General features: G+C 35.1%; 3 protein-coding genes across 7 annotated transcripts in view; all 3 read right to left on the minus strand.

Moving 5' to 3' along the window:
- Positions 1-6,662: 6,662 nt before the first annotated feature.
- LOC120339386 (uncharacterized) lies at positions 6,663-32,169 on the minus strand. 5 transcript variants are annotated; one of them, XM_078116353.1, is made up of 20 exons: positions 32,070-32,169; positions 27,860-28,011; positions 26,360-26,529; positions 26,202-26,288; positions 25,785-26,104; positions 24,348-24,467; positions 23,197-23,329; positions 22,978-23,130; positions 21,623-22,470; positions 21,088-21,240; positions 20,588-20,666; positions 19,784-19,984; positions 16,415-16,573; positions 15,495-15,650; positions 11,866-15,360; positions 11,049-11,146; positions 10,547-10,692; positions 9,230-10,077; positions 8,563-8,852; positions 6,663-7,864 (listed from the first exon to the last, which is right to left on the minus strand). In XM_078116353.1, exons 1-19 carry the CDS (start codon positions 32,163-32,165, stop codon positions 8,581-8,583), a joined length of 7,686 nt encoding a protein of 2,561 aa, XP_077972479.1. In that variant the 5' UTR covers positions 32,166-32,169; the 3' UTR covers positions 6,663-7,864; positions 8,563-8,580. The 5 variants fall into 5 exon arrangements, 4 of the variants coding, with proteins under 4 accessions (XP_077972479.1, XP_039263430.2, XP_039263431.2 ...); XM_039407496.2 differs by having other exon boundaries at positions 6,840-7,864; positions 8,610-8,852; XM_039407497.2 differs by lacking the exon at positions 32,070-32,169 and adding an exon at positions 28,408-28,541 and having other exon boundaries at positions 6,842-7,864; positions 8,610-8,852.
- A 10,036-nt stretch (positions 32,170-42,205) lies between these two features.
- LOC120339592 (protein zwilch homolog) lies at positions 42,206-48,570 on the minus strand. The gene is made up of 9 exons (XM_039407754.2): positions 47,640-48,570; positions 47,023-47,146; positions 46,849-46,925; positions 46,305-46,440; positions 45,513-45,601; positions 44,989-45,126; positions 43,613-43,908; positions 42,981-43,131; positions 42,206-42,541 (listed from the first exon to the last, which is right to left on the minus strand). Exons 1-9 carry the CDS (start codon positions 48,516-48,518, stop codon positions 42,365-42,367), a joined length of 2,067 nt encoding a protein of 688 aa, XP_039263688.2. The 5' UTR covers positions 48,519-48,570; the 3' UTR covers positions 42,206-42,364.
- Positions 48,571-71,766: 23,196 nt separating this feature from the next.
- LOC120339863 (dual specificity protein phosphatase 6-like) overlaps positions 71,767-72,089 on the minus strand; it is a 9,568-nt gene continuing 9,245 nt past the window's right edge. The window contains exon 3 of the mRNA XM_039408085.2: positions 71,767-72,089. This exon is cut by the window's right edge and continues 1,120 nt beyond it. The gene's annotated coding sequence lies outside the window, so the exon portion shown is untranslated.

A 72,089-nucleotide genomic window follows, 5' to 3' on the forward strand; every position in this document is an offset into this window, starting at 1 on the left:
ATTTGTGTGGAATTGGCACGAACCTGTTCTTGGAATATGATAATTAGCGAACCCGTTCTTCTTCTTTTTTGTGTGTAAAGGGTGTCATGTTAATGTAGCTTGAGTAGCAACATACAAACATTATTAGTGAGTTCGATACAAAAGACAACCTGTTCCTAAAATATTGAATCCCACCACTTTTCACAGCCTTTAGAATAAATATATATATATTGCATCATGCATTTTAGAACCAATTATGCCAATGATGTTCTCATGACGATCGCTGATGAAATCTTTGTAGGCTTTTCCATCTCAAATCTAACACTATAGTTGCTATTATTATATTATATATACGGGGAAATATTTTTTTACATGTAATTGTCTTACAATTGTTTTGCTAGCCCTTCATATTATAACGTTGATAGGTAAAAGATTGCTTGAGATTTATAATTACCATCTGTATATATATATATTGTGCAGATAAAAATGAAATAAAAATGCTGTGTATGTAGGTAAAGTAATAAAAAGAATGAATTCAATCATGATCGGATTCCACGTCAAAACATTTTGTCACGTTTCGATTCGAGCTATACAGTGTAACTGCACGAGCTTCGATAGTGACATACAAGTATTTTTTTATCTTTCATTTTTTGTTGTAAATGAGGTTTCTTCTACATCTGACTCCTTCTCATTCGAATTTTCGTAAACTCTCTTTTCAACGTCAGATTTTCGGTTTTTAATTGCACTGGTCAATCGTTTTGCAGTTTGAGTATTTGCATCATGCGTGTCTCTAAGTTTCCTGGATTGCTTTGTTGTCGGTTTTGTATTTGAACGATCTGGCTCATTTTTGTGAAATAACGTACGTCGTACTAAAAGTGTTTGTTGTTTTTCTGTCAATTTATTATTGTTTCCCGAGTCGTTGAATGCATTTCCCCGGGGCTCTGGTCCATTTCCAGTACCCGCAACACCTTTAGCATTCAATTCATCTATTATTCGAGTTAATTCATTTGTAACATTTTCATACCCTTCACATTCACTCAGCAACATGCGCAATGTCTTTTCTATGTTTACTTTTCGACGGTCAAAATCATTTAAAACGCGAGTAAATCCTATCATTATCTTGTCGTATCTATAGCTGATGTCAAGTAGACTTGTAGCTTGTGCTTCATTCATAACTTTTTGTAACCTGACACGTTTTTTCAATTTCAATTTTTCAGAGAGATCCATCATTGTTTCCCATGCATCATTTTCTATTTTATAATTTTTAATGAGTGTTAATGTATCGTCTTCATCGTCTCTTGAGCAGCTGTCTGATAGTTGCAACAATGAACTTTTGATAACTGCTATGTCTGCAAGATCTTTTCTAGTTGCATCTTCCTCATTACTTAAACTCATTTGCATCCAGAGTAATAAAATTCGAGATCTTGCACCGGGTTCACCATTACATACATTGAGAAGTATTTTCCATTTCTCATTTTCCGAATCTTTTTCCTGGATGGAATCGAGACGATTGTATACGGCTTGGATGAATGCATCCTTTTTAAAGCAATATTTTGCAAATATATCCACTACTTTCATCACACTGGTATTATTGGTATTCATAATTTGTAGCTTTTCGCGCATCAGCCTTCTTATAGCTAATTGAGCAAGCAAAATATCAATTTCATTTTCACCCAGCTCCAAACTATTACCAACAAAATCTTTTGCGTTAATTTTTTTTGCCATCTTCATAAAACACTTTTTTTTTTCGACTGACAGGGTATTGCTCAGAATATATCGAGCTGCGGTAAATACGAACGTGGGCCGGTTTTCTGATTTCTTGAGCGCATGATATAATAAGGAGCCCAATGGTCCATTTTCGTCCGTTATATCTGAATATTCTTTCACAGATATACCATTTGTGTCATTAATTTGGCTACCTTTGTGATCTGTGGGTACATAACTGTTGAGCAATTCAACTAAAAGTATCCACTCCCCCTCATTGTAAAATAATTAGCCCATTTTTCTACATTTGCCCATTCAAAAATTCGAAGATGCGAAATTTTAGCTGCCAATTTTTTCAGGTAACTTCTGTATTCATGTAATTTCATGCCACCTTCTTTGAAATTCTTAGTTTTCTTCATATGATCCTCCAAACAACCCAGCCGTTCTTTGAATATGCATAATGGAATCAACGGTACATTGACACCAACGGTGTTATTCGAAATATAGTTTCTTTTTTCCTCTTGCTGTTTCGTCAATTTCCTAATCTCAAAGTAATCTTCTACAAGAGTAGATGAACTTCCATCGTGCACGTAATATCTCATGCAATTAGAATTGTTGAGTAATATCTTTAATGTTTGAAGTTTTATTTTTGGTACTAGGGCATAATACAAAATTGATCTATGAGTTTCGTAAGAATTTTCAATTTCGTTCAAACTGACACCTTTTTTTCCAAGACTCCTTGTCATCAATCACATTTAGCAATAACACTAAAAATTTCCACAATTTAATTTCAGCAACGTATTCCATCAAAGTTTTTACTTCTTCCCATTTAACACATTGAAGGCACAATAAAACGCGGTATATAGAAGTACTGATTTCAGGCGACAACGGAGTATTTTCCTTCTTTAAAATATTTTCCAGAATATGATAAATAACAATTGATTTGCCACATTCTTCCAGTAAGCCCACCCGATGTTTGTAATCTTCCACACTCTCGCTGCATATATTAAATACGATTTTTGGCGCTTCATCTCCGAACGAAGTTTCGATGAACTTTTTAATGCCGTCAAATCCAATTTGGCGAGAGCCTTTCCATAATTTGTATACGAACATAACTAACCGAGGTTCTAAATTTGTTCTACTTGGAATTTTACCTTTCGGATTAACGTCTTTCGGGTTATCGTCTTTCGGATTCACGTCTTTCTGGTTATCATCTTTCGGATTACCGTCTTTCGGGTTATCGTCTTTCTGGTTATCGTCTTTCTGAAACACGTTGCAAATACCAATAAACACGGTAACAAGTTGACCCAGTAATGAAAGCGACAGCATGCACGTATAAGGGAAAATGCGCTCCGATGAATTGTGAAAACAGGAAAAATTACTATAATCAAAGTAATCATGGAACATCACTGGCCATATCACGCAAGAAAAGCTCTTCGGATCTGACCGAATGAAGCAACAACCTACAACTGACAAAGCCAACGCAGCTGAAAGAAGTAGAAGAAGTAGTCCGTTTCTAATCCGGTATATTTTCATCACTCGGCAATACTGATCTGTGTTATATTTAAACAACATACCCCAAAGATTTATCAATTCAGGCAGTTGATTTTCACTTGATATTTTAAGAAATTCTTCAGCATTTCCTGTTTGAATATTCAATTTTTCAAATATATTCACGATCTTGTCAAACGTCCTGTACGAGTTCATCACAGCAGAATCGTAGAGCCAGAAACTAGAAGATATCAAAATAAGGACAGTGAATGCCGTGGCTATTAGTCCAGAATAAGTTACATAAAATGGAAGATTGTACTGGCAATAGATATTAGCTGCTGCTCTTTCTGCATCGCTAAAGCCTCCGACTGTCAAGTTAGCTTGGTTCGGAACACATTGAACTTCTGCTCCGGGTGAAATGATGTCAGTCATTAACACAGCAGAAGTGATACTCAGCAAAAAAAAATATCCACGAAGGCTTTCCCACCATGGCTTCATATTTAGTTCAGTCAATAAATCTCCAAACAAGTACGAAGAAATTTCTGACGCATACATTGGGTTTAGATCTAAAATATCCCTAAATAAAATAATTCGAACAAATTTTTCTGAACTGAGAATATAAATATATATATAATATAGTATTACTTAGTAGGCTATGTGATTTAATGATAAATAGAAATAGAAATACCAAAAACACAGGATTCGTAAAGTAAACAGCTTACCCAAATATAGTTGCAAAAAAAATATTCGTATTCTTACTTATTATGTAGCTTGACACAAGGCACCAATTGGAGAGCACAATGCAAATCTATAATTGGAAATTGGTTCAGCAATACCATTATTAAAATATTTATTTGTAAAAGTTTTTACTAGTGATGTTTTTAGTGAAAGGGTTTTTGACTTACTACTATATAAGTTAAACTCTACATCTTCAAAACTACAAAATATTTGTCTTTAAACTATTTTACGGATATCGTAATGTGTTTCTGTCAAATCATCAAATGATACTAACTCTGCTTTTATATATAATGTTATGTATATTTGGTTTTGGAGTTCCAAAAAATAAACATTGATCATGACTTGCTCCTGAAACTTTGTTAAAGTATCTCCATTTAAATTATAACGGGCACAAGGTAAATTTGGCGTTTTTTACTCTCCTCTATATAAAATATCCATATAAAAGCGTCTGCGTCCAAGGGTGTCTGACCAAATACCCTTGAAGCATGGAAACATATCTAACAAAAGTAAGTACATACAATATGCGCTTTAACTCAAAATATGATACATATTGATTGCTTAATCTCAATCGAAACGGTCTTGATTTGAATCAGGCAAATGATACATCGATGCAGAGGCTGAAGAGGCTTTAATGTGGAAATGGTCTGTGTCTGTGAATCAAATTTCCTATTCTCTCTCTCTCTTTGGTTCCGCACGATATCATGACTCAATTTACTGTTTTTCATAGCCATTGTAGCTGCTGTATTCCTGCACTTCAAGTTGCGCAAGAATGAATGCATATGTGCATATAATCAGTGATATTTGATTTTTACAATTTGACAAAAATCTGAAATTTTTTTGGCGTTTTATAAGCAGTATCTGTGTAAAGTTTCCAAGCTGCTTAAATGTAGTGTGTAATTGAACTGCTTCACCTATGTATGTTAAAATGCAATATACCTATCTCATTTATTCGGCAAAATCAGTCCAGCTAACTGGCAATGGTTTCACAGTTGATTCAAACGGAAACGAGGCGTTTCCAGCAATTATATCTTTCAACAGTAGAAGCGTTCGCGAGATGTTGTCAAAACATGGATGCGGCAATACCAAATAACGTATAGCTTGTAACAAAAATCAAACTGTCAGAGTTATCCTGCTAAGATTAATCACACTCAAAAGATATTCATTATGGAGAAGTTTGATATTTCGTAAATATCAATAGATGTATTTCGCGTATAAGATTGAATGATACGATTTAAATGCAGTGATCAATAATATACAACAATAATATATTTATGCTCTACAGTATAAAGACAAATATACAAGAAATATAGGTTTAAGTTGGAAGTTGATAAATAATGCCGAGCGGCAATGCCATGATATTTGTTTAATTTACAACAGGTAGAGAATATGTGAAGTATTATAAAATAAAATGTCAAACAACAGTAGTCAAATATGAATATGTTCCTCATAGATACGTTTATATCAAGCACTTGAATTCGAGTTTCGTTATAGCCACTGTGACATCCCAAATCTTCTTTTGTATATATATGGTCTTTTTTCAAACGGCATACCGTACCAAACTGGGTTTCTGACTCCATACCAGCCATATTTAACAAGAATTAGCCTACTTATTACGTTTTAATTTACGCGTTCGGATATTAAATCACAGATACGTATCAACAAGTTCGAATTATATGATCAATTGTCAATTTATGTTAAGCTTGGACTGCGACAAAGGTTCTCAATACAAGTAACCCTGTACCATTTTCAGGAGAAAGTTCTATTGCTAGTTTCTACATTCGGAATTGCTTCATAAATCTTTATCCCTCCTTCTTGCACGTTCGCGTTCCGAAGGTTTATCAAACCAATCAGTTGTTTCTTTGCTCAAATGATACGCTGTAAATTAATGAAATTATTATGATCAAACAAAAAACACTTTGCATTTATAAGAGTACAAGCAAATAAAAACCGATCTTGTGGCGTTATTCATCATAAAATGCGAATGAGGTAATAGTCCTACCAGACTCAGAATGTTTTGTATTCCGGATTAATCGACTCAGATTTCCGAGCTAAATCTGGTATAATTAAATTTTGACAACTTGGGCGATGGCTTACGTCAGGGGTGTGCAAAGTGCGGCCCGTGGGCCAAATGCGGCCCGCAAGGCAAAATTGTGCGACCCGCGAAAACAACTGGAGAACAGTTTAAAAAAAATAATATTAAAAGATACGAAAGCTAACTGAGTTTTGGTTCCTGCCTATCAGTTGATTTTGTCCAAATCTAACCTAGAATAAGATTTGACAGCAAATTATTTAAAATGAATCTTGGCGTATTTTACTGAAAACATCTCAACCAAGATACCTTTCCACATTTGAAAAAAGTCATGGGTTCAAATATGGCACTTTTCGGTAACATATTTTTTTCTAAAATGGGCGTCATTTCGAATTGATAGCACTCCCATTTAAGCAAATTTGGATAAAAGTAGTCGGAAAAAGAACCCAGCAGCTAATTTCTCATTGAATTCGTTTAAATTGGGTGTGACAGTATATTTAAATTACAGTTTTAAGGAATTTATGCATTTCAATTCATCATTTCTGCAAGGACCCCTAATGATGACACGAGATCAATAACAGAAATACATCATCTTGTGCCTGCAACTAATAGAAAGCCTGTGTTAAATGTAGGTGCGGCCCGCGGTTTCACCCGGTTATTGATGATATTTGGCCCGCCTGCGAAAAAGGTTGCACACCCCTGGCTTACGTCATTCTTTTTTATTTTAAAATATCGACTCCAATATCCGAGTTTAGAAAGTCTGAAATTCGGATTATGATCTTTGTGAATATGACTTTAGACCCGAGGAAAAAGTACCGACTCCGGACTTTGCTTGGTTCGGAACACATTGAACTTCTGCTCTGGGAGATATGATGTCACTCATTAACACAGCAGAGGATATGCTCAACAGAAGAAAATACTGCTTAAATGTAGTGTGCATGTGTAATTGAACTGCTTCACCTATGTATGTCAAAATGCAACATACCTATCTCATTTATTTGACAAAATCACCCAAACTAATTGGCAATGGTTTCACAGATGATTCAAACGGAAACGAGGCGTTTCCAGCAATTATATCTTTCAACAGTAGGAGCGTTCGCGAGATGTTGTCAAAACATGGATGCGGCAACACCAAATAACGTATAGCTTGAAGCAGAAATCAAACTGTCAGTTTTATCCTGCTAAGGTTAATCACACTCAAAAGAGAATCATTATGGAGAAGTTTGTTATTCCGTAAATATCAATAGATGTATTTTGCGTATAAGATTGAATGATGATACGATTTAAATGCAGTGATCAATAATATACAACAAATAATATATTTATGCTCTACAGTATAAAGACAAATATACAAGAAATATAGGTTTAAGTTGGAAGTTGATAAATGATGCCGAGCGGCAATGCCATGATATTTGTTTAATTTACAACAGGTAGAGAATATGTGAAGTATTATAAAATAAAATGTCAAAAACAGTAGTCAAATATGAATATGTTCCTCATAGATACGTTTATATCAAGCACTTGAATTCGAGTTTCGTTATAGCCACTGTGACATCCCAAATCTTCTTTTGTATATATATAGTCTTTTTTCAAACGGTATACCGTACCAAACTGGGTTTCTGACTCCATATCAGCCATATTTACCAAGAATTACTTATTACGTTTTAATTTATGCGTTCGGATATTAAATCACAGATACGTATTCAACAAGTTCAAATTATATGATCAATTGTCAATTTATGTTATGCTTGGACTGCGACAAAGGTTCTCAATACAAGTAACCCTGTACCATTTTTAGGAGAAAGTTCTATTGCTAGTTGCTTCATTCGGAATTGCTTCATAAATCTTTATCCCTCCTTCTTGCACGTTCGCGTTCCGAAGGTTTATCAAACCAATCAGTTGTTTCTTTGCTCAAATGATACGCTGAAAATTAAAGAAATTATTATGATCAAACAAAAACCAGTTTGCATTTATAAGAGTACAAGCAAAAAAAAACGATCTTGTGGCGTTATTCATCATAAAATGCGAATGGGGTAATAATTCTACCAGATTCAGAATGTTTTGTATTCCGGATTAATCGACTCCGATTTCCGAGCTAAATCTCGTATAATTAAATTCCGACAACTTGGGCGATGGCTTACACGTCATTCTTTTTTATCTTAAAATATCGACTCCAATTTAATTATAGTCTGAAATTCGGATTATGATTGTTGTGAATATGACTTTATACCCGAGGAAAAAGTACCGACTCCGGACTTTGCGCCATTCGAAAATACACTCCGGCGGCTTCGACTCCTGGTAGACAAATATTTCGACTCCGGTTACCGACCTCAGATTGAGGCAAATTTTGACTCAACTCCAGCTCTCAACTTAAAAATCAAAATTTGACCATAGGAACTTCGTCCTTTGCAAGACTACTCGTTAAATTGCATGAGAATGCTTATTTAAAATGAGAAAAGTAAAAAATCCCGTATACGAAATTACTACCCAGCCTTCGTCACAGCCCGAGTGTGAAAATACAACAAACAGCGTTAACACCAGTAAAAAATTACAACACTGCCAGCTTCATAACACCACCAAAAGAAACATAACATCAAATTAAAAAACAGTGCCGGACGAACCTAAAAAAATTCAACATATCATCCCCATTTTATTATTTGACACCCACCCTCGCTATCAGACACGACAGTTCGGAAATCCTCTCCTTGATCATCTCTTCGCTGCTCTTGAATTGACTCATCGACACCAACAGCATTTTGGTTATTCCCAGGTGCTGCTTCAGAAACTACTTCATTTCTCCGGATCCAGATAGGATCCGATTCTGATTCTTTGTCCCTCTGACCAATTTCGATAAAGCTGCTAAGTAGCTTATCATCGTTGGTTTTAGTGACCAATTCAGCATACTCAGAACCTGGATTTTAGCCACAATTAATTTTGGCCTAACACGGTAGTGTATTAGTATTTGGGAAAGAACACCCACTTTGCTGTTGAGCATTAGTGGGGAGATCAGCAAGTCGAATCTCCGAGAAGATTCAGAAATTAGGTATATTTTTATTATTCTTTGACGACTTAACTTCGCCCAGATCTTGGAACTAATATTAGCCTCCTATTTTTATTCAGCCTAGAGACACTTGAAACATTGTAAAAAAACGAGTCTTTACACGAAAGCCATGAAGCCAGAAGCCATGAATTTATCAATTATTTTTATGAAAACGATGAAAATTTATATTGGGCGTGCATAGAAAATCTACCTGTCAAAATCGAACTCAAGCAAGGGAAAATGCTCACCATTTTCCGATTGATGATCTTCGCTGTTCAAGTAAAATTTTTCTTGTTTCCCTGTGAATCTTTGTTGAATCTCGTAGTTAACTTTATCAGTCATAGTTTTATAATTATTTTTTCCGTTCTTTTTATTGTTATTATATGGATTTACATTTTCCTTGTCACCGTGATAATTTATAATATCAAGAGGGGAAGATGAATCTGTAAAACGGCTGCTGGCTGGATGGGTATATTGACCTTGTCGGGCATAAAAGGCGGGAAAATATTTTCCACTGAACGAAAAAGGCGGGATTTTGTCGTCTTCTGGAAGCGGATCGGTGGTACTTGAGGCGTCACTTTCCCCACGACTGAGTCTGTGATTCGATAATCCTTCATTTCTCCCTTCATTGTGGTGTCTCTGCACATTACCGTTCGAAAATTGGGAAGCACTATTACCGCCGTTGTTACTTCTGTGTTGACGGTATCGTTCGCCATTTGCATTTGGAAGCTGCTGGTTCAAACTTTGTCGGGTTGTTTCATTACTATTTGTCCGTCTGTCGGACTTTCGACGATGGCTATTTTCAACGCCATCATCATCGTCCGAAGTTGTGTTAGTTAGAGGCTGAAATCCCCTAGCTTCGATTTGGGTGACGTCATCGATGATTTCATAGTTTCTTTTTGTTACATGTTGGATTTCTTTGAGAACGTCTTGATTGTTTTCATTTGAGGCCATAGGGTTGGATGTATTAGAAAAATGTTGTTTGTGTTGGGCACTTCTATTCATTAAACTTAAGTCATTGTCTGTTGCTGTATTTAATGGGGTTGCCGTGTTGCGGTAAAGAGAATATGAGGAGTCGCGGCCTGGAGATTCGTTTCTGCATATAAAAAACGTTGGAAATATTTTTATTTCCAAAAATTAATAAGCAATGATTTGGAGCCGTTAGAAATGCAAATTCGTGTTACAAAGTATTACAAAAGTGGATGTTATACAATGTACATGACCTATAGCGGGATGAAAAATTCCAAGGTATAACAGTGTCGACTTAATTTTAAGACTACCCACAATAGCGATTTTACATAAAAGTTTTTACAACACTAAGCTATCTGCATTGTAATGCATAACTGCATCTTCTGAAATCTTAACCAGTATTGAATTTAATGAAATCCTACATTCACGTGTCTCACGTGATTCCGCGTTTGTGATGGCACAAAATATCACGTGTCTCACGTGATCACTTTCAAGAATGATACACAATATCACGTGACTCACGTGATGGCAGGAATTTACACATAACAAAACATCATGTGAATATGACACAAATGATTTACACTTATTCCTGGAACCTTTGCCTGGAGTTATGACGAAATGATGATGAGGTCATAACGTGATCACGCATATTATCCATGCTTTGTCCTCCATTGTGACGCAAATCCTCGTGCAATGATAATGACGTCATCGAAGGACGGCGACTACGTCCAATTTCTAAATACTGTAACAGATCAAATATTTGATAAATGAACAAGAATGAAAAATTTACAAAACACACAACAAAATTTACAGTTCATCGTCAACTCGCCAGTTTCGGATCATATCCTCAATATAAACTGTAGATGTTTTTTGTATGTTATGATATATAGGCGCCATGTAACAATTTTTCCAATAGATAAACGAACGTTGGGAATTAATCAAAAGCAAGATAATTTATTCCTATTCAGGTCGGAGTTTGGTGTATAATTCGGGAAATGTATTTCAAATATAAAAATACAAAATTACTGACATATATTAGTGAATTCACCGTTGCCCAACTCTATTATTTAAATAAATAACTTAAACGCATTGCCATACCTTTAATCTAAGATCTAACTCTCTTTCTTCTTGATCCAAATCTTCCATTGTTTGTTGAAGTCTGCTTACTTCCATTTGTACGTGTTCATCTGCTCTTTCTTAAAATCAATTTCAATTTGAAAAAAAAAAATTATAACAATGAAGAAAATTTAGTATGAAATTTAGCAATTTTTATTTGAAGAATTGAATTAAATATGAAACAAGAATCAGTTAAAAATTTGAATGTTAATGTTTTATCTTTGATTTGTATAAGTTATTATGTTATATTCAACTGCTCAGCAGATTTTTTTTCACTAGGCCGTGTTAATATCAAAATATCAAGGCACGATTAATGGCCTGTTATAAGGGAAGTGGAGTCAGAGTCTTGTATTTAATTGATTTTCAAACGTCCCAGTGTCGGGAATCGGAGTTGATATTCTGAATCTCGAAAGTCGGAGCAGATTCTCAGTGGTGGTAAAATTCTAAATTATGCAAAATCTTAAGGAGCATCACGTGTACTAAATGTTTTTAACGGACTGTTAAAGAAGGCTTACGTACGCCAAAATGTTTGTTTATCAAATTTATTTTGTCCGAGTTTGGAGACGGAGTTAATATTTTTCACGACCCGGAGTCGGGAGTTAGAATCAAAGTTTGTTTTATCCGGATTTGTGAAATTGGATCCAGAATATTTTCAATCCGGAGTCAGAGTAAATTGTAAAATTAATTTTTTGTGACTCGACAGTAAGTTATTTGTTGTAAAGTAATATGACCTTTCAGAAAATTCCTAAATATTGAGTAAATGAAAGTAAAAGTTAAAAATGCAATAAGAAATACTGACGTTGTCTGTTAGCCATAGTTCGTTCAGGATTAATTTTGCTCTGTCTTTTCACGCTTTCATATCTCCAACTATATTCATCATCTTCTGGCGGTTGCGGAAGACTTCTTCTTGACGATGAGTGAGACATTCCTCTTGAAAACTCTTGCGAACTTATAGAATATGATCTAGAAAAACCAGGACGTGATGACTTTGAACTATGACCCCCATAATGTCGACGAGAAAGTATATCTCTATCCGAATGCCTTGAATAAGAACGTGGAGCATGAGGTTTTCGTCTCGAGGAGTGGTGGTCAGAATAATGTGGAGGTTGGTGTCGATGAGATCGATTTGATTGCGCTTGCCTCATTTCATAATCAACCATAAATCTATCGCCGTAATGGTGACTTGATCTTCTACGTGGTGCTTGATAATGATCATCGTATGGGGAGTCTGGATAGGCAATATCCACGTCTTGTTTGCAGTATTCGTGATCGTCATCTTCATAATCAGACGGATAACTATTCTCACGACTATATTGATGGCGTCTTCTTCGTTCTCGTGAGCGATGTGGTTCTGCTATGTCTTCTGCGCCCGAGGCTTCAGTTTCGTAAAAATCTGAAGCTTCTTCTGCAATCTTTCGCGGTGCAGGACGACTTTTCCGTGATGGAGGAATGTCTTTTGACAAAATGGCAGAATCCTGCGTCGCACGGAAAACAGTAGGCACAGATGCGCATTTCCGTAATCCATTGATTCCTGAATGATCAGGTTTTATGGTTGATGATCCATCGTCAATTTCATCGTGAATATCATTAGATGGTGGAATTTCGCGAGCGGGAGATGGATCGCGTGATCGCATACTTCGATATGTTTTATTTGCTCTTGAACGATTTACCGTTTCACCAAGATCGCTAGTATGATCGTTGTCGCCGAGTGTGTCGTATTCTTCACGTTGTGTCCAACGGCCTTTTGGTTGTGTAGTGACTGGTTGTGGATATCGTTCCTCGGTATCGCCGTAGTATGATTCTCTGTCGGAATATCCACCAGCACGTAAATTTACATCTGAATATTGACTATGAATAGAGTGTGTTGACTGTCCTGGTTGGAAGAAATTTGATACTGGTTGTTGATATTGTGAGACAGAGTACGAACTGATATCTCTTTGTCTTGGTATGTTATATTCCGGCACTGTTGAATGATAAAAAGGCGGCTGTTGTTGCTGCATATGGGTGTACGATGCTTGGTCTGAATACATCCTTCTTTCCTGATAATCAGGTCTTTGTACTAGCCCGTAATTTCCTGGTACAAAATTACCTTGATGATATCCGGACAAGCTCTGGCTTGGGTATGGCTGACCAAAACCGCCACCTAATGGAGCATGTTGATATCCATGAGAAGCATAGGGTGATGCAACCCCGTGTGAAGAATACGCTCTTACGTCGTCTGAGAGAAGGCTAGGAGGCGCTCGATTTTCAATAAAATTCGGGTGTAATACGTTATATCCATTTGATTCTGTTTGACAAGCTGATGATTCGCGATTTATTTGGGAATCAGATTCAAAAAATCCTTGATTGGAAGTATACGTAGGCGTCGGTATGTTAGAATGCGATCTCCATAACCTGGGGTACATAATACGGTCGCTAGGATAAATTTGACTCTCTTGGCCTGAAGCCATAATGGAAGCGTCTTTGTAGATAGTAACGGGCCGGCGTGTCGGACTTTTTGTTATAACTTTTTCTTTAAGATGTGATAGTGGTTTTGTTATTTGTCTTGATATATGTAGATCATCTAAGTCGCTTTTATCATTCAAAGCTTCTATAAGAGATTTAATTTTTCGTAAATCTGCTAGTGATAATCCTTCTTGAGCAAATCGTTCGGAAGGAAACAATTCATCCGTGGGTGAAACTTGTGTCGATGAATCAACAGATCGAATGCGTTCGCGTGGAGTCATTTTTGTTGGAGACGAACCGCGGATTCCGGGCACAACATTAGTCTGTACGTTCATGGAAGTCGACTCTGATATTGCTTGAGTAGACAAGGTACCACAAGAAAAACATCTTGCAAATCCATCTGCAATCATGCCTACTCCCCCTAAAGACGAACATTGCGATCCTAGAAACATGGTACTAGATCGCTTTGTTTTATCAAAATCACCACTCAAGGAAGACACCATGGTCTTCTTTTGTATGTTATTTGCACCTCTATCATACGTATGACAACCGCCATGTATCGCAAATTCTGACTTTTCTTTTTCATTTGGAGATTCTAGACTGGGTCCTAATACTAATATAGACGGTCTCGAGTCAGAGCTACCCATTGACGCGGTTTTCGGTGGTAATCGTAAATCAGAAGGGTCGGAAAATGTCGTGCGTACTGTAGGAATGTCAGCAGGCGCAGGTAAAGAATGACGTCTGTCCCATGAATCGTCTCCGTGCTGTCGTATATGAAGTGTGTTCGGATTTTTACTTGGTGAAAACGATGATGATCTTTTAGGCGAAGATTCAGTATCTGATTCTTGAGTAAGATCGTACAAACCCGATGGTAAAGACGAATTTTTTGACGATCTCCTTCTATCATTAGCAGTAACCCGCGATTTATTGCCGCCCGATTTCCCAGGCAAAGAGCCACGATGGGTAGCTCGAGGCGCATTACCAGATTGTTTCAGGAGCTCTTCAAAACTATCAGTCGATGTAGTGCGTCTCATAAACATATTCGCTAATTTTTTAGGTTTTGGGCGCGAGGTTTCGCCTCCCATATAAGACGATATTTCGTCGTCATTATCCGTACCGTAATATGGATCAGAAAATCCTTTTGCCCCTAACATACCTTTTGGAAACGTGGGCATGGACATTGTAGCGGATCTTAGCATTTCTTCTTCATCGTCAGAATCAATTTTAGAAGACGGTGATGTGTTGCCAGACAGTAAGGTCATGTTGGCTACAGTTTCCTCAAAATGTTGCAAATTTGTATCTAGATCATCTAGTTTTGACTCATCAATTTTCCAGTCTCGAAGACTAGTCGTTGGTTGAGAAGAACTAATGCTACTAGATGTTCTCGTAAATGCTGAACTGCAGGTAGTAGAAGGTAAAGGCATACGTGGAAATTTGTTTCCCAAAGCGGATTTGCGAATTAGATTCTGGTTTGCGGCGTATATGTCCGCATCTTTGCTAGAATTTGCTCCATATGATGTATCATCATGCGCTTTACTGAGATTTTCTGGTCCATGAATCTTCTTTATGTCATCCTTGTGTATCGTCGATTCCGCGATGTTATCTTTCTGAGAAAGTGCTTTGTGCTTGTCCATATGTCCACCATCGTTTCTCTGCGATCTTTGTGGTTTGTCCGCGTTCTTGGTGTTACTTCTAATTTTTGGTTTCACCGATATATTTTCATTTTTTGTGTCATAATTTTTCGTTTCCGTTTTCGGCAACTTTGAAGATTGATTATTTTGGTTGTTGACAACTTGCTGTTTGGTTTGATTCTTCATATCCGTATCCAAATTGCCAGGTTTATGTTTTCCTGAATATGATAGGCGTACGGTAATTCTTACAATTCATATTGACAAGGTTCTCGAATAGGACAGAAGTATCATTCGAGGAGTATCATTGTTAAATTATCAAAATATCTAAATGATGAAAGTAAATTTAACCAACCTATATTGTTTTCTTCCCTTTGTTCGTTTTTTTTCTTGATTTCATGTTTCTGTTCTTGCTTGATATTTTTACCACCTCGAATTTGTCCGTGTTGATGCGATGGTTTTGCCACGTCGGAATGAATTGCATCGTTTAAAATCGGATCTTCTTTTAAACCTGTAAAATAGGTAATTCTGAAAGGTTAAAAATCTACTTGGTGTGGTGAAAAAAATCAAACTATCTAAGCGTATCTACTTATCAATTTAGTTTCATCACTGTGCTGTTAATTCACATCACATATATATCTGTTAAGCCTAACGTGTCAGTGATCGTTTTTCATTCTTTTATTAGTACTCCTTCTCTAGTTGGGGTTTCGGGTTCTTGCCCTGGGGAAACTGGTATGCAACGGTATGCATTGGCATTTTTACGTGACTTCTCTATCGTTCTTGGAAATTCCCTAGTTTAATGCTCTTTATTGGACAATAGAAGACAACAAATTTAACAATTGAAAACCATTATTTATGTGCATGTTTTATCGCTTTTTTTATCAAAGCTGAAATAAGAAGTCAGTCCTAGACCAAACGAAACAGAATACATTTGCGTCAGTGCACAGACTCTTGAATCAAATAGAATAACCATCTTTATTCTTGTCGTTGCATTATACGCATTCGAATTTACTAGCGCAAAGGCAAGAAAACTATAGTAAGTCTCGCATAACCCCAACTGATAGCACAGTTTATGAACTGTATTCTCCGCTCAAGGAAATTATTCCTACAACTTTATTCCTAAATATAGATGAATGCTTACTTGGAATCAAAACAGCTCCGATGCAACAATTATGTACACTGCAGTACATTATCACCATCACATTTTATTATTATTATTAGATAAAGTATTATTAAAGTTTTCATTCATTATACCCATGCAAATTTTACACATACCTGTACCATTCCTATGATCGCTGATGCAATGTCTTGATAAAAGATGATCAAAATCGCCTTCAGTGTCATTTTCGTCCAATTCAAAACTACTATACCCAGAGTTGAAATCAAGGCGATGAAAAAGTGAATTATGCGGCGCATGAAGATCTGAAACAGTATCTAAACAAAATTGTAGAAATAAAACTATTTTTATTTGATAATAGATTGCTACGTTACTGTTTGCATTTCTAACTAACAAGCAATCGTTTGCCAATACAAAGAATATCGAAGAACAGTGTTCTTTTAAAGTGCTTATATATATACATACTACAGGATGGCGAAAAACAGAAATATTTGGGAGGGAACATAAATTTCGTTTAAAGCGTCCTAGTTTACTCAAACTTTTTGGTACAATTATACACGAACCGGAGTTCAAGTGTTCAGATTTTCGTATACGAAAACACCTATAGGAGTAATTGAGACATCTATTATCTATTGTCTTTTATACTGTATGTCTTATGTTAAGTTACACACGATAAATAGTGCACAAAAATATAAATTACCAAAAATAAAACTCGACTTTTTATTCGCCGAAAATGTTCTATAGATATCCTGTTTCAACCAAGCTATTATATATATATATATATATTATAGTAGTTATTCAAAGACTATACCATGGCATAGAGGCACAAAACCTACGTTATCACAAAATCAAATTACATCATCTCTCTCTCTTCGCATGTCGGAATTTTTAGACAAAAATTGGATACATTTATGGAACAAGATCGATCGCTCTGCTGCACTGACACTGATACAAAATTCTTTAATATGACTCGGTTTATAATAACACTGAATTTTCTAAGCATTTCCAACATATTGTGGTTTATACAAAAACTACACCTGATCCAAAGATATTTTGGTATGTCAGTGTGGTTCAAGTACGACGAAATTCATTAGTATTTTACGGCTTTTCAATAGCACTTGAATAATTAATGACCAGACGTGGAAGAGTGACAGAATTTACTTCTGTTCAAGAATACTTAAATATTATTAGGGCGAGAAATTCGATTTGCAAATAGTTTGGTTTGGTAATCATAAACGAGATTTATATTATATAAGGTTATATACGCAATAAATTACGTAATTCTATGAGTTCTTCCTATTCTTTCTAATAAATAAAATGTTGTGGTTGTGGTTGTGGAGTAAGAGTCGGAAATTTAGCATGTTTTTATTAATATTTTCAAAATCCGGAGAGTCTTGCATACGCAGGGGTGTGTCTAGGAAAGGCCGTAGGGGCAGCCGCCACGGACAGCAAATCCAAGCTGTAGGATAATTTAATTTATAATAAGAACATTTGACTCTTACTTGACTTTTAAATTCATTCATCATCATGTATAAATACATCTATTAATAATGGTAATCTCTCGAATTATTTTTAAAGTTAGGGGAAGGGGCATCATTATCAGAAACTCGCCCCGGGCAGCAGAAAAGTTTGGCACGTCCATGTCCATAAGCCACAGTTTTTGTTGTTAAACTTTGGTTTTCTTAGAGTTGCGTGTTGGAGTTGGAGTCAGAACATTTGTTGAACCGGACCCGGTAATATGAGTCGTTTTTTGTGTATATTGCTTTACTTACTTTGTATTAAAATATAATCCAAACATTACATTTTCTTTGTTTTCGTACAAGTAATTGAAAAAAATTATGAATTCCTTTTTTTTGGATGTCCACCCTGTATTACTTCACCTTACAACAATAATATTGCACGAAATAAACACCCCAACAAAGTATACCAGATCATCCAATAGTAAAATATGTGTTATCTGTATGACTGGGCATTTCAAATCGAATATTCGAATCTAATAGTAAATTATTCGAACCGACTCAGACAAAAATTTCGAATCGTCGCCATCTTGTTTCGAGGTGAATCACGCAATTTTTACTGTGAGACTATATTTTTAAAAGCAATTCTGACATATGATATGACTCTTTTATACCTGAATGAGTTACTAATGAAACATATATATTTCTTATTGCGAGTGACAACACACCATTATGTCGTTTATATATTAAATTTGAATATATTCGTGGTATTAAATACCATCGAGTTAAATATCTTCAATGAGTATTCGAGATTCGATTCGAAAAAAATATTCAATTCGATTTTGAAATCATCCGGTATATTCAAAAATGCCCAGCAATAGTAATCTGCCTTGGACACGAATGTTAAGTTAGCTATACTTTGTTTGATTTTGAGTGAGAAAAGCGTTTTTGAGATTTTCGGACGGTAATCTGATGAAAGTTGAATCGCTAAAGAAAATGAATCCTCTCTTCACTCTTTCTATCGATTCGTCTAATTCGCTTACAGATTCCTGCTTTTAAATTAAGGCGCGACTCGATTATCTTTCATTGATATGTATTGATCTACTGAAGTTCAATCATTTGAATCAGAAAACCCATATGGACATGCTGTCTTGTGAACGGCAATAAAATAATAAAACTAATAGAGAAATTCCATGCTGATATTAAGATACAATATATCGTTTCTGGGTTAAAAATTAGCCAAAGGGTAAAGAACTAAAATGGGTATGCGGTCCAAAATTTAAATTAAAATCGTTTAACTTGAAGAAGCAAATTTTTCATGATTCATTTATGGAAAAACGAATTTCAACTTATATTATTACAATAAACCTGTTCGCTGGCAAAGAGACATATTCTCCAATGGTGTATAAATATATTGCGCCTTTCGCGTTTCCAAAGCAAATTTAATTAAAACGAACTTTTTCTAAACTATGACCATATTCTCTATTGTGTATAACATTTCTTTCTCACAGTAATGAATAAAAGAGATATCTAAGTAGAGGATGGATCCAATTTAGCTAATCCCATTCTAACGGACTGATAGAGTACTGTCAGTCTAGCTGCACCGGTGGCTTTATCAAAGTTACCGTGTAAGGCCGCACAGCTCGCTTGCGGTTTTTAAAGCTGAGAGAGAGAGCAACCTCAAAAGCACCCATTGAAATAATTGCTATGAATTTAAAATATTCGGAAAATGGATACAAAGGGCGTTCATAAAATCTTGAAATTAAATTAGGTATAAAAACTTTAATGTGTTTCGTGCAACTAATAGTGGGCAACTAAATGTGCATTAAATGAACTCAAATAAACACAGATTATAATACAACAAACCTGATTATAATATATTAAGAACTGACTTCAGAACAAGATTTTGATTGTAACAAGACTTTATGAACAGCCTTGTGAATTAAAATTTAAAAATGTGAATTTGAATTGAAATCTGCTCTAAGCAAAACTCGACATCCTACCTCTTCAATATCTAATATCTAACTACTCTGACAAAAAAATTAAAAAAGCACATTTTTAATCAATTACCTGATGATCTAGGTACGTTGTTTACCCCTTTCAGTCCAGAGTTACCAACAGCTAAAAAGAACGAATCCGAACCATCCAATTCTTCTTCTTTCAAAACTTTTGGTTCGTCGTCATCAAATATTTTCTTGTTTGTCGTTTTCTTAGACGTTAAATCGGACAAAGAACTTTGTCTCGGAGGAACTTGTGGTGGAGGTTTTGAACCTGTGAATAATAAGAGAACAATGCTCAAATATGTGGATGCCAATAACAATAGCAATTCCAGCCAAATCTTAAAATATTGATACTAAACGTCATATGTATGTATGCGCCAAATGTCATATAAAGAGCACCCGTGAATTTAAAAAAAAAAACTTCAAAATTTGGGATGAAATATTGGGACCTGTAGGAATCAGAAAAAAAATGAAATAAAAAAGATTTCCTCTTCAACTGCTGGAAATTTGGAATTGATTTGTACATAAGATGCGGAGGAAAGCAACAAACCCAACAAGAACAACAATTTAAGAAAACAGTCCACATGTTTACTTCTCTCATATTAATACGTGAACACAAGTTGATTTGCTTCATTAGTGAATGATCATCACCGGCCCTGTTTTAAGTTGAGGCTGATTTAGGTTGAGGCAGACATATATGTTTAAACACATATTCATTCATGAGCATTACGTACCGGAAATTTAATTAAAAAGTCAAAATTCAAAAAGTCAAAATTTATGCTATACGACACTTATTCCGCCTATTCAAATACGATTCTAATAGCATAAAATTACTAACACCAACAATGACATGTTTAATTTATAAAAAGCTCACTTTTTGCAATAGCTCCTGCAGTTGGTGTCAAAGTTGTCGAGGTGATCTTGTCCGTTTGAGGCTTCTTTTGTTCAACAGGCTACAGAAAAGGGAACATTTAATGTTATTATACACTAAAATCTATTTTAAACTGTGGTGCCCTCGTAGGTGAGTTTTCGGTATGTTCTAGCTAGACAGGGTTATTGGACCACGAGCCAAAAAAAAATTTGCCGACCTATACTGGCGGGCCATATAGGTGTGAAGTAAAAATTTACATTTTATGAACAATATTACAGTGTTACAAAAGCAAACGTGGAAAAAATAAGCCTCGTGCCAAAACTAAATTTAATCACAATCTCAACAATTTGATTGAGCTATTTTTAGCTAAAACATCAAAATTTGAGTTTAGGTTGGTTGTGGCAGCATCGAGCAGGCCAGATTGATTTACCCAACGGGCCGGATTTGGCCCGCGGGCCGTAGTTTGCCTATATCAGATCTAGAATGTTCGCTAGAATGTTTACCTGCTTAGTTTTATCCGATGCATTCGCACCAGAAGTCCTTGGTTTAGCACATGGCGTTGTCTCTTTGCTCTGGTTAGCCGCAGATTTTGCAGGGTGTTGAATTACTGCTTGGCTCGAGGGCGTAACATTTTGGCTTTTGTTGTAGACCTTTGGCTGAACGAATTTGCGCAAATATGAAGACTTGATGATTCGAAATATTAAAATTAAATAAAGTGAATAAAACTCGGCAAATTGGAAAGCAATTGTTTGGGGTGACATATTAAACTTCGCATTTTGTATCACGGTTGTGTTTTTTCGAGGTGGGATATATTTGTAAAAATGTTTTTTTTCGAGGATTAACTAAACCCTTCAGAATAAGATAAAAGATATTCAATATATAACATTCAATATATATGTCAATAAACAATATATATAAATTTTCTTGATTTGGCGATAACGCTAACTTGGAATTGATTCTGCTTGTATGCCATGTTTGATGTGTCATACCTAATAAGTTTCCAATAGCTTTCCCTTTTTATTAATTTGACTCACTAACCTCGTTTATCCGTTTATCTGCTCCGGTTTTCTCGTTTGTGGTTTCGGGTTTATACTCCCGAACTTGACGATTTGTTCCAGGTCCAACTTCCGTCAGTCCAGTCTTTGTTTTTCCTTTTTGAATATCATAAACAATAGGTCCACTCTTATCAGGTAATGGTGTTTGCTTATCTGATATTAATTTGTTGTTTAAAATATTTTTATTATCATTATTATCAACTTTTATTTGATAATCTTTATCGGTCACTGATCGGTGAGCAGGAACTGGTTTATTAGGCGGCAACATTTGTGAATGTGGTACTACTTTCGTTTGACTTGGTCTGATCGTCGATTCTTTCGTGTTTTTCTCACTTTCTTTGTTTTGATTCTTAGCATGGAATGCTGTTGAAGAACTATTGTGCTTGCTGCTATCATTAGCTGGTTTGGAATGTGTTTTATCGTTCAACATTTTGAGATCGTTTGGTTCACGATTTGCAGTAACTTTACCACTTTTGACTGCAGATGCGTATTTCCATTCTTGTTCTTTGTTTTGATCCATTTCCCGTTCATTTTCTTTTATTTTATTCTTTTCGTTATTCAGTTGGTTATTTGCTTTCTTCGAAGGGCTTTTTCGTTCGGCGTTCCTCATTTTCTTTTTAACTTCTTCGTCTTCTGATAATTGTTTCACTAGAACGGATGATATACTTGGACGGGATGGAGATTTATTTTTCGGATACACTCGCACATTATCTTTTTGTGGAGATCGTTGTTTCCCACTAGTATCGGAAGAATCTGTTGAAACAGGCTCAGGCGAAAGTGCCGATTTCCGAACTGAGCTGGAACGGGAAGCTCCTATTGACGATCTAATGCCTGCAATAAATACTTCATTTGGTCACATCCATACGTAAATATACACTAGAAATGGCTGCAATGATTTTACATAGTACGCGACTCTCGACTATCCCTTATCGCTGATATCATTGCGACTGTGAAAAATTGATTATTGCCATGTGCGTTATGTATTATAACAGTCATTAATTATACAAGAGTCTGTATATACACTTACCCAATACGGATCAGATTTACCAATATAATATATATATGGCTTTTAATGACTACGAACAGACGCCAAAAGATAATGGTAAAATAGATTCCACGTAACCCCCATTTAATTGATAGACATTTGAAGTAGTTTTGGAACCTGAGATGCGAAAGAGTTCGTACTACATGCTTTCACCAAGTTAAAATTAATTCAATTATACACGGATAAAATGAAATTTGTGCCAGGCAATATTATATAGCAGAATGTATTTTGACAGATGTCCCTTCATATACAAGCTGAAAGTAAAAATTATAAAATATCAAAATTATTCTTACTTGAACTGCTTGAACTTAATGAACTGGCGGGTGAATGGTGAAAATTAAGAGTTGCATTTGCAGAACTTCTTCTGGATGAAAGAACCCAAGAACTTCTTCTAGTTTGGGCTCCAGCAACAGGACTTGATTTTGATTTTCCTTCTTCTGGCGTTTCTGAATCAAGTCAAATCCGTAAAGGTAACTCCGTGTATAATAAAGGAGGAAAAGTCAAGGCTTTACCTTCTAGTATCGTTTTTCTTCCTTGTTCTGGTCCACCAAAATTCTTCCTTCCGCTATCTGAATATGATCTTCGATGCCAAGGTAATTTATCCCACTTGGTGTTTTCCTTAGGCGACGCACTAGCTGTAGGATTCTTAATATTAAGACAAGATAGAATGAAGTCCATATTCACACTGGTGTATTGCCGAGGCGCTTTATTCACCTAAAAGAGCCTGCAAGGCGTATTCAGATCACTGGGAACAAAGCTTCTGTTTGGTAAAATCTGAACATTGTTTTCTACTAAAATTTGGTTACGCTATTTTTTTCTAAAACAAACATGCAATTTCTTTCGGAATTGTGTCAAATTATATCCGTAAAACAATTCAGACGGAAAAATCGATATTCGTCACAGCGTTGTGAATATGATAGATATTCATTTTTGCCCGAGTCTAGACTGCAGACTATCGCACTTATATTTTTACATTCAAATGATAATACTTGATTTTCTCTGTTTCGCGTTATTTTTTATATGGAGAAGATAATATTAGAATCCTTCACAGACATGAGTAAATAAATAACGTATATAGAACTAACAATGGATGTTTGTTGAGGACAGAGAGCATTAATAACTGGGTGGTAAATGCGTATGCAAAAGCACGCGTCCACAACACACTAAACTCGACTACAGAAAACCATGTGTAGTTTGTGGAACATTCGCACGTAAACTTCAACTTGATTTCAGGTTCCACTTAGACGTGGTTTGAAAATATTCTCTTTCAAAAATGGGCTTGTAATATCTTATACATGAATCCTTTCAAAATGTAACCGTATGGAAATTCATAAAATAGACACTGATGAAGATGACTGGACGAATATGTACGGCCCTTCGAAACTACTTCGCAAAATCTGATCATGCATGTAAAACAGCATGCATTATTCAATGTTATATCGATTTCAGATGTCGTACAGCAGTACTCCTTCTGAACGATCATTACTTGAGCTGTTAGAACTAATGAACAATGATATTACGAGGCTATGTCATTTGAGGTTAGCAATCGCCCCATGCACTGAAAAACAAACATACAGTAACTGCAAGATCTCGTTCAAATATATATATCACGTACGAGAAAACGAGAAATGTCTAAAACAATACAATATTTAGTCTTTCATACCAATGATGTGTCCGCACTTTGACTTCTGTACAACTGACTCTTTCTCGCTGACTTCAACCACAGATTGGATCTGGCAACTAGTTCTCTTTGCTTAGCGCATAACGCACACAAAATACCGTTCTGGCGTAAACAAAAAACATACGAAATTACATTAAAATACAGCCTAGTAAACAAGTCTGTAAAAAAAAATGGATTTATGCTTGTCGTAAACATACCTCCTAAATAATTCAAACAATATTTAGGCAAACCACTAATTCAGAAGCATTCTCTATGTTTCCATAACTATATCGTTCGTACAGGCGCACTTCAGCAGAACACTAATCTGCGAAAACCGATAACAGAACTGACATTTCGTTCCCGGTTCCGCGTTGTTTAGAATTGGCAAGGATATAGCTGCACCGAAATCCCGTATCGATCACGCATTTAAAAAGCACTCCCATGTGGTTGCGAATTACCAAAAATCTCCGTTATAGCATGCATGGCTGCTTAAGGCCAGATAGTCGTTCCTCATAACTTCGACTATTCAAACATTAAAAATGCCACAAAATTTTCGTCGAAAATATTCGAATTGCACAACCAGAAAACAAAGATAATGAAATCATTGACTTTGACCGCTTTTGCGTTAAGGCTGCTTATGGCTAGCATTATTTTTGTTTTTGGACACGAAATGGATCATGGAACCTCCAGATCATTTTGTATCATGTGGTTGTTGTTAGAATTCTTTTTGTTGTTGTTATGAAAAAATCGCTTTTCTCTTAATTACTAGACCAATTGCTTTGAAATCTTCAGTGGTTAACGATTGTTGCTGCGCCAGAATGCTATTACTTTTATTCATTTTCAAAAATTTCTGTGGGCTCTGTGGAATTAGTTAGTGAAGACGTCATCAAAGTTAAAAATTGCGCAACTTATGACCTTTCAGCGTTAGCGATCGTTGCGATTTGGTGGTCAGTCGTAGTTGGGAAGACTATGGTACCGTATCGATACCATGAAAGATTACCAAACCGTACTACTTCGTTTTGGTCTTCGTGTCCATATGTTTGAGCATTGCTTTTCTGTTCATTTTTATTATTAGAAAATTAGTCATGCTTTTGATCGTTTAATTGCGTAAATAAATATTTTTCATTTCATTTAAAATCATTCATATTTACATATAAAATGAAGATTATGCTTGTCTATCCGATAGCCTGCACGTACACTATAAACTAAATATTTGTTCAAAATTTATTTTTGGTGCGATAGGTTTTTAATATCGCATGTAATTGTTAGGATTGTACATAATTGGATTTCCTTAGTCTTTGTAGCATCCTGGGATTCATACAATCAGCAGTTTTTTTTTTGTTGGTCAGCAGCACGTTAATGGCAAAATTACATAAAAATATGAAAACTGATCATACCACAATTTTCAAATTGAATATTAATATTATTAACAATACTAACCTTTGCCAAGAGTGTAGATTTTACAGAGCATTTGACACACACCGTGTGACCACAGGATGAGCAGACTACCGGTAGCAGGCTTTCTACCTCTGTATCGGATTTCCCGCCCTTTGACAGACGACGCGCGTCTGTTGAGCCTCCACCTTTGGTCTTCGGTACATCTTGAGATGTCGCGTGCTGTAAGTCTCTTCGAATTGTTTTATCGCTGGTAGGCTGAGTAGAAGCAATTAGCACTGATGAACACAGATAGCACAGAATTTGTTTTTTGTGTGCGTATGGTTCATTAGCAGATCTAATAGTCGGTTTGTTGACTGACGCACCTGCAGGATGATAGAAAAAGGTGAAATACAGTTAAGAGTGGTCATTTATTGACATAATTCGTAAGCCAATTTAAAAGCATATTTCTGATAAAATCACCCTTTTTTTGGACGACTGTAGTAGCCTTTGTAATTCCTTCTATCTTGTGACTCTCGTTTTTTCTGGTAATAGATTCTTTCACTGTACCTGAAATACATTTCATCATTACGAATCAATCATATGATTTTATTGAAGATTGATACCTAAACGGATACCACCTTTGGAAATTTTTTCAGTCTTTACTTGAACATCATTAATTTTGAGCGCTTCATTTGTTTCTTTCGTTTTTAGTGTTGACGTAATCTTCTTCTTCGGGGTAGGTGGAGATGGCTTGGCAACGTTATCTCTTGCGTTTTGAGAGTAATGAGCAAGTTGATCTTCGATATTCCTGGAATCAAATCAGATCCTCTTTTACTTTTTTTTTCAAAATGGAAACCAATGATATTTGTAGTTATAAACGAGACACGGACATAGGGTTTATATAATTAAACTCATAGTGCGTTGGAATTGGAGACTCTGGTCAAACCATAAATAGGAGACATCCTCAGTTATTCCATACACGGCGTCATGGCTCTAGTCTAGTGAGTCTCATTATGTATATATACCTATTTGGTGGACCCCATCTTATATTGAATAATAACATTCCGAGCACGTACATAGGCATCGGTCGAATTAGCAAATCGTTTATCTTATAAAACGTTATACATTCGTTATGTCTTTACGCTTATGATGTAATTTCAGATAATTATTCCAAGTATTATTCAAATAATTATTCTTTCATCGCATGCAAGATTCTTACTTAGACATTAAAAAAATAAAGCTATTGTGTCATTATCAAATTTATATATGATTGCAAAACTCTTACGTTTTGTGATGATTTGTATAGCACAAAATAAATAAATAATTCAGGATGCTTGGAATACGTAAATGGGGTCATTTGGTCGATGTTCAGAAAATTACGTCAGATTACACTAAAGATAGTACATAAGTTCGGACTTGCAAAATAATCTTTGAAGGCTTTGACTAACAGGAAAAAACATGACAGTACCATTAATCAATCTTAAAGGGCTCAACGATTTGAGCTGATATATCAAGATCACCGTCCTGATCTGGCCTATAGTGCCCTTGCACCCAACTCAATTCTCTAGCATTTTTTTGGATTAGTAAATACAATTACTATTTATCATTTGATTTGCGGACTTCTGATCATTAAGCGTAATAAGCATTTAATTTGCGGATTTCTAATCATTATGCGTAATAAGTTTTAAACCGCATGACTGAAAATAACACTAAACTAACACTTAAATTTGCAAAGTATCTTAACAATGATTTGCAACAACTTAACATCCGAAAACATGACGAGGTATCCAACGCGCCTCTTTTTTGCTGAACTATGTGTCGTCGTTTACAGTCATTAAAAAGTGAAATTGGTCAGCCTTTTATTTCGTTCTAGTGTCTGGCAAATGAACTCCCGGTTTCATGGCAACACTCACCGCCCATGAAAAGTTTTGAAAGATGCTGTGTTGCACTTCGATTAATGGCTCGCTAATTCATCATGAGAGTGGGGTAACTTCACCGCACCTGTAATGGATGCCGTACCAGCCCCGTTTGCAGTCACACATCAGCTTCCGACCACAATGTTTTAATGTCATTTTCTTAACAATATTTGATTGGGCAACCTGAGACTACTCAAAAGAGCAACTTCAAGCTAAACTCACCTAATCTTTTGTTGTTCAACTTGTTCAATCTGCTTTGCTCTTGCTGCAACTTGTAATATCACCATTCGTTCTTCTGCACTTAGATGACTAAGATCCAAACCAGATAACTCATCGAAGCCGGATGGAGCGGGAAACAATTCTTTTCCTGAATCCTGAAATAATTAAAGTAACGTATATTTTATCTTGCATTCGGCTAAATATTGCTAGGTTGTTGTATCGTGAGGACAGAAGTATGACCGATACACAAATACAGGAGCAAGATAGGAATGGCGATGGATATTCGGTTACAGTTTCTCTGAGATTCATAGTTATATTTGGTTTATTGACGTCATCTTGAGAAGTAGAGATCATTGTCAATAAACATTCGAGAAGATAATTCAGCAATATAAAAATTTGATGAAATAACATCACAATCAGAGAATGTTCATCTATTTCGAGTCACCTTAGTCAAGTATACATCCAACAATATATCACATACCTGATTGGGTATATCATGTAAAAAGCACAGTTATGTTCAAACATACCACATACAAACCACTATATCTTACCATTATGGCAGGTAGCTCTACAGGCATATATAGCAAATCTTATCCGATCTGTTCTGCACCTTTAACGAACTATACTCCGATCATTATCATCACTAGCATCAGAATTTAACGCATGGACTATAGTACAATTTGTACGCAATTCTTACTGGAAACACATAATTATATTGATTAGGTTGGCTGTCTCAGGGAAGGTTGTTTTATGAAATATTCATATATACGCGGTGAAAAGAACAGATCTTAGATTTTACCGTTAGCAGTCGCATGGAAGAATACTGCTATCATCGATTTAACGACATATGTTTTACGAAGAGAACTTCTACTGTTATCCACCTCTTATTCCGCTATTTAAGCTGATTTTGAATTTCATATATATCTTATCTAACCATTTGCTCAATTAATATATTCCTACAAGCGTATTAAATTTATGTATAATTCTGTGGAATGAGGTTCACAAATACTATATATATATATATTATATAGATATATAAATTGCTTCTTGAAGCTGATTAAAATTGACTTTTTCTCATTCTTTACTAATTCAATTAAATAAATGAAGTCATCTTTTTCTGAAAAAACGAACTATCCTTGCCTTAGTTCTAGAAGCTTTACATATACATAATATATACACCATATTTCATATTTAAAAATTGCGTCGCATCAGCCATCTCAACGTTCTCGTTGAATTCGAGCAGGCGATCTTTCATATTACAACCACACTGGGAACAAGCAAGTAAGCGAGATGAATACATTACACAAACTATTTTCCATCTCACATTGAAATAAATCTTAAGTTATTCAAGTCGTTTCCTTGCGTATTCCGCTGAGGTGCGCTTCAACAGAACCTCGGGTCCGTTAATAAAATCAATCGACGATTTACTTCACTCCAATGAAGCCATATGCGCCCACGGTGACCAATAATGCATTTAAACTTTTTAATCAAACAAATGGAGAAGTGAGGTCGGGAATACTTATTTTGCTATCCCATATGTGCTCTATAAATAGCTGCGTCAAAAGTCGATATAAAATGTGGGCTGTTGGAGCATGAGGTTAACATAATTTACTTATATTTAACTGATCCCAAAAAGTTGATCGTGACTTATAGTTAATTTTACATGTAGACTGTAGAGATTCCGATCATTTTTTTTTTTCTATAACATCTAAATAATGGTAATTTTTGTGGCGTGAATCTTGTGGAACTTGACGGAACGAAGGGAAATAATATCGATCGTAAATAGCGAAGATTGCACGCTGTTGATAAGCAATGTGAATAATCAATAACACCATTACTTATAAAGCAACGTTACTATTGTAACTTGATGTGACTTCACCAACATTCAGCGTTTCCTTTGCACTTGGCGTCGTTCTATCGCGGGTATAAGAGACTGACAGTTCAGCGGTTCACCAATTCCTATCGTCACACAATGGTGCAATAAATATGGGGTAAGTTATGCCTAACCAGAAAAAAAAACGGTTAATTTAAAGAGCAACGCTTATCATTGCCGCAGCCTAAAATTGAATCGTGTTGCACGTTATCAAAATAATGACTTTCTGCCATGTTGACCTCACTAAGACTCTCGATCATCTTCAAATATTAACTTCTTCTCCGCTTAATAACATCACAAATCAATCCTACGTTGCATTTTCAAGATGAAAAATTCATAAATAATAACTACTACTGTGAATCTTAGAAAATCATATGTTTCCCAGCTATTTCATTGGCCATCTACACTTCTAACTTTCCTGAAATTTCAGGGTAGAAAGACGCAATCTAAACATGAACACTCATCAGTAAACATCAAACCTTAACCTGCAATGTACCATATGAAATAAATCGATTGTTCGATAGCATTGTACCGGTTTATCGATTTTAATGAACATATACCGTTAGAATACTCATATTATTCAAAATACATAACAGAGAATAGCAGCCATTGAAACGTTGCTTACATACTGCTTTTCAATTCAATTAATTTTATTCGATCCTTGACAAAATTGACCATTTGTCCGTATAGGTATAATCATTGGGATAAGGGCGCGTGGTTTATCGAATATAAACCGCATTAAATGGTGAATTACATTATAAATATGTATCACTATTCGATATCTGTTGACAGTGTTGCACACCTTACCTACGCAAGCAAGCATGAATGGAGCTATACTGTGTTTTTGATAGGACCAGAATTTTCGCCGTTTGGCATATATGCCGTCCAGTGTATTACACAGGGGCATATGATTTTTACTTGATATTTTTAAAATGCGTTGTCAATATAGTTTGTTGAAGTTCCCTTTTAACAAATAATGCTAGCATAAATCATGTTTTCAGTTTAAATGTCTGCACCACCATACCAAATAAGCGATAAAATTACATTTCAACCTTTCAAATTGGAATTCATGTGAGATGCGACTGGGTTGCCGAAAACCGCACATCGACCTCACATGATTCATTGTTGTGATATAAATCTGATATCAAAATCAGCTAATTGAGCTTAAAACGTGCGAAAGGGCCAAAAAGTCAAATTCAGTTACTTTCGCGGGTCTAAAATAAAGATTTTAAACTTTAAAAAGTGATGAGGGAAAAATGTACCAAAATAAAGATTTTAAAATCTGAAAAGTGATAAGAGAATAATTTACTGCATTCGGCTAAATATTGCGGGAATGTGTGACGGAGGATATTCGGGATTTCGTTAAAATAATGCAAACCGCTGCGACTTAACACCTTCTGTCGTGTTTATGAAAATTTATGAATAATTTAGTTCAAGGTATAAAATGTAAAACGGGGTGCTTTGAAATTGTTATTTTAAGAAAATAGATCACTTTTTGTTTTTCATTTTTAGAATTGTGGTTTCTAATTTATCATCTCGCGAAAATATTGGAAGATCTTCAGTTACATGATAAAGTATTCATGTGAAAAAAACTTGTATAGTCAAATCTACTTTTGCTACTTAATCCGGATCTTGCTGGTTGGTTACATTTGTTTTGACAAACTATGTATCTCTCCGGTTAATGGCGCCATAGTTTGGTACTACTTTTAAAATATCGAGTTATAAAAATTGACTTTTATTTTTTTTTATGTATTTTGTCGCGTTTTCGTGCGCGATTAATATTATTATTCATTGAATGATGTTGATGAACAAATGTTTAATACCATTACTACTGGAGAAGGTGGCCTATTGGTTAGCGTTGGACATAATCTTAACAAGTAAAATTGGTACTCCCGTAGTGTGTGTACTAGGTTAGGGCTAGGCCATGATTTTATTCCGCTTTTCCTTATTTTAGTTCCATTACGAGTTCGGGGACTGTCTGTGTTAGCCATATGAATATAGCCCCTGCTAATAGGGATCAGTTCTTTCAGACAACTTGATGTAAATGTACTACGAAATTAGTTACCTACATATTGGTATACACACTTCTGGAGCGCCGAAAAATTATCACAGGGGTATCCATCATAAAATTCTTTAGGGTATGTCGAGCCAGAAAAATTTCGGTATTACAGAAGCGTAGCCCATCCTCTAATCATGAGTGACTGCTTTTCTGCAGTCTTGTTCACAGTTAATTTAACCCATACTAAATCCATACAAATATCAGGAATGAGACCACCGGTATTTGCAATATTCAACTCGTTTATGTTCTAATTTCTATGGACCTATCAGTAAAAATATTACCTTGGAATCATTCATGAAAGGATCTTCAAACTTTCTAGGTGGTGGTGTTGGCTTAGTCTTGGCGTTATGAGATTTTGCATCCAGTTTTGCGTCCATTGTAACAGAGTCATTATACTTATGTTGTTCTTTCTTAATTGGTGGAGAATACCCGACGATATTATCGGTCGCTTTTGGTTTCGGGGTTTGGTGAGCGGTTTTGTTTGGGTCAGTTATGTCGATCCGTGATGTCATATTAGCTTTATTATCTAAATTATTTTTAGAGTCTCCAGTTCGAGTTGACATTGTGCCAAATCTATTAGTTTTTTCCGTGTTTATTTTTTCTTTAATAACTTTATCTTGATTCCGTTTTGCGGCCGAAGAAATACTCCGAAGCGTCGTTTCCTCAGTAGATTTACCATGTAATATAACAGGTTGATTGGGTGATTTGTTCCTAGCCTTTTGGCTCGTATTGGGTACATTAACCTTTGATTTCATGTTTGTGTTTATCGGTTTAACGCTTGGATGCTGAATTGACGATACTGGGTTACTCCAAACAACTTCATCCATACGCAGACCATCAGTGCTTGTAGACGGAACAACCACTTTATTTGGAACAGCTGGTCGCTTTTGATTTTGACTTGTTGATTTCATATGTGATGAAGGAATGTTCGGGCTCGGTTTCTGTTGGAATGTAGAAAAGGTTTTTGGTTTGTCCATCATTCGACCCTCGACACCTTGGTTATAAGCCATATTGGAGTACAATCTTGGATCCGTTCTTTCGTGTCGTAAAGTTTCTTGTCTGTTCATTTCCGGCTCCTGACTGTATTCGTTGCCCATCCTGAACTATATGCACCACCTATTAAAATCTTTATGAAGATCACACAAATATAGCTATCTAATGCATGAGCTTCTTAGTCAAGGTTAGATCAATCCAACTAGAGTACGGAAACATTAATTTAAATTTCAAAATTTCATTAACTGCAATCATGTATTACGTAATCATCCTTTCTGCTTCATTTTATCGTCCTATATGTCTGCTCAGTCTCGAATTGATTTTGTTCTGGCGAATGCTTTTCTACATATAATGTAAAAATGAGATGTCTGCTCTCGACTTTATTGAAATTCGAAATCTATCATTAGCCTAGGCTAAGTTGAGAGCAGATGTTTCGCCTGAGCATCGGACATTATGTTACATTAGAATGCAAAAATATGTTCCGTATCATGTGGAGAAAAACAAAATGACAAATATTTCTTTTTCGTATGCAAAATATTGGGGGTAAAGATGAATGTGGGAGATAATTGCAGAAACAAGATTCCCCCTCGACGTGAACGTATAAATATTTTATTAACTTTGACCGCACAAAACCTCTTGAAACGCGAAAAACGAACTCAGAATTAACGCGTCGAGTGCTCGCGTATGGAAACCACGCTCGAAAATAAGACTGCAAATGGATTATTGTCGTTCCACTAAATTGATGAAAGCTTTAGGGATTTAATATCGCTAATGCGATGTTTACGAAAAGATACCGCTACCGTTAGAATGAAAAAATTCGAATGAATATTTATTTTTTGAAATTGACACAATGAATTAACAAATTCTAACAATGCACCGATAATATCAAATTTCATTAACGTCTTAATTCGGAAAGTTCACCTCGAATGCAAAAGATAATAGACGACTATATGGTAGTAATGAAGTCATAAATTAAATTAGGCAAATAAAACTTTGATGTGCTTCGTGCAACTGGTACTAAAAATATAAAAATGTATCGAATAAAGTAAGAAAACTTAAATAAACAATGATTAAAACAAACCTGGTTAAGATATATAGAGAACTAATTTCATAACGAAATAAAATTTTGACATAAACATGTATTGTTGCTGTATTGTTGCTGGTTAACACGAATTTATCGTGTAATAATCCAATTTTGCATGTATCTTCACTATATATAAAACTCACAGTTTTCCTATGAAAATGAAAATGTCCGGATTGTCGAGGTAAAAAACCAAAGAAAAATGTCACACTGAGCAAAAGTTCAGTTAACTTAGGAAGAAATAAAATCTATCAAAGATTTCTCAAAGTTATGTATTAAAACAAATTGTCATTAGCAAAATTTCACTCGTGCCATAAGTTGGAAAAGGAATGCAGTTTCCGTGACTGAATTCAGCTAAGAATCGAACATTATGTATTATTCAAAGCCTTCGCCTTAGTCGCAAACAAGTATTCAGGTTAAACAAATAGTGATACTAAACGCGAAATATATAAATTTACCATGTTTCCCCTAATGGGGTGAGGTTAGGAAGAAAATTGATATTGTCTGGCTGGTTGGAGGTTGTCTGAACCCGAGGGTTAATTACCGTAATCGAATATGTAGATCAACCCTAATTGCACTGGTGTTATCAACGAAACGTTTTCTGTCTTGTATATCCCAGGATTACCTCTAGTGCAGGGGTGGACCGGTCAGAGACCAAGAGCCGCATTTCGAACTTTATTTCCGCGAAGAGCCACATTATAAACAAGAAAACACATGAATATCAGATATACCTTTATTCAGCTCTGTTGTAATGCTAGTTTATTGTAAATGTCAATTACCAACAGAAATTATAAAACATAAATTTATGACAGAAATTTACAAGCCATTTATTGTTATGCATGCTACATAGTGGGACTTCTGGCATTTCTTGGTTTTAACAGTGCTCTTTGAAATTTGGCCTGTATGTTGTTGTAGCTAATCGAAGTAATTCTTTCACATGGGTGTCAGAACAGATCTCTGCTTTGACTCACGTGTTTTAGGGTAGATATCACAGATAACACTGGTCAACAACAAATTTGCGGTCTGCGTTTTTTCAGTTGATTTAGGGTGAATTTAGCGTGCTGAATCCAGAAATCACATTAGTTTTGCGCAATCAGGTCAAGTTTTTGAGATATGGCCACATGTCGTTTTTTACGATTTTGTTCACATTACACATGTTAGAGCATTTTAGAAGAAATTGGTATAAAATGCTGTGTGAAAAACTTTTATTTTCTGCTTATGGACCGGGTTAAAAATGTTTGATCTTTAGTCATTGCTTTATTTTTGTTTTTTCACAATTCTTTTCGTGTAAAATATAATCTTTCAATCTTGTTTGTTTTTTAATCATGGCAACGTGTTCGTTGACAGTTTTGCCTTCTTTGTTTATTCTATCTTCTGTGTAAGTTAATTGATGAATTACTTATTACCTATTATTCTTTTGCGAGTGAATGAGATGGCTTCGTTTAGAAAACCTCCATTAGCGACGAAGATACAACCAGTTTCAAAGGATATGAAGAAGGAGAAATGGATTTTGAAGATGATGCTCCACATCAATTTTCCCAATAGGAGTCGAATGATCTAGTTCGCGACCTCAGATTGCCAAAGGACTCTGCCAAACTGTTGGCTTCCAGATTGGAGGAAAAAATCTCTTTTCTGACAGTACTTATCCCAGCGTCTTCTGCAACAAGCATAAAGAATACCTCCATTTTTCCTCGGATGAAAAGGATTTGGTTTACTGTGCCGATCCGATATTGTGCAGCTTTTGCTCAAGCTTAGAGTGTCACATCACGGTGGGAGGAACTGGTGTATTGCAAAGAAAGGAGCGTCAACAATAACCCTCTGGTTGAATACTCTTTTATGTATACGTTTTATCGTGGACGTATGTCAAAACAAAAGCAATAAGGCATTTTTGCGTCGTTTTCAAGCATGATATATGCTTGTCCGAGCTTTTGTGAACCCGGCTGCGCTTCACTTTTCTTCAACCTAATTTTTACGAGTTTTATATCTGCAATTAATTGAAAGCTAATAAACATACAATGAATCTGTTATTACTTGAAGAAAGTAATTTGAGAGAGTTCACAATCGGTTTCGGCACGTAAACAAGCTTGTAATCATTACCCGCACAGAAATAAACAAACATAGATTGCGTTCGCTCGAAACAGTTCGCGAAAACATTCGCCATTTGTATCCTGAATATTTGCGTTGCTTTTCGCTCCAGACGGCCACTCTTATCTCGTTTAAAAGATGATATAATTCGCTTTTTCTGGAGTATTGGATGTCTAGTCCAGTGGTTCTCAACCGCCGGTCCGCGGCAACCTTGCTTCCGGCCCGCCAAATATTTTCCAATATTAATATATTATAAGCAAATAGCAAAATGCAGAGTATTGACGGCATGTCCGTTAGTTTTGTGTTTTTTTTCTAATTCTTATTGATTCGTAGTACCGTTATTCGTCTAACTGTTGGACCAGGGGTGGGCAAGGTTTTCAGACCGGGGGCCAACAATTTTGCCTATCTAGACTGGCGGACCATGGAAGTATGAAGTAAAATGTGAAAGTTACATTTATGGACAATATTTGCAGTGCTGCAAAAGTGGAAAACGATAAGCTCCATGCCAAAACTAAATGCTATCGCAATCCCAACAAATTCCTTGAGCTATTTTTTGCTGAAACAGTTAAATTTGGATTTAGTTTGGTTGTAACACCATCAGGCGGGCCAAATTGAATTACCCAACAGGCCGGATTCGTCCCGCGGGCAGTAGTTTGTCCATGTCTGTGTTAGACTCTAACAACCAAACTTGGTGAGATGTCCTTTGCAAATTTCAAGCCCTGAACGACTGGATGTTCGTTAAGTCTATGACCTCATAACGGCGACTAGCGTAATGACGGAGGGGTTTGATAGCACATACCGTGTTTGCCCGAAAATAAGACAGGGTTATATTTCAATATTTTTCCGAAAAATAACACTAGGGCTTGTTTTCGGGGAATGTCTTATATTTTTATTTATCAAAAACAAAATTCAAAAGTAAAGAATTACGATAATTTCAAATATGTATATAAAGTATGAAACCGATATCCATTTACTTATAAATACCACGTTTATATTCAAAACAACTGCTAAACATAGGTTATCAATGATTTAAAACGTGCAGGAGAGATTTCTTGATATCGACTAGGTCAAAAAAAAAGTTCGCGGTATTGACTTATATTAAAATATTTCTTAAAATTCAGGCTAGGTCTTATTTTCATGGTATGTCTCAATTTCGGGGAAACACGTTTCACGTTTCAAAAGAAACCCAGCGGTGAAAACCAAGTTAGTGGTGTTTACTGTTTACAGGAAGAGACTGCTACTTCAACTTCACAACATACCCCAGAACGACCTTGCAAGTTGCAGCAAAATTGATATGGATCATGCGGAAACAAGCAAAAAACGAGAGGGATATTTTATTGAGCACTATAATAAGTATTTGGAGCTAGGTTTCACTATTGCTCTCAGCAGCGAAAAAGTACCGCTTCCTACGTGCCTAGTCTGCGCCAAAATTCTTTCAAACGACGCATTGAAACCCGCAAAGCTAATGAAATCGCGTGGAAGTCAACGCTCTACTTTGCCTTGCACAAACTTCATTAGCCCTTTTCATGCCAAAATTGTTGTTGCACTTGGCTTCTCCACGCCAAGCCGTTTTTTTGCGATTTACATGGCGACTTTTGATGGTACTTAAAATCTATTCTCCTTACTCCACGTCGCCCACTTACGGCTTGTTGGAATTAGAAACAACAGGCGATTATCGACGTTAGCTTTTGGACGGACTTTATGACATTCATTCTAGACTTTTAGCAAAAATTAGTAAAATTTACTATTTTTTCCCTACTGAAGTAAAAAGTCATCATTTATCAGCTTGAAACATGGATTTTCCATTGCCCAGACTTCCCAAATATCTCCCAATATCCATTGAACAACCACCAGTTGAATTGCCCAAGCCTAAAAAATTTATTATAAATCAACCCACAACATGCTGAAAATGACCCTTAAATACCACCTTTTTCATCCAAACTTCAAATGACCGTTGTCAACAAAAGCGAAACGTAAAATCGCTTGCTGTGACGCAAGTACTAATCTCGAAGAAGCCTGGAGTAAAATCACGCGACGCTAGGCCTAACAGCTGATTAGCAAAGGCCAATTAGAATCGAGGGTAGAGTAGAGTAGATATTGATACTAAAGGCCTGTTGTCACAATATTACGCATAACTTTACTTCTTAATCGTACCTTTTCTCTTCGTTGTTAAAAACAGCTTTATTGCGTACTGTTCATAAGACAGAATGCGTTTTTCTCCTACTTTCAGGAAGGCTGTAGTTTTTACTTGAATCATGGCGAAACAATGGTTCCCTGTTTCGTGATCAATCGTAATCTGTTTATGGTAAATTGCTCGGATTTTTGCGTGAATACGGGAATTTTCGTTGAGGTAACCAGAGGCGTAGCCAGCATATTTTGCGCCCGGGGCAAAATATAAAATTGGCGCCCCAACCCCCACGTTTAATCATGTTTTCTATTTCATTTAATGGTATATGTAAAAACAAATTATATATCGTCACGCTAATAACCGAATTGCGTAAGTCATTTTTAGCTGTTTTGAGAAAAACGTAAAAAAAACTTCATAATGATATTGCTATGCCATTGAGAGTCATTAATTTGCCATAGTTCAACTTTTTGGTCGTAGCTGGATTTAAGGTAATTTGTATGACGCAGTCATTTGACGTCATAATGGCGCACTGTGATTTAGGCAAAAATGTGTCTATGACTAGGGGACATACGCAATTTTGCAACTTGACTATATGTACCAGTCCTGAAAAACAAACAATCCAAAATCCCCAAAATAGCTTATCTGTTTCAATTACATTATTTTTTATGTTTAAAAATATATATTTCATCAATATAACAAGCTCTGCACACCCACCGAAATAAGACTAAAGTTAAATCTAAAGAATAAAACAGAAATGTACCCTTATATAAAAGTCAACCAAGGTGAATTGGACTCAGACAGTGAATATCACAAGTGCACGCCTTCCTATACTGTAGTATAAATTGAAAATTATTAGCGCTAAGCTAGAATCTGAGTACAAAAACTCGAAAATCCTTAGCCGAGGTTATTTTGCCTTTGTGACGTCACAATAATCCTTCATTATGACGAAACAATTGAACAAATTTGCATATCATACAAAATCTCTATTTTTATGGACCTTTCCCCGATCTTTGACCCCCGGAAAATTCTTCTTATACTTTACCATTGCAGAATTTTCAGGGCTATTTTAGGAGTGCTTTTGCGAGTTGGCGCCTGTAAAATGGGGTATGTGCTTCAAACCATCATTAGGATTCATCGCACACAACAATCTGTTTTTTAAAAGTACCGGTAAAGAATTTCAGGCTAGTCTATCACAGCTACTTCTACACTAATTTTTATTACTGCAATTAAATTAAAACTCCGAAGAAGACAGAGTGATCATTGAATTATCTGATTTTTATTCAAGTTTCCGAAACACAACTGAAAACTAACGAATAGAGTTCAAAAATGCGAAAACGAGGTAATGTTTACAACCACGCTTGAAAATCTGTCTGAGTGAGAAAAGTGTCTGAGCGGATGCGAAAAGAGGGCATTGTTACGTCACTTTTTGCATCTTGCTGATTGGCCAACGTCACGGAATAAACAAGGAAGTCGATGCTCGGGGAAAGGTCCATGGGTTTCGGAATTCTTAAAATAAAATCTGAGTTAACAGACAGGTGCGCAGCATTACATAAATACCTATTTTATGAAAAACTCAAAACCGCCAAAAATGAATTACGCAATTCGGGTATTAGCGTGACGATAAGTGAATTCAAATTTATATGTATTTATATATTTTATTATTTATTCAAAAATATATGTATATGTAAATTTTAATGGAACATTTTATTTAAAGAAGAAGCAAAGCTATACAAAATAGAGCATATGTCCCACTCAGTTACTGTCAAAGATGATTTACAAAGTCTACAATAAATTCATTTTTTCAATTTCACTGTCGTAAACTGGTTAACACGTCATCAAAATCCGTTTTTTTTTTCAATGTTTCTCTTTCAACACTTAGAAGTGCAAGATCACTGAGACGATCCTGTCCCGTTGATGCACGCGAATACGACAAAATAGGTTTCAATTTGCTGAAAGACCGTTCACAGCTTGCAATTGAAACTGGTATTGTTGACAAAATTTGTAGAGAAATTCGCAGATTGGGTAAAACGTCGTCTCCAAAAGACACAATAAAACCAAGAGGAGCCAAAGGAGTTTCTGGTTGACCTACAGTTCTGTTACTGAGCATTTTGCAATCTCCAATTTCGGTGAAAAGTTCGTGGCCATTGAGGTCAGTGTCGAAGAAATTTGCAAAATCTGTGCAATCTCGACGAATTGTCGAAAACGGCATTGGAGTCTTTTAGAACAGTATAATATATTTTATGTGATAACTCTACCGCAAAGTACGGTACTTTGACAACAAAGAAATACAAAACCACGTATTACTCAAAACATGTATTAACATCATTCAACCAAATTCCGTTTCCATTTGTCTCCAGCACAGAACTAATATCAACTTACATCGGAGTGTGCAGGCAAGAACTTAACGATACAGAACCACGTAATTAACCCGGTGCATTTTGTTACCTAACGTTACCAAATCAAATTTTGCTTTGTTTCCCGGTCAGATTTTTTGGCCACGTAATTACGATGGAAATCTCACCGTGCGCGAGCTATGTGCGTGATGACGTCGGCAGTCGTAAGTGGTCTGACCAAGTGTGCACTTATGTCTGCCGCCGGTGCGATCTTGCTTGTGACCGTTTTTTACTCTTGTTGTGAAATTTTTGCAAGCCTCATTTTGGCGCCCCTGTACCTTGGCGCCCGGGGGCATATGTACCCCACTGCTCCCCCTAAGCTACGCCTCTGGAGGTAACTATATATATGCGGCTGTCATTGAAATTTATTCATTCAGTGCTTAATTCAGTGATTCGGTAATTCTCTAAATGAGTGGTTTTCTGTAAACTTATTTGGTAAAGTTTCTTCTTGTGTGTGTAAAGGCGTGTATTAAGGTTGATTTTTGTTTGTAAACATTTGCAGTTGTGTACTTTTCAAGATTTAAGCATTAAGCTTTGCTTTTATATATTTTGTTACCCAACACAGTGCGAAAGAAAATGAACAAAGGAGAACAACAAGAAGCGGACATTAGGAGTGGGAATACAAGAGATTTACGGCGCATCTGAAACATTATGTTTAAAACGTGGCGCATGGTATGTGAAAGGTTGGCCACCCCTGGTCTAGTCCATCTGGCTTGTATTTATTACTCCGATTTATAATACAAAACTTTTTTCAAATTTTTTTTACATTTTCCATTACTTTTCTTTATCAATGTCCACCACAATTAATCGATGTTTCCATCTCGTAATCAACATATATTGTTGAACAAAGAATTTTTTTCTTCTTTTAGTATGTGTGCTGACAAAATGACGTCATAATGACACAAAAATGTAATCAATTCTATCAGCACTTCAAATAAAGTGTAAACTGCGCGTTTGTCGTCGAACGTCATATTCGATATGATTACGACAGCCGTTGTAATGCAAAATCGCGTCTCACAAGTCGCATCAAAGATTTCGATTGTGACGCAATAATGGACGATTCAATTGTAAAGTGAACGGCGGCGTTCACGTATCTCGGACGTAAAAGAAGAAAGCACGACGAGTGACATGTTTAATCGAAACATTGTGTATCGTAATTTGAAGTTACCGTATTTTTTCTTTAAAATAACCAGGGCAAAAAGAGCCACATGAAACCGGAGCAAACCGGCTCGCGTGCCGCCGGTTGCCCCTCCTCTAGACTAGAGTGTAATTTTTCGAAAAGTTTAATTTGGCAACCATGGGATTCACTCGTCGGAAACAGCCTCGGCGTCTAGGACTACAAGCGCCTTTCGTTGGTTAAGTAACCGCCAGTTAGGTTTCCTCTAACAACGAAATATCAGGATCGACGCACAAGTCAATTATTGCTTTACCCAATTATTAACTAGAAACTTGACAAAAATCGTGGTCCGCCATATGATTAAGCCTTGAGTATCTTTAGACGACATTACGCTTCTGCGCGGAACAAGTCTCCAGACACGCAACTAATCAACGTAGTTAATACAGTTGATTGTACATGTAATTCTGGCACACAAAACTAACATGTATTGTTATTTGACCCAAGTATCCAAGAACTACATCAATAGGACTGGGACTGGCAACCACACTATGGTCGTTGTCTATTAATCATGTAACCGAATTTCACATCCCAGAATAAACCTTAACCTCTTCTGAAACACATTTATTCAAGTGAAGTGAAATATGTATTAAGAATCTGAGAAAAATACGGAAGCAAACTAATATACGATTTTTATATACTGACATTTAACGGGCAGTCGACAGACTGCAGGAACTTTTATGGTCTTTACTGGATTCAATAGTAAAACCTTTTCATTGAGCTCAAAAAATTGTCTCAGACTTAGTTGCAATGTGATATTTTACAGCTACATCGAACGCCATGGAACTTGTACTAATTCTACATGATGCCGGAGTATTCAAGGCATCTAAATCTTTGTTTGGCTCAGAAATGATTCCATGAAAAGGATATTCTAGCATCCAGCAGTGGTCAGTTGATGTCTTTAGAAACAAAATATGAAAAAATAATTTAAATAATAAGGACTCAATGATTAATTGTTTTTCTTTAGTAACAACATTTCCTATAGTTGTATGAAGTATGAACCAGTGTTAACGAGAACTTTTTTAAAAAGTGGATGTGAATAATTTTTCAAATCTTAGTTCGTCTTTCGAAATAATATCAGCATAAATGGAAGCAATATGGATGTTTCAGGGTCAATGAAACTCATAATTATCCATCTCACTTTTGTTTCACCTACTATAACTCTGGACTAGACTTTAGTGTCAACCTAAAACGTGATGGAAAGCGGACTGAACTCTAGATTCAAGACTCATATGACCGATGACAAAACTTCACACAACTTCACTTCGGCAAATAGCATGAATAAAATTCCAATAAAAAAAAAATAACATAAGGTGATTGATTCCATTATTTCCATACCTTCATAAAATCATCTTCACTTGACAATGTCATTCTCCAAACAGTTGGAAGTCTGTTTTCAATCAAACATTCGACTTCAGCATAATCAATAGAGAAAGTAAACGTTTTCCTAAAATCCAAATCTTCAGATTCATAGTCATGCAATGCCATCCTGTAAAAAAAATTTAATACATTGTGATGAAACAATCAAAACCATCCATAAGTAAGCAAAATTGAATACCGTACTTTCAATAAAGTCTAAGATTTGGTTTTTATCCATAAATAAGAAGCATCAGGCTATAAGAAGCAACAGTTTTTGAGAGTTAAAGACAGCAGTTTGTTTATGAAACAATACTACTACAACTGGTTTTGAGTGTAGACAATAAAGCACTAACTGATTCATACATCAGGACTCTATTTTTTGCAACAGCATCCTTGCATTATATGTGCAAGTGGCGGTGTCTCGGAAATATAGTGCCCCTCTTGCTCCACGTGCTCCACTTTGCCCGAGGACACACCTGATAAGTGGGACATGGCAGTTTTGAGACGACCCGCGGGCCTGGAGGACAGATGAGTAATTAGTCTCACCTATAACCTATACTGTTGACTAGTGAGTTGTGTGGGGACAATAACAGAAAACATAGTTTTCTTACTTTGTTACCAGGGAAGTCCTTTCATCTGATAGATTAAAAAAACATTTGCATTGTACAATAAGCTCAACAATGTGATGGAGCTTCTTCAAATTAACGAATCGTTTCTTCAAGTTTTCTACTCTGCCCTCGTCCGATTTAGAATTGTTTTCAAGATAACTTTGTAACCGACTCATACTCGCAAGCCGACTTGTGATGAAAAAATTGCTGTAGTCCCGAGATAATTTATCCAATCCTAATTCAATGAGAAGTTGTATGCATTCAGAGCTGCCCAGCTCAATTCTCGTGCTAACTTTCCCCTGAAACAGTACATACAAAATCAAAAATGAAAATTAGGTGGAAAAATTGTGTCAGAAGCAATCATTAGAGTACAAATTCAAAGGCAGCATAGTTTATTTATTTTCTGTATCAGTTTTATTATATTATGCTTATTCACCCACTTTTACTCCAAACAAGGCCCTGTTCAAGTAGCCTCTGATAACGATATGTCAGGGGCTACATTATTTGAAAGAACCGGAATCGGACCTCCTGAAGTATGCGCGCCAAGATGGAGCACAACCTGAACTCAGGTTGTGTACCAGGTTAGGGTTCAGGTTATGCGACATCTTGCTGCACATACTCCAGGAGTACCCCGGAATCTTTACAATTCAGCTTTGCCTACTCAATTTATTACACCCTGGGTGAGATGGGAGCATGGGATTTGAACCCAAGATGTGTAATCTACTATGCCAGCACAGTTAAGCCTAACGCTTTCACTGCTAGGCTAGGCCATCGCACTGGCCAAGTTTTCAAAAAAGGTGACTGAAGTCAAGGATAATGTCACCCACCACAAATTGATGCGCACAACTGTGAGTGACGTATAACATACTCTCTATCAGCATTTCCCAACTTGGGGCCCATGGCCCCTCAGGGGGCCACAAAGCAGTTGGAAGGGGGGCCGCAATGTTAAACGCAGAACTGATTTTACTTTTCACTTTACAAACAAACTCCCGTTCTTCCTAGTTTCATTGCTTGCTTCACTTTTTTGTGCATGAATTGTTTAATCCTAATGGGATTCAGAATCTATCAAACAAAATACCACTATAAATACACCTGGAATGATAGACAGGGGGGCCATAGGTGCTAAAAGCCCCCGGAATGGGGCCACGAGCCAAAAAGGTTGGGAACTACTGCTCTAAATTCATATGTTGACTCTATAGCTTGGTGGATGGGCTAAATAGGAAATATTCTTGAAGATATAAAAAGAGTGGCAGCAGTTCTACCTCATTGTATAATACGAGCCATCATTATTGTTTATAACAAAGCAAGATACATTTAAATAAATTCTAGATAGCAGAGATTCAGAAGTAATGACGATTAATAACAATGCTAAAACTTACAGTGTAAGACTCCTTGATGAGTTTAGCAAGGGTAGTAGAATTATTGTTGTGTAACCAGAATTGTGTTGCTCTGCATTCAGAAACTTCTTTCACAATGATTTGAAACGATTCAATCAGTTGTTGACACGAACCAACATACTAAAGATCAATAAAAAGATAATATCAACACTCAAAAATACAATAATTTAACCTATGTGGAATCAGGGCTGAGCCTCGAAGTTTTATTGGAGCCAAGCTTACTATAATAGATCAAGCTGGAGTCGAATATACCACAAATTGCGGTGGCTTCGGCTTCTAACCATTTAATAATTTTTTCACATTTATTGATAATTTATCTATCACTTTATACAAATAACAAAAACTATCCTATTCTGTTTAATATATTTTTAATTTAACATTTTTACTAAGATCCGAGGGCCATTATTATTTCAAACCAGCTCTCCAGCCCTGGAACATAGTGTTATTTCCAGAATTTTTTTTTTGTTTTTTCCACATTAATTTATCCTTTACAATCAATCAAGTACCTGTAATACTTCCCAAACCCTTTCAGTGAAGTCTAACTCTTCTCTGGGAAATATCATTTGTTTAGTTGCCTGATCTTCATTTGTTGTGTCTATTATTGTGAAATAAACAAATATATGCAATGGAAAATGTAATATACCGGTATATATATTTAAACAATTCTATATTTTCTTTTCATCAAATGACCTCCTACAAGGCTCTGCATAAACAGTCACTGATATGTAAAGAAGCCATTTTATTTTGGAATTATGAAATTATTCCGCTTTGGCATCGCCTACTCAATTTGTCATTATTATATATTACAGTGAAGTGGTGGGCATGGGATTTGAACCCAAGATATTTCTCAAAGGCTGCAATGCCATCATGGTTAAGTCTAATGCTAAACCACAATTTCTGGGTTATCTTTCTATATCATTTCGTACAACATTTAAATAAGGGTCAAGGTAGAAAAATATCGAAATTCCAGAAATTTTGTTTCAATTTGAGAACAAGCTTTGAGTGCCAGCTATATTTAACATTGATTAACATTGTCATGGATTGTATCTTATCTGACTATATTGAATAAAGCCAATTTCGAATGTACTCAAAAATTAGTAATAAAATAGCGCAGTAATACTCACAAATGGCTAGCAGTTACAAATGGTACTTTATTACTCTGATTTCAATTTTTATTAATTTGGTATATCTTTTGCATGAGTGAATACATAATTTATCACTGACTTTCTTCGAAAAATAAAATTGAATTACAATAATTTCCACATATAGGTATATAGAACAAAAATGAATTTTCTTACCATTATTATTCGGTGCTTCGATCGCTTTTGCTTGTTTTCTTGCTCTGTTTAATAATATCCATTCTTGATTATATGAACCAATCACTTCTCTAATTTGTTCGACTATTGTCAATTTTTCTTTTTTGACAGATGATTCCTGAATTCAAAATAAAAAAGTTAAATCAAGGGTAACAAGAGTTCTCGAGATGTGCAAATAAATTATTTCAGAAAAAAGGATGCTATGAATTTTGAGCAGGTGATGTATTTGGGGGATGGGGGTAATGGGCGATTTATGTAAAATTGTAAATAATAATCTTTATTTTCTGAATTATTGGAACCTTACAATTCATAATTCGAAACTCCATTTAAATGAGCTAACAGTATATGAATACTAGTTAGTACTCAAGCTTTATTCAACAGAACCAACAATTTTTCGCACTTTATAAAATTCATCCAGTAAAGTTGATGACCTGTTTTTTGTCTGTCTGACAAAAAATTGTTAATTAATATTCCACTGAAAAGAAGCATTAATTAATTAATTAACAAATAAAACTGTGCAGGCTACTTGTTCATTTGTAGTTGGTAGATCATCCACACTAGTCCATTTAACTTCGCCAGCGTCTCCAAATGCACAGAAGAAACCTTAAATGAAAAGAGAAAAATTTTTTAATAAGTATATATTACAAATTACAAAATATCAGAAAAATTGAGTATAAATAGCATTATTGAATATTCTAACCTTCTAATATTTGAACAGCTTTAAAAAGAGAAAAGGCTGAGCTTCTCATGTCGCCTGGAGCGGGTGTTATATTCATTTTGATCTCTTTTACATGCTGTTTATCAACTTGGAGAATCTTTTCCACCTGAATTTGAATACAAGAATATTAGCAGTGCAAGCACACACAAGTTTTGTATCTGGGATGAAAAGCTCAATGAATTTTCTTGAAGAAATAGCTTGCTTGAATCACTTCATAAGTGGACAGATTTGTTCGATAAACACCCCGGACAAGTCAGTGAAGAAGTCACTGACATGTACTTGAGCCATTATATAAATGGGAGGTCTGGAATTGATAACCCAATATACTATACCCTCAGAAGTGGGCATGAACCAAACCCCAGATTTTTAAAAATAACCTACAATGCCAACATGCCCACGATCGTTCAATTAGGGCCCACTTAGTGGAAGGCAAATTTGATGTTTTGATCCAGTAATTCTCCAGTCTTGATGTGCTTAAACAATTGTGAATTAAAATATCAAGCAGATTCAGCTCCATATCTGTGTCTCGTTACAGTAAATAAAATGCATTATTTGATACAAATTCCATAGCATAAGACTCAAGTATCAAAAAATCAAACCTTGCCACAAGTTAAAGAGAGAGTGACATATGTAAGGGCCAGATCTTCATCTGGATATTCCATCAGATGTTTGTTGCTTTCTAACAATTCATATTCAGCATAAGATTTGACAGAAACTTTTCCACCAGCTTTTGAGCGACAACGTGCAAGATGTTGTTGTACTAGTGATTGGAGACACACAGAATGAAATTTGTTAGAATTTGATTTCTTACAAGCTACATGACTTGGCGATAAATTTTCTGCTGAATCAGGTCTCCATATGTTACTTGGATATGGTCCACTGAGATTTACTTTTCGTTCTAACAAGTTTATGATTGTTTTATTTTCTCCCAATACTGGAGTAATAATGACAATTCCAGTTGAATCGAAACATTTTTTTCTCCACTTGCAAAACAGAATCATAGGAAAAAGGTTTTCAAGTTTTTGAATGCAACAATCTTTATCATCGGAAGACAATAAAAGGCAAAAACGAGACAATATTTCACGATATTCTTTCTCAGAAATCAAGGAAGACTCATCAAAGATGGCAGATATTCTGGTAGCATAAGAAAATGACATTTCTCCCAGTTTGTCTTCCAATTCAAGAGGACAGCCATTGAAAACGCCATTATTTCCATTTGAATTAGCTGCTTCGGCAAGTGAAGAGATTCTACTGTATACCTTCTTCATTACGAATGTTTTTAATTCAATGCCTCCTAGATGAAACACATCATGTAGTATTCGTGTCAAGTTTTTATGAAGGGTTCCAGAAGAAATTTGAGATTTTTTGGCAAAATCGTTCAGATTGTCAGTAAAAATACATTCCTTCCATTCAGCAATTCCATCATTGTGAAATAATTCCAAAGAGCGTAGAAATTTTGCTGGTGTATCGTTATTCATAATTGTGTACTACTAAATAAAGATTACGTCAACTGTTTTATAGTTTCATGATACGGTAGACAGGTAGAGCAGAGGCTAAATACAATGTTTATCAAATAAAGTACAAATTTAAAGAATGCTATTCTAACTTCTAATTAATATAATACAATACAATTTAAATTCGATCTTTTGTTCACAACCCGACAACACAAAACACAAATAAAAAAAAATAAAAAATACAAACAATGGCGTCGAATCGTTCGGCAAAATAGGCAAAACCTAAAAAAATGTTTATAACAAGTGATGGAACCAGCACTTGTGCCCATTCACCCAACTCACAAAAGTGATGGAAACACCTCACGACAATCTTCCTGAAGAGAAAGATCAGTCATTAAGCATACTGCATACATAGCATGAGAAAATAAAATTCAGGGGCGAAGCTAATCTGATATTGGTAAGTCAGTGGTGATGAGTATACGGAAAACAATTACAGAATTAGAACGAGAATTCTGTGATGGTGCAAGTGCCGAAATGTGAATGCCAAATATAACATCTAAGTGCTTACAGGATTAGCTGTTACAGTAATATGCAAATAATGCAATTATTCAACTATTTTCGATTCAATTCTTTTCTTACAGTCTTACAATTACAACACTGCAATATCTGTCTCTACAATATCTTTGCGTTACTAAATATAGAAATAAATAACACCTGGGTCTGTAGGTTCTATTTCCAGATTTCAGTCGTCACCAACAATTCCTCCCTTTGCCTATTTTGCAATTTTTCTTCTTCTCTCCATACAGCCATACCGTAGGCATAAAAACTCCCGTTATTTTTTTATTTTTAAAGCCTCTTTCTGTCTTTAGCAAGTTTTGCACTAAACTCGCAATCTGGCATTTGTATCATTGAAATAGTCTGAACCCTCTGAATGTGTGCACTATAAATATGTATTGCAATGTAGCCCATAGGCATGGATTTTTGTTAAACACTCAAATGTCAGAATATGTTAAATGTGACACAGTAATAATCATAGAAATACTGGGAAAAAAATTACAAACATATTATTATCCAAATTGTAATTCATAATATCCGACGTAGGCTAGTTTCCATTTTTCAGTATCCCACAATAGGCATAGATTGTGCAATATTTTTCATCCAGACCAAAGTGACCATAGTCACTTAGTTGATATTATATACCGGTACACGCTTTGATCCAGACTACCTAAATGATTTGTGATTCACAAATTTCGCGCCATTCGATCTTGTATCGTTACTGCCCCCAGTGGACCCAAAATAAATACCGGTAATGTATTTGGAAATATGTTATTACCAGAGCCGTTATATAGTGGCTCTGTTATAACAGAAAGAACAAAACTGATAAGAATTCTCATTTATACCGTATGCAGTGATAGTCTGGTAAAATTTTTCAACCAGAACGCACCTAATTTCTGAAAATGTATTACATTTACAACACGTCCGCGGACGCTTACAATATTTTTTGTCTGTCCTAAGATAGAGTCGAAGAACAGCATTAAAATAATGAAAATATCATCTGAAATTAGGGTTGGGACCCCAAGAAATCCAGATCCCGAAATCCCGGGATTTGGACTGTTTTTTTTTTCAATCCCGATCCCGCAATTATTTCTTGAAAATCCCGGGATTTTAAGGCTTTGTTATCCACATATAAATATTCTCACAAATGGCCGGTTATACCATTTTATTTAATACATATTTTGAAAAAAAACTATCCACGCTTACAGTTTGAGTCAGTCAGACTAAGTGGAATTACTGTGCGAAATTTTTCTCAAGTTTCACCAAGTAATTAATATTTGACTAGTAGAATTGCCATTATTGCCGATTTATTTAATTATCATTTGAACTCAAAATAGCATTCAGGATTCACGCAATGATTTTGCAAAGGGTTTATTCACTGTTTGATACAAAAATAAAACAGACACAATAGAAAAGTAAAATCAAGAAGGTCAACTATCGGCTTCATAAATATCCGCATTCCGGCGTCAGGAATGATAAAATTTTTAGCTTAAAATTGGGACAGTTAATTTACAAACGGTGACAAGAAAGATCAAAACCGATCCAAAATATAAAAATCAAAATAAAATCCCGAATCCAACCCGATATTCGACAATTCGTTAAAATTATTTGATTTGATGAAAATATACGATTTTGCCCACCCTTTCGATCTGTAATCACGGCAGTAATCTAGCGAAACGCGTGGTAGTCCAAACACTGATGCAATGAAACTTAATGAAACCTTCATACATTTAGTAAATTGCACAACTTCACGAAAGCGTGATGGAATTGACGATTATTTCATGTATCGAACCCAAAAACGGTTATCTTTTTCGGATAGTTTCTGCAGTCTGAAAAGTCGAATAGGCGTTTCGACATGGTAACTTGCACGAATATCATAACGTGAAAAGATACGTCCAGCGGTGAAAATTGTTTATAACAACTTTAAACCTATTTAGTGTTTTTAGCGATAATAATAATTGTTGTAATAAAATACAGTTTATTTGCCACTTTTATTTTTCTCGCAGGTGCCGACAATAGCACTATACTAACACTTGAAATATTTTGGCAATTTGAGAAACATAATATCAAATTGTAACAAAAACAGTGCGTTTGAAGACCACGTATTACCCGTGCGGCTGCGCAACTTTTAAAATATGTAAGAAAACAGTTGTAATATCGGTAACTATCAACCATTTGTACGCGTTAGACTATCGCAGTCTTTATGAGTAGAAAATGTTCGTGTTTTGTGATAGGTGTGCCGCGAATATTTAGAGAACTATATATAACGTGTCGCGATATAAAAAAGGTTGGGAACCACTGCCCTATTTGCTTTAATATTTCTGCGTCCATATTACATGAAATAAATACGTGATTTTATTGTCATGCAAGTTGTTTCAACCTTTTACTTAATCCCGAAAAAACCCGGAATTATACGGCACATTCACGGGATATCCCGATACCGGGATTTCAAAAACCGGCTCCGAAATCCCAACCCTATCTAAAATATGTCAGTGTAGAATGACAAGCAAGTATATTTATAGAAATTCAATACAAATGTTATTATTATGACAATAATAACTTGCAATGTCCTTATTAATATTTAAAATAAGCATGAGAAATATTTTAATGATATGGAAAACATTCATACACGTTACGGCTGTACTAATTATTTGTCTACTGCGATGTAAAAATAATTACGACGTAACAAAACGTACAGTAAATATATAACTAAGATTACCAGAGAAACTAAACCTTCCATGACATAATGTTATTGCAACAACAGGAACGCAAACGCAATAAATATTTAACCACCGTAACGGCGTTCCGGCTCCAGCTCACCAATGCTAATATGACAAAAATCTGCATTTATCAGTTCAAGTTTATTATTATATATATCAACTGTAATTTTTAGGCCAAAAGTATTTTCGAGAAGTTCAGTTCTGCAAAATTCTACTGCCGTTTTCCTGATCCTATTGACAAAATTTAACTTTCAAGTAGGCTAATGCCAATCGCCATTTCTGAAATCTTTTGATTACTGTATGTTTTTTCCAGCATTATATCATATCCCGCATTCATGTGTAAAATTTTACTGAAGATATTGATTGCCAAAGTCAAAATATCCCAATACTCTTCAATATTAATTTTATTACGACAACAAATGTAAAAAAACGGCAAATATAAGGTCAGATCCTACATTGGGAGTGATTGATTCAAATAAACATAATTGATATAGTACAATTTGCCTATCTGAAGCCACCCCCATTGAAACAATATCACGCTAGATGGCAGAGTGGAGTGGATGGATCATGCGATAGTAACAGCATAGTTCGCCGGTCTTACAGAACAGGTATATTCATTCACACGATATGCTAGAGTTGAAACTCCTACATTATCTATTTATTCTATTGAATTGATAACAGCAGATGATCAGGATTTAGATGAATTAATAAATGCCCAATCATTTTGAGGTCATTATTATATCTGAATGGCTGGTACCATTTTGTCAATTGGTGTCCTATGGATTCAGAAATATCATTCAATTCGGATGTGGGTCTTAGACATTCAAGTTATTCCTCATTGACTTTGTCAGATGTTCTGTATTCTAACATTCATTCATTGTACTTCTAAACCTTGCGCAACTTTATTAACAACTAAGAACCTAATTAAATAAAATGCTTAATAAAATTAGCTGCCCTATTTAAAGAATGTTATATCTTCTATATTTCAAAGTAATCAAATCGAATTGCCCATATTATTTAATGAGTTGGAGTTTCTACTACATTCAATTAACGATAACGTGGAATTATTATATGCAGTCGTGTTTCGTCCCGTGATGCATTTATCTTATTGTCTGGTTGCTCCAACGTTGAAATAAAAAATCGACTAATGGTCAATATGTTCTCTATTCAATTCTGAAGTGTAATTCTAGCCGATTACCTTTCTAGTTTCACCGACAATTTTGTTTTCTGCCGTTATTTTTTTCATCACTTTGATCTTATGCTTCTGCGTGATAGCTTGTGACCTTGCTTTGAAGACAAAAAATTGATACGTTAATTCAGGTTATTGTGATATGTATTTCACTACAATGGTTTATCCAGCTGGATCAATATAAAGTTCTACATTAAATGGCTCTTCTTTTCATGAATGGAAAACTAATATTCAATCTCTTTGCAATGTGATCATTCTGAACAATGGCTATAATATTGTTTGATACAAGGTAATATTATGTTCCGGATGTAGTTGTATTCTTTCAATATTGTCGCAACATTTACCCGGCCGAATATACTCTGTGGTGTCAAGTCACGAGAAAATCCCTCCCACATAGATTCCACGCCATCTGTTGCGCCAAAGTTATTTTTATTTTTATATGGTACAAATAAATCTAACATATACATTTCCCATACTTGTCTTTGCTTGTCTTTGCTGCTAATAATAAATTGCATCACTTTATTGTGATTGGTGTTTTATCTTTGTGAATTTTTTGTTCATACATAATTATTTTGTTTTATTTTAAATAAAAGGTTAAAACAGGTTCTATACAGTTATACACCATAGATTTTAGAATATCAACCACAATTTATTTGAAGCAGGAATGCAGGGTCGGTATAAAATTTTAATCCTACACCAAATTAAGAGAAATATCGACTCCGTCTGCATCTCGAAAGGGCACGAAATCCTGATTGGGTTTAATTTGAGAAGTTGAACCGCAAGCGAATTATGGCGCTCTGGAGAACTGCATACTCCCGTCAGAATATACATAAAACAGGTTGTACAAACACCACAACCGGTATTTTGAGAATTCTAAGTATACACGCAGTTTATAACCAATGAGATTTTGTTGTTATGCTAGGAAAAGGACAATGTATATTTCAATAGAATTTTGATTTCCGAAGTTGGACTATCTGATTTCGCAATTGGCAACACATTCAGCGATTGAGCAACTTCTATTCCGGTTCACACCAAGGAATAGTAAGATTAAAATCGCAAAAACGAGAAAAGCTTGGCAAAAAAAAACGACAAGACCATATATTTAGGCGGTACGGGACCGTGGAAAAGTCCTGATAAACAACGAAACAAATCGTGAGGAAAAGAACGCGGTAGAGATATTATTCGATGCTTTCAAGTTTTTTCACGGGGAAAAAAAATATAGAAAACTGTAATATAACCTAATGTCCATTTCTTCCTAAGACGTTTTATCATCTTACATACAATGACAAATCATAAATTTCCAAAAGCGTAGGATTGAACTCTTTAATATTTAAATGTTGACTGTGACGTTTGGATTTCTCGTATCATAACTACGCATATCATAATGTGTCAGATATCATATTATATCCTGGGGCAAAAAATAACTTTGTCGTCAATTTCAATGGCGTAATGGAAATTTACAGAAAATATTTGATGCGTGGACTTTTTTTTGGCTAGTGTACACGGCTAACATCGAAATATTTAAAAAATTGACGATTTTTTTTTTATGTAATTGAGGCCATATCTTTTATTACTATATAAATGGTTCTTCTTTTACATATGGACTGCATATTAAACCCGACTAAAAAAATTGCACGATATTTAAAAATTATTTAAACCAATCAAAAAATGTGTATGTCAATACAAAAATACTTTCCAATTGTGTCTTCCTATACTTAGTCCAAAAAGGAAGCAGCATAATATAATATAATTCCAGCGAGAGAATTTAGGTTTGAATTTTTGAAATGGTTCACATTTACATTCACAAATGTCTTCTTGAAATTTTGCTTAGTAAATTTGAGGTATTCAGAACAGGTGATTTATCTATTCTTATGCCCTCCATTCCATTTTGAAAAATCAATTCAATGAATTGAATAAATATAATTATTTCTCCTATTCGAATGCTGCAATAATTCGTCTCCGTTAGACAACGTTTTTGGTGGTTGTTTGCTCATTAAAATCATCGTGCCAGTGCATGAAATTTCCGTTTTTTCGGAACAACATAGAGCAAAAAGTATAAAACAGTAAATGGGAATAACGAAACAAATAATAAGAAAAAATGAACACAGTTTTTGTCAATAACAAGTCATTAATAATTTGTAGGAAGGGAGGTCACTCAATCGCCATATCCACTTCCTCGCGGTGGTAACGTGATTTTCCGCCCGCAGCTACAAACAAATGATTCTAGTCAAGTCTATTGTTGACATCCCATATGATGATCGTGAGAGTACGTCATTAGAATTTTGTAGTAAACAACTATACGGTGACCGGAAATTACTGTCCCATTGAGAATTGTTTCTGTATTTGACACACAAAGTTCATAAAGTCGTATCGTATACAGTTGTGCTCCTAATACAAGGTGAACAAAAAATAGAGAACGCAGATTATTTGGAACATATAGGCTATCCTAGAGAACATAACTTTTGTGTAAAGTGTCCCAGTTTACTGAAACTTTTGGGTAAAATCATACACACACAGAAGTTCAATTGTTAAATAATAAATTTTCTTCATTCTCTAATAAGAAATAACAAATTGTTTGTTTTTGGTTTATGACTTCATCACATTGTCATCTGAATAATAATTGTTTGAATTCCTCGGTATTCTTCGTAAATAACAGCTTAAATAGGCCAATTTGTTTATGAAAAAAAAACTATGAAAAGAACGTTGACGAATAGTTCCATTTATTTAGGGATGTAATACATTAAAATGTGATCTTAATTTCTCTTTCGTTGTAGACAAAACGTTTTATTATAAAATGTAAAATATTTTAAACGATTTTTCTGCTCAGGAATACAAATTCCCAGTTATTTCTGTCGATATTTGAATAGTAAAAACAAGTCATAAAACCATCGATTTGATTTGGTCGTATGTTCTAACATGTTGTATCTCTAGTGAATGCGCGAACCACGAAGTCCTTATAGAAAGGATCCATGCATTATTATATATATTCAAAATCTGCGCAAAGTTATTAATTAATTATTAAAATCATATTTTATATAGGGCAAGATATACACACATTTCCGTTTTGAAGATAAATTATATTTAATATAAATGGTTTTATCTAAAGTTAAATCAGTGAATTTTCAGAAAATTATGTATCATGTTAATATTTTTATAAGTATCAATTTTGTCTCTTCGAAAATTATTGAGCCGAAACAATAATAAAGGGCGTTTTAAGTGTTTTTAATATGATTTTTCGATAAAATAAGAAGAGAAAAATATGAATATGGAAAAATTAATTTGAAACAAATTTTATAAATATATAATAGATATATTTAAATTCCCAGTAGGGCTCACTTATTAGGTAACTATTCTGAGATGAGTCTAAAATAAAAGAAATCCATAATTTTGTTCGGATTTCCGGATTACTGAAATTGTTGAGTGGGGCGTCAGACGATAGCAATAAAAATAATTTGTTTCTCTTCAATCTTATCTGACCAGTCAGCTATTATATCGCAAATATTTTCCCCATAAAATATCGTCTATCAAAATATTAATTTTGATACAAATCACCATTTCCTTTCCTTTTTGAGTCATCTATTTGTGACGGTAATTTCGTTTTACTGTACATGATTTTCAAGTTACTATGGAAACAAGAGAGAGAGACAATAAAATGTGCGTCGTGCGCGCGATGTACAGATGTTGTTTCTTTTTTTCCTCCTTTGTGTTTCACTTTTCACGCATAACAACAGATTGGTGACGTATAACAACGCACATATTTCGCAAGCTGAAGAGAATAGATACTTCCAATCTAAGGCATAATAGGTAGTTTAACATAAGTGATTGTGGCATTATGAAAATTTATCGACGATTACCCATGGTGTGCCGGTTATTCAACGGCATAATCTTGTTAAAACGCAATTTCCTTTTTATTTTTGTTTGTTTTAAGTTTACATCAATTGACGATTGAAAGACGATTAAATATTCCTCCTATGAATGTCCAAAGAATAGTGGGTGCAATAGAGTAGTGGTCAACACGTCAGGTCAAACCCACGCGGGTATCATGAATTGATAATTTTGCGTTCAATACCCATATTCAATATCTTGCTCGGGGTGTATGTTAAAATGATTAGACTTTTTCTGAAACGGAGTTATTCAACTCCCTGACAATACAGTAACCTGGATCTTTTTCTAATGTGAACATTAATATTGTTCTCAATAATCATTCATTTCGCTTAAAATCCATACAACAATTGGTAATGAAGTGTCTCAATCAATTCGAACCAAACAATTTTCGTATATACGCATGTTTAATCGTCTCATAAAATTGTATAATTGAAAGTATCAGAGGTCATTCGGGGTCTTAATCTCTTCATCTACGATTCACTTAGGAATCAGAACAACAATAATGGCGAAACAATTTATTCGGAAGACAAAAACGCTGGGAATGGCTAAGCATTCGTCTAGCTTTGTATCATAGTTGAATAATATCAAAACAATTTGTGTGTTATGAAATTGATATAACATAAGCTTTAAAATATTTTGCCTCCTATCTTAGATTTGACCAGGACTTCGAAACTGCAACCAACAATATTTTTGCCATATTCATATTGTTAGAGGCGATAAGGATATATGCCCAAATCAGCATCTTCCGGTCGATTTCGTAGTTGGCTATTATTACATATATGCTTATTCAACTTTTCAGGAAAAAGTCGCTTTCTGTTTATCTCTTAATCTAGTCATAAAAAATTATCCTCTAAACGTATATTTTGAATTTATTTTAAACATAAGTTCATGTAAACAACCGAAACAAACAATTCATCATAATAGCCGATTAAAAGGTAATAAGAAAAGCCTCAAAAGGCGTTTACCAAATAGTAATAAACAGCAGATAATCGAATACAATATATCATCAAAAAGGCCAAAATGTCAGTACCTGTAATTACAGAAAACCGTGAAAGAATTATCTTCCTGTACCGACATGACACTGTTGTAAAGATTAATAAGATCCGACAGGATAAAGCATCCTCGTTTTAGTTTGAAATTGACATTCAAGAAAGAAAAAAGATGAATAAATGAATATATAACAACATTATATCACGCAAAAGCAATAAACAATATTCACCATAATGTTTTCGTGGTAGATAATCACTCGAGATTTTAGGCCTACGGCTAAGCATTGCCGGATGAATGGAGATAAGCGGCGCTGGCTTCTCACGCGATGAAAACATTTCAACTCGACTGAAAGGTTCAATCATTTTTAAACATAAACAACTTCGTGGATGACTGACGGCAACGCAACATTGAAATGCAACCACTCGCCAACCATTGTAAAGATGGAATAACATCTCTTTCATCGTAATAGTAGGAGAAAAGACGCTTCGCGTTGCCTATTGTTGATGGTCTTTGATCCATAGTAATGTTACGAATTATAATAAAACGTAACCCAAATGCACAGGATGTAACAGGATTTTGGATATAGTTATTTCAGTAATATTATAAAAAATGGAAGTATAGAATTAATAAATAGCATGATATATACACGAGGTATTGTGTTAGTCTTGGTAAAATCATTAAAACTTGAATGTTTTTCTGTTTCCTATGGCTATAAATCACTCTGAAAAAAAAAACACAGATTTACAAAACATAAAACACTTTCATACCACAAATAGTTGTTCGTGCATATACATAATTTCATATGGTTTCAGTATCATTCCGTTTTTAGTGCTCGCCCTCAACTGTTCTCAGAAATGAGTCTCTTATTTCAGATCGAGTTCGCGTTACCTCTGAGCAAATTTTCTGTAAATAATAGACTATTTGGGCAAATATAAAATTTGAATATGTTTTTCTTTGATCTTTTTATGAGTAAAAGACAAGACGACCACATGAGTACTGAAAAATATGTGATTAAATGATTTATCAACGAACAAATAACTAAGGAAAATATTCGTAATGATTCAAGAGTTAAATTCTCATCAAAGATGTAAATATCACAGTGGAGAGTTATTTTGCGTAATAATTAAATAAGGCGTGTGTTTGCGTCATTTGTTCTAATAACGACGTATTACAAGGTTGGCATTTTTGTCATAGTAACTTTTATTTTAACCTTCAATTAATATACGTCATTATTGAAGTGCTGGTGCCAAAAGCACGAAATTTTTTCTAGTAAAAACTGTTTTCAGCTATGTATATAAAGCGTATTATCAAGGGCCATGTTTTCCTACACTATGACGAGTTATTTCCGTTTTACAAATTTGGTAATTATCGTTCTATAACCATCCATATTCTTTTTCAACCAACCCATTATTATTAATTTTACCGATTATATAAAGGTCAGTGCGATTCTCCTTCATAATATATAAAAAATGTGACAAGCATATCACAAATCTTGAAATGCGGGTTAAAAAATGAGCAATTGTTTGTTTAATATATATATTCTTACGATGATAGCCATATGATAATTTTAAAAAATAATTCTCATTCCTGTCTATTGAAATGTATCGTCCAATGCCCTCTTCCGCGTAAAGAGAAGATTTACACTTCAAATTGGTATTTATTTGTTCATAATTTTTCAATTATTTATCTTGTTGTTTGTATTGAAATTTAGTGTCCTTAATGTCTAAATGTTTTTGTAAAAACTATGCCACATTGGTCCTGATTTTATCGCGCCATATACATTGAAAAACATTGTTCTGTACGGATTCGAACGCCTTGTTCGTGGCGTGAAACCCACAATTTATGATTCCATTTATTAAAACGTATATTCTTTGCTCTTATATTATATATTAATTAATGTACTATAGTTAGAAGGTCGGAATCTCCTGAACACCGGAAACGATCCAAAAATAGAATTCCACCGATCTTCGACATTTTGAATGGATTTGAGATGATGTCATTTATGAGCATTTCCGCCAGTTTACGATTACGCAGTAAAAACTTCGAATTAGTAACATATCAAGCAATCTTTAACCAAGTAAGGGCGCATATTAGGCAAAGCTTAATGCTTCTCGCATACATTTTTGGCCAAACATAACTTGTACTATTAAATCGAAATATACTTAACATTGTAAAAGGTTGAAAAAAAAATTACGAATCAAGTATTTGATTTTCTCCTAGCACACTCGGATGTTTGGTCAGCGGGTCAGACTGGGGTAACCACGGAATGTAGCTTGAGTGGGCGATGAGCCTCTTATTCCTAAGTAAAAGGAATAAATGTCACGACCAATAATCGATGTTAGAGTATGTCTGTTGGTTAAAACATGACACGTCATTGTCATTGAATAGGCCGGAAATTTTGTCAGAAACTTCTTGCACCGTTACCTTTTTTTTTGGAAAATTCGAAGTTACAAAAAATAGTTTTAATTAAATGTCAGTCACAATTTATGACATGCTTTAGAACTCACGTTTAATTACAAGGAACATACTTAGTTCAAATACTAATTTACATACAAATTATAAATATCACGCCGAAAGCAACAGCCTAGAACATAATTAATATGCTTGAAAATGTCAACCAAAATACGAAATGCTAAACATAGTACGAATACCGCGTAATTGATTTTTAGGCTACATCCATATACAGTGATTTGTTATCAATACATAGGACGCATCGCACTTTACCATAAAACATATCCCGTGTGATTCTATTTTTTGTAGATTGTGTCATCAAAATCTTGAAGTTGATCTCGTATGGGATTCAAATTTGTCCATGGATCGGAAACGAATCACTAATAAACTATTCCAATATCCGACATGAGCTGGTAACCGGGCGAGAGGCTGTGGTTCGCGATATAATTGAATCGTGTATCGAGTATCAGCTTTCCTCTCTTTCGTGATTGAAATGTATATAATACCTATTCTTTATCAGATTCTTTGGAGGGGCGTATTTGCAGTGCACAAAATACGAACAAAATTAAAATTTAAGGGTCATATTATCACGCCAGTGAAAATGGTTATATGATGAACATTTTGCTATGATTAATTGTTGTTGTTTTCCATTTTCCATTGTTTGAATAATAATGACAAACAATATTTTTGATGACGCAACAACATGACTCCATTTTATGGCATCACGTGGACAAAAACAGGCACGTATTGAATAATTCAATTCCAATCACTCGAGAATTGAATTTGAGCGTCCGGGCAATATCAAGTACAATATATATATATATTTAAGGGTATAGTTCAGCTTTCTGTTTTGCAGACAAAAAGAGTTTACTGGAACAATGGTGTACCGACACTCATATTTCCGTATATTTCATTCCACAAATATCCATTCTTTCGCAAATTTATTTATCAGTCGAGCAAAATTGTGATGTAAACGTGCATTTGGGGTCGTTTCACTTGTGATTAATCGGTGCTAATTTCCTTTTGTTTTGCATAAAAAGGGAATGAATAACAACAAATTAGCAACTATTGAGTAATATTATTTTCCTCTGTCAACACTGACTCGCTTCATTGGGCAATAATCCTCCGAAACGGTTTGAACCGTAACGAATCTATGACTCAAAATTGCGCTCTTATTTTGTTAGAAATATACTTGGGCACGATATTGGAATATCTTCTTATATCAATTATCTTTTTCCGCATCAATTTTTTTGGCAAAAACTTATTTTTCATCAATTACTGTTTATATCAACACAATCTCTTATCAATCTTTGCCAGCTTTTATTGAAATGATTAAATTATTTAGATTGATATCAAAATACTTGTTTTGATAATATTAAAATTATCATCAAAATTATCAGATGAGTAATTAAGAAGGAAGGGAGATTTCTGACAACCTTAAAATGTATCTTGTGATAAATAAAGTTACATTTCAATTAATTAAACATATAAGCTTGCCACCTTTGCAAAACAACTTTTGAAACGAAAAGTACTGGCCAACAGCTAGCTGCGCCTTGAAGATAAGATATGTGTCATACGGAACACTGACTTTAATATCTATTCAAATTGTGAAGGTCGTCAAAAAAAAGTGAAACCGTCCCATTTCTAAGTACTGAATTGCCCCGATGTAGTATGTCTGTATGGACGTCGGAAATACTAAATGGTTCTATAGCTATGCTAAATCGTTCAATTTTTCGTTACTAAAGATTAAAGTAGTCGCCAGAAGGCTATTATTTTTATGAGCTTCAATATTTCACCGAATATTTCGATGTTCCATTTTAATTCACGTGAACGCAGTTTTTATGACCGCTTACATTATAGATAATCTTCGTTTTGATTTTTCAAAAAAGGTACTCAGTTAAAGTTTGCAGGCGTCGCATAGAGCCATAGACTACCGGCACTGCTGTTAGTAATTGGACCTCTGTGTTCATATATTGGACCATTACTCTCTTGTTGCTTACCAGCCATGCATTTGCTTACTACATAATATCCTTGGGGGCAGGCTACCCTATATGTCTTCTCAACTGTTGTGCTTAATATTATGATTTGAATCATTAAACTTTGTCCTGGAAAACAGCAAAACAATATTCGGGTCGGTCGAAGGTCACTTATGTAAATTCATATCTCGTTTAATATAATATCACATCAAAACGCAACACAGAGCGGATGTTACGCACGAGTAATATCACGATGGAGAATCATGTATCGCTTATTCATAAAATTTATCAAATCAGCAGTACTTACCCGTAACTTATCTAGCCTAAATCAGAGATAAAGCGTAGCTAAAATATATAGTTCAGTATGATGAAATATGTGAATGAATAGCGTGAATTTAGTCAGTAGCACAACATGATACTTTTTTTTCTTGTGGCAAAATTGGTCCTCACATTACCAAGTATTTCGTGCTTGTCCTATTATTGATCTAGGATGGGATTATTATGAATAATATACCGGAAGATATGTTATCCCATTGTGGGAGATTGCGACAGATATTTTGAATGAATGAAGTTGTCACAATGAATAACAATTTTAAAAGGAAGTCATATGATGCAAACGTTCTATCGATGGAATGCGATCATCAACTCATTCAAAGAATAGCATTTGCTAGGATTTTTCTATGAATGAATGCATCATAACATTTAACTTTACACTAAAAGTGGAAATTTTCCTAAAAATATGTGTACATGAGACAAATGCATTGTATATATACATTGTGGCAAATGGTTCTAGATGCAGATAGTTCAGAAATCCACCATTCAATATGAAGCATCGTTCAATATTTTTTATATATATTTGTTGATTAGCATCAAATATTACTCTGTGTTTGCCAGAGAGTCCGGTCATTTTTAAATATGTCCTAATTACGAAAGCCTAATGTCGTAATATCTATCATTTAAAATACTTTTTTTAGTCCTTCATCCTTGCTACGAAAAATGATTTTTTGCGACCATGATAAGTAAAAATGTACAACAAATTCATTCTCAAAAATAATGGAAGAAATACGGCAGCGCAAACGGCATACAAGGTGGATTAAACCTATCACCTTGCTTTTTTTCAAGACTTGACAACATATTCTTCTTAAAACTTGTCGTTATCTTCCCCAGATAAACTTTATTTTGACAAAGATGACCTTGAAATGATGAGTTATTATAAAATATTCATATTGAGATTATACGCCTACCTTCTCACTTCTAAAATCATTCAAGCTCTTTATTTATTAATGAGGATTCATATTAGATATGTTTGTAATTTCGAACAAGTGAGGACCTGAAAAAATTTGGTACTCAGGTAGTATGTGAACCAAGATGACGGACACCGGAATGTAGTATGTGTACCGGGATAGGGTTAGGCCATAATTTTATTCCAATTTTCCTTATTTTAGTTCCATTACGAGTTCGGGGCCAAGTGGCTCCCGTAGTAATTGTACATGCAATTATGGCCTAACCCTCCCCTGGTACACATACTACGTTCCGGTGTCCGCCATCTTGGTTCACATACTACGGGAGTACCAAAAATTTTGCGCTGATATCTTATCTACCTTTGTCATGATATATGTATAAACTATAGAAAATCTATAGCGAACGAGATCGGTGATAACAATTCACGGTTTGAAACGTGTATTTGAATTTTGATATACTATTCAAAGCCGGAACTATTAGTCGCCGGGGATTGCACTTCGAATGGTTTGCAATACAAAATGCAATCCTGCAACATCTTACATCGAATAGCATACTCGGGTCTGATTCAAACCTGTGAAAGAAAAAAGAAAACACATAACCACTTTGTAGTCTATATATTTCAATACCAGTCAAAGATGATGAACAGTACACTTCCGGATTTAGTTTGCAGAAAGATCGGAACAAAAATTGTCTTGCTTACAAGTCTGACGCAAATTTAAATTAATTACCCGATATATAATTGCAAATCAATAGTTTTGAAAATTTTCAAATGATACACATAAAACAGATGTTTTTTACGGATTACTTAAAACAGGCGTCCCTGCTGCTACAGTTTTATTAAATTCAAAGGAAAAAAGTAATTTTCGTTTTCATCGAGACGAATGAGAAAACGCACTGCACGATCCACCCGCGTGCTTCTTATGCATAATGCATGATCGTTGTGGAGTTGTCTATTATAATTAATTGGGTTCGATGTATGAGTTACATCCATTTCCGGGTTCAAGTCTCAAGGGGATAAAGATGTGTGATCAAATATAGTTGAAGGATGAATAGTGATTAAAAGGTGGTTTTTATACATCTTCCATACTTGATAATGAATAACAAACTCGAAGCGAAAGAAAATTGATTTCCATTGTATTAGAGGAAGATTTTAATTTGTAACCGCTTGATGGCTATCTCATACGCAGCACTGCGACCTTCATTTGCTCTTTAAAATCGACTTTTGTAATTCAATAATTTCTGTCCTTGATTGTCACAACTCAAATCATTCAAGTCATGAATATTGTAACAAATAACGTCACACGCTGCCAAAATATGGAGGTCACGTTACACTTTAAATGAATAATTTGTTGGATTTGAGCTGCATTCGAAGAATACAAAGCGTTCTTTCTTTTATATACTGTGTATATTTTACGGTGCAGTATACCAGCCATTAATTGTAAAAATGACGAAAATATAATCAGTAAAAGCTCATATTTCCAATCGAAATGACTGCAAAGTACCGGCACTCGCACAGCAAATCTATCTTGTCACCTGTATAATGAACTCAGCACCCGCTTCATATGCCATACATTTATCGACTTATTTAAGTGAATGAAGCAATTCCGGCTTTCAGCCAATATCACAATATCATCTCCATTATCTTGGATCGATATCCTTTGTTATTTGTGACCTGTCGTAGACTGACGATATCAACGTGAATCGTCGTCGCCCGTCATGTTGTAGCCTGAAGATGAACCTGTACATTCGCATTTTCTTTTGAGTTCTAAAAGCGATTGAGAAGTCTATTGTTGACATATTGATTGATAGTGTGGATGAGGATATTATCCCAGCTTTCCGGGGATTCGCTACAAATATTATTGAAGAAGACCTGTAAATCAATTTCGTAAAATTAGTCGCATATCCCATGCTCCAACAATTTGGTACTAATCGCATTGACAACAATTCGAAGGTGTAATAATGTAATATAATTAGAGTGATTGTAAAGGAGTAGAGGGAAAGCAAAATAACCATGATTGACCACAAAACTCGCCAGGAACTGTGCTTGTAATGCTACGGAGCAATGGCCGTAGCCGCCTTGATTTGACCCTCGTAATATCAGCAATTTTTGCCCAATACTTCGAGTATGTTACCGATTACTTCCGTTTAAAACCAGTTTGGACTAGTCATGGCATCGAAACATAAAAATGGAGCATTACAGTCGACAGATACCAACATTTCTCCCTACAATTACTGGTTACAATCGGTGTTTATTCATCTAAACACATTTGAATTGACGACTTACGTACGGCATGCGTAGTCGCGCTAGCCTATGTTTTGTATTTGCTAACCCATAAATGGTCATACTCTGCTAGTCTATATGACAATTCATGAAGGCACTCGTTGACATGATTGTGTCAAACCTCTTGGGATAGTCCTTTCGAATTCCAACTCTTGAACTTCGAAGAATCTGTTGTTTTGTTGTCATGAACTCAATAAATCTAATGGGAATTATGTAAAATAAATGTTTAAACGTCATTCAAAATGATAGTGATAAATTTGGATACATTGTAACGTATGTAATTTGGACAACTGAGATGATAGTTGGGTTTCGTGTACATCCTAGATGCTAAATTACGACTTGGAAACGTTTTATCATGTGTTCACACATATTCAAGGCGTTACGTGGAGTTGTTTGGTGCAAAGTGCTAATAATTAACCCGCGGACCAAATCCGGCTCGTTGAGTAATTCAATCTGGTCCGCCTGATGCTACCACAACCAAACTGAAATCAAATTTTGATGTTCCAGCTAAAATAGATTGATATTTCGCGATGCACAATTTAGGAACAACTAACCTAGACTATACTGATTCAGAATTAGATAATTTCATCCAGATAACTTGAGTTAAAATCGAATGAAAAATATTTATCGAATCTCATTTCAAGCGTGTCAAATCTCGTTTCTTCGACGTTTCAAAATTTAAAGCCCCTAAATACACTCACGAAATAGATTTTCTAATCATGCGAGATTATTAAGAATATATATGGAAGTGATATCATGTCCTATATTCATTTCAGTGGAACAAGAAAATGGGCGCTCCAGTGTGTGTGTACCAATATGGAGGTAACTAATTTTGTTCGCCTGCTTTACATAAAGTTGTGTAAAGGGAAACCTTTGGACAGGGGTATTCACTCGGCTAAAACAGACAGTCCCCTAAAATAAGAAAAATCGGAATAAAATTATGGTCTAACCCTAACCTGGTACACATAATACGGTAGTAGCAAAAGTACAAAATCAATCTCATACCAAAATCTTAAATGAAATATATCTCTGATTCTCGTTGTATATACGAGCCAATATATTTAGAATGAACCAGAAAAAGCATCAAAGGAGTAAAGATAAAATAGTAGTATTCAACAGGTTTAGTTCATCTAAATCAGACATCCCAAAAGTAGTGATTCAACCATTATCGGTGGCGCGTCCACGCACCGATTTGATGGAACCAGTCCCTCCCATTTCTCCTATCATTTTTAATAATTTTTCGAAATGAGTGAAGTTTGATAAATAACTTTTTTCTCGAAAAAACTCAATTTTCAACATTTTTATTTTTAGTGAGTGATATTTCATGGTAAGTATGAATTAAAGCAAAATCATCAAGCTGCCTGTCAACAAGCATGTTTTTTTCTTTCGTATTGGCAAATTTTGAGTTTTTCGCTGAAACAGCATTGCGTAATAAGTCGTAAATAGACGTTGTGTGATTTTGTTATTTAGTACTTTTAAGTATACACTTCACTCAAACCATAAAATTGATTTGAAAATTCCCTATATATGACAAATTCGTGTATATATAATTACATATGAAATCATATTTAAACGTTAATTACTAAGCTGCATATGAATTGCCATCAGTATACGCAAATCTTTGATCGCGTTGGTAATATTGTGCGTCACTGAGCACATTAAGTCACGTGATTTACGTCAGATCATCGGCCAAGTTGACGCAAAGCGGGGTGGAAAGTTCCATCAAACCTAAACGGAGTTCGATTTCGGATGGCCCAGAGTTGTACGTAAATTTCAGACGTTCGATTGAGATTCACTAGCTAGAGTCATGCTGCAGCCATATAATTGTCGCTCACGGTAAATGACATCTGACTAAGTGAATGACAGGGCTGTATCTGGAGAATTCCGTTCTCCTAAACTTCCTTTCATTTCCAGTGCTTACTCACACTGGGGAATTCATTTTGTTCTTCCGAACTGTTAAGATAAATTTTCCTTTTCAACTAGAATTTTCGAGTAAATCAGAACAGTAGACGATATTGGGCAAATTGAGCTTGCTTTACGTTAATGACATACTTGTTGGATCATTATTGTGTGACAAAACAATTGTCGAATAGCATTGGTTCGGTGACATTTTACACGATTACGTACACGCAATGATTGATAATGGACGTCATGACAATGCACTTAGGGATATGCATCATGACATCATATACAGCATGTATTACTTTATACCTTCATAGTATATAAAAGGTAGCCACGATTCAATGAAAATTTGAATATTGTCATAAGGAAATGAACTAAACGACCCATAGATCGAATGAACAAAGAGGCAAAAACTTCATATGAGTATAAAATAAAATTTCCAATATTCACGCTGACACGTGAGGGAAAAAAATCTACTTCCTCCGTATTTATTGTTTTGTAAATCATTTTTATCGTAATGTAAAAAGTTAAAAATTCACTGTGATATTTCTTAATATAATATAAGTTTTAATTTATTCGAATTATAAGACGATTGGCATCATAATAGCTATCCCTAACCTAATTGAAAACACGTTAAATAAAGTTAAATAAATTAAATGAAGTACTCTGTATATTTCACTCTATTTGTTTTTGGAAAGTAGGTGTTCCTCAACAACAACAAATACATCCATGAACAATTCAATGCGTGCTATGAATGAAAATGTGAAGTTTGAAAATACTCAGTCAACGTAGCAAAAAATGTAGTTTAAAAATATCATCATTTATCATACCATTGACAGCGCAACTTGATCCCGCAATGAATACCGATGAAGGAATCACCTACCGTCGTTATATCTATGCCACCATGTTCCATACGCTTATTCCCTTTTATTCAAAGGAAGTTAAAAATAAACTTCCATTGTAAGTTGACACGATGGAGTGCCTAACCTACGTCAACCGGGTCGAAGGTTAAGAGTGTATTAAAGTAATACTAACAGAATGAATAACTTTTCACAGAATCTATCGTAGGAATACTATGAGCAAAGTAAAATGTTATCTTCAGTTTTTTGTAGACTCTGAAAAGATTACGCAAATTTACTAGGGAAAGAACGAAATAGTGCTTTGGGGCGTTTGCAACCATTCATGTATCCGGGTAGGCCTGCAAAACAAGGGTTTTACCCGATAGGAATGCGTATGTCCGGTGTATATTTCCTACTAGAAACTATACAACTTTAAATATTTTTGTAAGAGGTGAAAACCTTCCATGCGTGTAGCTAACCGGAATAGCTTTCCATTGCGTAGGACTATATGGATTTGGAACGTATGACCCTTTCCCACCTTTGACCCGCGATATTATTGAAAATAATCCGACGTCAATGTGTATCCAAAGACCGCACATGATCTTTGTAATTAATTTGCACAAAATGTTAACGACGCAAAAAATGAACATCAGCCGATCAACAAAATTCAAAAAGTAAGGTTAAAGTCCAATTTTCGAATTAATTGTAAAATTTGCAAATTGCTTTTCTAAGATGATGTCATAAATGACATATTTCAAAAAAATATTAAAATGCTGTTACGACTAATGTAAATAAGCACATGGTCAAAATGACAATGTGTAGGACTGCAGGTATGTCAGAAGGTTACGCACCGAAAGTATATTTCAGTCATGAATGAAACTTCGCGAATAAATTTAGATTAAGTGGATTGTGCCGTAATCACAGTGACGTAACAGTTGGCAACCGGAACATTATATCATGTTAAAAAAGAACTAAATTGAAACAAAGAAATCGTGGAATAAGTTTGCCAGACAGCCCGAAACTGGCTGTCGCATTTTCCGGTGCTATTTTGTGACGTAATAACGTGATAGGAAATTAATTTGTCCTTGCTAGATTTTACTTTTCCGTGCTTTCCTTGAAAAATAGTTTGAATAACTAAATGCGGTCGGTATTAGCCAGCATTTAATTTGACTTTGAAAATGGCGTATACCTTGATATATCTCTTGGAGACATTCGCAGGTATTTCGGTTCAAAGTCATTTGGCATCTATGCAAAAATCCCTTCTACCATACGCCAGCATGCTTGATTGTTTTTGGCTTACATGCAATAAGCTAAAACTTCCGTTAGTATATATCCGCTACCTGAGATTTAAATATGATTCTCATAATCTATTTCATAACCTTTGACCCCGCTTTGACAGAAGTAATTACAGTATCAATATAATTATGGTATAATATACAGCATTTTTTGGTTTATGACAAGATTTTTGTAATGAAAAATATTGTAAACGCTCAAGTCATTTTGTTTGGCCTGAAGGGGAAACCTCTTCAAGCTTCGGATCGTGAACTGAATGGCAGGCCCAGATTTTTAACCACGTATTCGTTCAATTTTAATTCTGAATAGCTTCTAGAAACAAATCGAATATCCTATTGAAAATCCTTTATCAAACAAGTAAACGCATAACCTCGGCGTGGCTCAATTCGACCTCGCGACCATACGCAATTAAATTCTTCCCAATGGAGTTGGTATAGTGGTCTGTCAACACGAACAGCCAGTATGACGTCATTTGTGGGTTTATGTACCTAACTTATACTCCTTTTGTTACCGCAAGTGATGAAATCGCTGACAAATGGTCGTAAAAACTATACCAGAATAGTACTACAGCTATGATACCAACCAACAATTTGAAGTTAACACGCGAATTTTAACTGATTTCCGTCTTCTCGTATAGCATCTGGAGTACACGGTGCAAGGCTCTTAAAAATTTATGACATGGATGTTGGTAAAATCGAAGAATTGACAGAGAACTGTCGGTCAGTTACCTACGATTTTATAATGAGGGTGACTTTGTCTGGATACGATAATCGAAAGATTTGAAGAACGGAACAGATGTATTTATTTTAAAGAAAACAAAGTGGCCGAGTAAAATTGCGAATAGGCGATTATAATGTTTTTATTCTCCGCTTTTCATGGCTCATTTCAGGCTCAATTTGAGCAAAATGGCTCATATTCCCATAGTTTTATTTCAACTCGTCGTAATAATATAAAGAAATTATTACGTTACCATGTAGTGTACTTTTTAGAACGCTCTATCATGGGATTGCACAATCACATGCTGTTGCCTAAGCACTACGCTACCGGTATTTCATCGCGCTCGCACGGGTAAGAAATTGATAATGCCTCGTGGAATCCTAAAGCTTTTTTATCTGTTAAACTTAGTGAAGTTAACAACTATTAACTACTAATTGTTACCCACGATGAAATTAGGAAAAAGTAATACAATATTTACCAATAGATATCCAGTATCCACATTGAAGAAATTACAATGCTGCATGCGCGTATTCGTTTCAAAGAAGATGAAATTCAATGAATCCCCATCAGTCGGTCGTCAATTCAAATTCATATTGTTATACATTTCATCGGGTGTTTGATTGGCGGCTTTTGGAGGTATGAATCGACACTCAGCCATAACTCGAGTGCTTTATTTGGCTCACTATTTTAACAACATTCAACACTACGAGAACTGGGTCTATATATTTTTAAAATAAGCCTGGTAACAAACGGATCCGAAGCACGCCATATAATTCGTAGCCCGATTGAGAAGGGCCTTGGTATAGGAATCACCTACAGTGACTTAGGCTATATTCTGAAGTTTGAAGTCATTATCCCAACCCTAGTTTCGTAAAATCCTGGTCTTTTTGGAGTGGATTTTGTTTATATTGCGTTATAAAACTTAACTTATCTCAGCCTGTTATCAATGGAATCAAAGAATGCATACACAAAATGGTGGGGCAAATAACGATGGGTTACGTCAGCCATGGTTCCATAAAATTCTAGTAGTCTTGTGTCAAATGCACCGTAAATTTATAGTTCACCGGTGCAATTTACGCTACCTGTCTTATAATGTCAGTAAATGTGTCTTTGGCGAATATCTAAAACACCGCATCTGCACCTATCCTAACCCAGACCGCTCGCTTACATAAAATAGGGCTTCTGGCCCCTGCTCAATTCAAACTCTGCCACCAAATATTCAAAAGAGTAAATCAGTTTGCAGTAGATAATTTATTCGAGTTAATTCAATAAGTCATTCGCGAGAACAAGCTGGAAAATAAGACATTTCGTTCGCATTAAACATAAAAGAAAATTATTACAGCGACTTATCGTAATAGCAATAATAAGAATAACAATAAAAATAATTTGTGATCCAGTATGCCTTGGTTTTAGGAAAAGCCAAAAGGCTGGTTGCAAAAATGAGAATCTCGTCAAAAATCAAAACAATGGTTATCCCCCGAAGAAGGGTTAATGACGTGGTGGAGTGGCGACTGTCTCCGAATCCAGCGGCAATTGGCCTTTGAATATCAAAAGT

This window comes from Styela clava, chromosome 9 (assembly GCF_964204865.1).
Source record: "Styela clava chromosome 9, kaStyClav1.hap1.2, whole genome shotgun sequence".
Lineage (NCBI taxonomy): Eukaryota > Metazoa > Chordata > Ascidiacea > Stolidobranchia > Styelidae > Styela > Styela clava.

What these genes read in the sequence shown, in the direction of transcription:
- LOC120339386 (XM_039407496.2), bottom strand. Translation starts at nt 32,165, where the DNA reads ATGGACGCAAAACTGGATGCAAAATCTCATAACGCCAAGACTAAGCCA. An exon ending in AAAGTGCGGACACATCATTG is followed by an intron (nt 23,330 to 24,347) that starts GTATGAAAGACT and finishes CTTAATATTAAG; the next exon opens with AATCCTACAGCTAGTGCGTC. An exon ending in ATTAAGTTCAAGCAGTTCAA is followed by an intron (nt 22,471 to 22,977) that starts GTAAGAATAATT and finishes TATTTATTGCAG; the next exon opens with GCATTAGATCGTCAATAGGA.
- LOC120339592 (XM_039407754.2), bottom strand. Translation starts at nt 48,518, where the DNA reads ATGAATAACGATACACCAGCAAAATTTCTACGCTCTTTGGAATTATTT. An exon ending in GGGTTTGGGAAGTATTACAG is followed by an intron (nt 45,127 to 45,512) that starts GTACTTGATTGA and finishes ATTGATCTTTAG; the next exon opens with TATGTTGGTTCGTGTCAACA. An exon ending in GTGAAGATGATTTTATGAAG is followed by an intron (nt 42,542 to 42,980) that starts GTATGGAAATAA and finishes TTGTTTCTAAAG; the next exon opens with ACATCAACTGACCACTGCTG.